The sequence below is a fragment of the Pituophis catenifer genome, unplaced genomic scaffold, assembly GCF_029215685.1.
Source record: "Pituophis catenifer annectens isolate HBS135680 unplaced genomic scaffold, rPitCat1.0.hap2 SCAF_4, whole genome shotgun sequence".
NCBI classification, from domain to species: Eukaryota; Metazoa; Chordata; class Lepidosauria; order Squamata; family Colubridae; genus Pituophis; species Pituophis catenifer.
Genome location: NW_027256884.1, coordinates 76,257,184 through 76,329,272, shown reverse-complemented (window position 1 = coordinate 76,329,272; position 72,089 = coordinate 76,257,184). Strand labels below are relative to the sequence as shown.

The window sequence follows — 72,089 nt, the reverse complement described above, 5'->3', positions numbered from 1 at the left end:
AACATCTCCTGAGTGACTTAATATTAATAAATGTCCATATAAAGACATTTCCTTCATAAAATCAAGTTATAAAACTGAACTCATCCATACCCCAGTGAATAATTTACACTTCAAAATATGATGAAAAGCATATGGTTGGAAGATGAAAGAAAGCCACTACATTTTTATGTATTCTGAGCATATGTTGTAAAATAGCAATTGATATACTATATAGAAAATGGCTTACTCTCCATTGCTATAATACACTTGCATTTCCTCCAGAGGATGAGAAGACATGCTGATGCATTGGTACATTTTTCAAACAAAATAGTTACCTAGTTTCCAAAATACTAATATTCCACATAGGCAAAGCAATGGCTGTCAGGAAGGACTGGCCCTCCAAAGAACCTACAATATTTGCCAAAAGCACACAAATCCACAAGGGAATTCATGTAACAAGTTGGTTATATGTGTGGATTATAGACAGACTTGGGGTTGGAGAGAGAAGTTTGGAGTAACTGCTCAGGGAATCTGAAGAGAGAAGATGCTAGATGGATCAGGGCATTGTCTGACACACTTCCTGCCAGGCTGGTATACCTACCCTTTGGGGAAGGCAGAGTTTCCTTAGCCATCTGGATTTTCTTGCCCCATATCAAAATAGCGTTTTCCTCCTCTGCTGGTGTAAACGTTGTAGAATTGTCCACCTGCTGGCTTCATGCCATTTTATGGAAAGGCCTGTATTCCAGCTGGCTGGTGAATAATTGAGGACATTTTTAATTTGCAATCATTACACTAAGAATCTGAATTATTCAGGGAGCAATCACACCAGTAAAAGCATTTGTCTCTTTTGTAGTAAAATACATGTATCTCCTAGGAGAACTTTATTTTAGAAAGGCTTGTTGAAAAGTGCCTCAACATGATGTAGAATGATGTAATGCAATTATCCATATGGACAAACATATCTCCAAGATTTCCCAATGTAGTTATCACTCACATCTCTGTGCTTTACTGAATGAGGTCAACATTCAGTATATACATGAATGGGGTCAACAGCAAACCCTTAGAAATCAAAATCAGGTCAAATACATCTCATGAGGCCAGGTTACCTGAGCAACCATCTTACCTCCATCATAATGTCATTTCCCACCTGGTCAGGCAGGCAGGGAAAGTTTGTTATGGGTCCATCAGTTAAAAAATTTCAGCAGGCAGGGTCCAAGAAGACAACCTTCTCTGCCGTTGCTCCTGCCCTCTTGAATATCCTCCTCACCCAGAGGTGAGCTGACCCCCCCACATTTCTGGTATTTCAAAAGCATTAGTAGACCTGACTCTGCCAACCTGGGGGTGGTTAGTGCTTTGAAGCCCTCTCTCCACATTTTTATGTTTAACTTACCTTATCCTGGTTTTACTCCTTTTATTGATGTATTACATTTTTATATGTTTTTTTCTGTTTTTAGCTTTATTGTAAACTTAGTCACTCTAAGAGTGAGATGGCCAGTACGAGAGAGAGAAGGAGAGAGGGGGGGGAGAGAAGGAGAGAAGGAGAGAGAGAGATTGATTCCATCCTTATGAAAAAGAGATTTGGCCAGAATAACCCAATGTAAACTGCATTTGTATATTAGAATGTATATCTTTGGGATTATTTCTAATCAGTTAATATGATATAAATTCAGAAACAAACTTTAGCTGAGATTGTGCGAACACGGCTTTTTCAATCAGAAATGAGTAGATTCATATGCTATATGTCTACTTGTTGATTTTATTAGGAACCCAAGATCCATCAGTCAGAGGCAGGTGTAAAACATATACACATCAAATTATATAACAAGAGAATTCCAATCAGTTTTTTTTTTCCTGAGCTGAAGAATTCATTTTAAAGATCCAGAAATCGCAGTCTTTCACTTAAAAGCTTATTCTTGGTTAAAACTTAGATTTTTTAAAAAAATGGTACTGAGTTCACCATCATGCATTGTCTCTTATCCTTCCTATCTCCTATCTTTTAAGAGAACTCCCTGCTAGTCAGCATTCGATCCTAGGTAGAGATGTAGGGTCTCCTTGCTTGGGCAGGGGGTTGGACTAGATGACCTGCAAAGGTCACTTCCAACTCTGTTAATCTGTTAAATATGCATTCTGTATCAGAGTTGCTGTATTAGTGAGATGGGTGGCATAGAAATTTAATAAAGAAATAGCGGTACTCATTCACACTCAATCCCACTTCCAATGGCCACTCACATGCCTCTTTGTAAACTCCCAACATAATCCATGGAGGTAAAAGTAGTCTCTGGCCAACCACAGATTCATGTGGATGAAGCTACATTTTGCTGGAGAGACATATACATTGTGTGGTTATGGATTAATGTTTTTCTTCACAATATGTAACCTTATTTCACTTCAGGAAAAGGCTTAATGAAGAGTAACTGAATAATGCCAAGAATTATTCAGGAATTATTTACTCTGCAACATGATGTACTTTTTCAATTCTCTGTTCTGTAATCACAGATACCAGACTGCTTATTTAAATCTGTGATCTGTTAATGGAGTGTGGAAATTAGGCTTGGAATAGAGTACACTCTTGGGTCTTTATTGAATAACTCACTAGACTTTTATGGCTGGAGAAAATGTTGATCTGTATTTAATAGGCTTGACTGTAATCAGGAGTTCTATGCTTTTATAATAGCAAACCTATTTTGGACAAGTCACTTACTTCTGGGCAAATGGTCTATCATGGAAGTAGTCTGTTTCGTTTATAAACTATACAGGTTATCCTCATTATTCTATTTTTATATGCCAATTTTATGGGAGCTTTTTGCGATTTTTATCAGAAAGAGTCACGACCTCATGAGCCTCTTTTATTCTAGCACAAATTAATTTTGAACAATATCTGCTGTAATTTACAGCACTGTTAAAAATATTTCCTAAATTTTTATCATCCTTTATTATATTCTGTTAATATTTCTCCTCCTCAAAAATACAGCTTCAAATTACATTTTTCATAGAAAATTGCTCTATTTCCTTAGTCTTTTGGGTTGTTGCCATTGCTTTTATGAGTTTCTGTCCATGGGATAGTCATAGTTTGAGTTCATTCAATATGATACACAAATAAACACAACAGGGTTTAATGTTAAAGGAGGAAAGGGGGTGCCTAGCATTGTTTATATAGAGATATGCTCTTTTTCTATTTTCCTCCAGGAGATTAGTAAGAAGTCATAGTGTATCTCAGTAATACACAGAAACAGGGGTGAAATCTAAAAATTTTGGCTACCGGTTCTCTGGGCGTGGCTTAATTAGTGGGTGGGGCTTGGTGGTCAGGTGACTGGGTGGTCGTGGTTTGTTGGTCAGGTGGGCATGGCCAAGTCAATGTCACTTTGTTGCTCTTTTTTAACCTACAAAACACAATACAACACAACTGGCTCACCCACAATGTAAAAGCAGCTGTGCTAGACCCAAAATGGCCCCTGCAACAAGCAGGAATCTCACACAGCCACAAAAAGTCCCAAAAACCAACTTTCACACTTAACACACACAAAATTCCACATACAGCTTTGTGAAATTTTGTCTGTTTGTGTAGTTAGAGTGAAACACTACAGAAACACACAAAATCTCAGAAAGCTGCACAAATATTATTTTATTTTATTTTTATATAAAAGCAGCTAAATTTAAAACTTCCTAAACTTTAAATGGCTAGGTCTAAAAAAAAAACAACTAAAAAAAACCCCAATTAACTATTTTTTTTAAAGCTCCCAGGCAGGCAGGCAGGCAGGCAGGCAGAAAGAGCTGCTCACCGATGAACTGGATTGCAGGCAGGGAGATTCAGTTGCTTGCTGATGCAATGGATTGCAGGGATTACAGCAAGCGAAGCAAGGCAGGCGTGCGAAGGTAAGCAAGCTGGAGGCTGGGAGGAAAAGGATTTTTGCTACTGGTTCTCTGAACTGCCCGCTGCCATCGCTATCTACTCGCCCGAGCCGGTCCAAACTGGGAGCATTTCACCCCTGCACAGAAACCAATTCAAACTTGGGTGACTCTTCAAAAAGGAGACCAACCTGAATGCCAAACCTTTTCTGTCCCAATTCAATGAGTTGCTGCTAGGGGCGGGGGGTTGTATCATGCCCTCTACCCAGGTTTGAGATTCAGCTGGTTTGGGCTGGTTTGGATAACCGGTTGTTAAATTACTGGCTGGCCCCGCCCTGCCCTACTTATTGGCCTTGCACGCTTTGGCTGGTGCGTTAGAGTCACACTGTGGCATAGCTGCAGCTGCTCTTTGGCTTCCTTGCCTTGACCACGTGGCCACGCGGTCCAACCTGCTGGCCTGCCTTTGCCACGGTCTACGATGCAGCGGCCTCCTGCTCATCTTGGCCTGCTCCCGAACGCCTGTCTCGGACTGCTCCTGACTGCTCCAGCAGAAAAACAGGTAAGCACAGCTGGTTGCTCCCTTGGGGAAGCGGGGCTGGGAAGGGTGGTTGACCTGCGCCTGCCCGGCCGCTAGCCATGGCCTACCCCCATCAGATTGCCTCGCCCTGCAGCTGGACATATCCAGGCCCAGCTTCATCCCAAGTGGCGATCCCAGTACCAGTCCGGCAGCCGCCACCACCTCACGAGCCAGCCAGCCTGCCTAGTTCAAGCCTGACAGATTCCTGGCCAGTCTTCCAGGAACCAGACAACTTTCTGCAGCTGCTAGGTTTCACCTGCCAGTGGGTGACCAGGGAGCATGAGGCTACATGGCCCACATCTCTCCTCTGCCAGCCACCCCTCCCTCACCTGCCCACTGGGCCCCCTGGGCCACCTCTTAGGCCCAGCTTCAGCTTCCATGGGGCCTCCGGGTGGGAGACCTGAGAAAAAATGCCTCCCCCGAGTGCTGCCCACTTGCCCAAACCCCCGCCAGGCTGGCCTGGAAGCAGCATGCCTACTTGTCGTGGGCTGGATGTGGGGCTTGAGGCAGAGTGGAGGTTGAGCAGGCAGCAGCCCAGAGCAGGGCCCTCAATATGAGTGACATCAAGTTGACCAGGCCCACCCAGTCACATGACCACCCAGTCACATCACCATCCAGCCACACCCACCCAGTCACATGTCTACCAAGCCATGCCCACCGAATGATACCCACCCAATCATGCCCACCCAGTCACATGACCACCAAGCCATGCCCACAGAACCGGTTGTTAAAAAAATTGAATCCCACCACTGCCTCTACCAGCACCTTCTTCACTGTACAGTATTGTCTTTTTTATTTCACACCAAGGAGCAAGGTTAGTTCTTGGATGGGAGACCATCAGGAAATCCTGGTGCTATAGACGAGAAAATTGAAAATTGAATAAACTTCCTGGAAGAAGGCAGTAGTAACCAGTTCTATGCTGTTATTAAGAAAACAGCAGAGAAGACACAAGCACTCAAACCCAACTCAACAGAGACTTCATTTTTAAATCCAGGGAAGTCTTTATAACACTGGAAAGGTTGTCTAACTCTTTAACTGATCTGTCTAGATCAGTTTTAGCTGAACCCAATGTACATAATTGTTAGGGTACGGTTCATGTTTGGATTATTTTTCTAAAGGAACATAACTGTATTTGAAATTACTCTGGGAGTCTGATGAAGCATTTGGAGAAAAGGGTTTTGCTAAATTAAGACCAGATGATTCTCAGAATTAACCCTAGGTCTCTTCTACTAGAGTTTACCCAAGGTCTCTTCTACTAGCACATTTAGTACTTCAAGTTTATGTTCTCATGTCACAATCAGGCCCTTAAACGGGAAGCTTACCAGTAATAGCCATATTTGTAAGCAATAAAGGGACTTGATGGGAAGGAAGTTAAACAATTTGTTCCTCTAAGATACAAATAGGCAACTTTTTTTTTTTAAAGATGTTTCTTGACATGCAGTAATATTTTTCTTCCCTTTTAAAAACTTTTTAATGGTTAGTCTGGGCTCTGTAAAGTAGTTTTGCTTTATCAGCACAGCAGCCTGCATTGCCATATGAGTGAGTAATGACTTGTACAGTATATATTCAGCACTTTATTAAATGAGGTACTACATAATCAAGAGGGTAACACTGTATTAGAAGAGCAGTTTTCCTACATTAATCAGCAAAATTTAACTATATATATATATATGAAGACTTTCCAGGGAATCTCCACATTTTTTAGACATCATGAGATCAGCTTTCCTGGAGAGCTAAGCCACATATTATAATTTCTGATTCTGTATCAATTTATTTGAAACTGGATCTGAGCTGGGGTTTTTTCTTTTGCAACCTGCAGCCATTTTGTTTTTCAGTGTGGGAATTTGTGTACCTTGTCTCCTAAACTCATAGCAACTATCACACACACACACACACACAGAGAGAGAGAGAGAGAGAGAGAGAGAGAGAGAGAGAGAGAGAGAGAGAGAGAGAGAGAGAGAGAGAGAGAGAATTTCAGTATCCTATTCCTGGTGTCCACTTGTCTTGGTCTACTCCAACCGCTGTGGAAATATGCCACAGTGGTTGTTACTGCAATAGTGAAAAAGTCTAATTGTGTTTATCTTCACAGTTTGTTTTTAAAAGCAGCAGAAGAATTGAAGATAGCAGAAGAAAAAGCCTAAGGCAGGACTACAACTTTGCCTTGCGCCTTAACCACTAGACCAAACTGGCTCTCTTCACATCCCTTCTTTTCACTAGTCCATTAAAATGAGATTTCACTATATTTTATATTTTACTAGAAACACAGAGTGTAGACAGCTGGCTCTCTAAATAAGCCTGTGAATCACCTCATGTTAATCTTTGAATATGGAGAGGAATGTGATGAAATGGTTAAGCAGGATTTCTCAACAATAGCAACTTTAAGATGTGTGGACTTCAGCTCCCAGAATTCCTCAGTCAATATATGGGTTGAAGTCCACATGTCTTAATGTTGCCAAGGTTGAGAAACACTAATAGTTAAGGTATTGGAAAAAGTCTTAAGTAAAGTCCTTGGGGGCTGGGGAGTGGGGAGAGGAGAGTTAAGTTGGTCAGTTTCTACATTGTGCCATTGTGATGTATGACTGCTCATTTGCATGTGCATTGTGAAGTTGCACATATGTCCCAAAGAGACATAACAGTGCATGGCTGCCTCATCATTCTGATGGCAGTATCTGGTGCTGTGATCACCTTAGGTACAAGTCTCCATGCAATGATGGTTCACTGAAGTAATTTAGGTGAATCGTTACCTTTCAAACTGTGAGAATGACCTTGAGCGACAGGAGGCAAAACCACAGACAAGACAACAGCATGTAAAAGATGTCTCAGCCTATACAGAAGGGGAGATGGCAAGGGAAGCGTTTCCAAAGGGGCCCTTTCTAGTTTTCCAGATAGTAAAAGGAGAGGAGGGGAAATACTTTCAGGTTTGCAAGATTTTGTTAATGTATGTTTAAAATAAATGTAGAGCTAGTAATCCTGGTTATGTTGCTTGTCTGGGCTAACTTGCAGGGCTAATACAAATCAACCAACTTCATGACTGTGCTGTGATGGGAATAACACAAAAGGATGTCCTAACATGTACTTTCTTAAATTCTTAGCACAAAGTCAAAATGCAGAGGTAATAATAATGAAACATTGAAACAAGACAATATTTTTGCATATTAATGCAAAGTTGATTCTGAGAACAAATTAAATTAAACTGAATACCATTGAAACTAATGGGATTAAATTACTTTTTCAGTTAGAGCAATAATGTACAAAAAATTACAGATGTAAAACAGATTACTGAATATTGAATATTATTTCAAATGGTTTTGAGCCTCTCTCAAGCTATTAATATCCATGTGTGAAAAACAGAAATGCAGTTTTATATATGCTTGCTCGTTCAAGTTTTTGTTCAATGTCATTTCATCTGCCTGTCTGCCTATCAAGAGCATAATATTTACCTTAGCACTTACTATTTGATGATAACTAACAACATGACACTAGGATGACCACAAACAGGATATAAGAATGATATTTCATTTCTAGGACTTTATAGGTGAATTTAAGAAGAGCTCCGAACCTAAAACATGAATGAACCCCATCTGATGAGCAGATGAATCAGTATGTATTATTCAAGGCAGTGGAACTAATAAATTAAAATACAAAATACAAAATATCAAGAATTATTTCAGATTTACCCACATAATTCCAATTATTAGGCCGCTGGCTTCAACAAATAAAAAGCAATGGATAAAAATAATAAAATTATAGAGGCAGGATGGAGCATAACAGAAGTGGAATGTGTTTAGATTCTGCCTGTTGACCTCCAGGGCCTGTTTTCTATGACTGCTATTCTGAACCATCCTGCTCTGAATTTAGGAGTAGCATATTGACATTACTAGTCACAGAGAGTCCTATGCTTCATGAATCCAAGTTTCATTTTAAGCCACCTAGTCAAAGGCCATCAGTAAAGCATCTTTTTGTAATGAATGAATGTAATGAAATCGATAACTGAATTTCATGTTTTGTGTTTTGAGCCTCCCTTCATTTTTTTCTCTCTTAAATTTTAGTAACCTTGAGCAACCTTGTTCGTTTCTCCATAATTCTATAGTAATCTTCCTTCTTTATCCATACTAAATAGATAAAGCTATTTATACTAAAACTCTACATTGGTGAGTTCTACCAGTCAATTGACTATTTGGGACCCTTTTGTGCAATATCCTTCTTGAGCTGAGACAACCAGAATTGTGACCATATTCTTAGAGATGGATAAAACATAAATCTATAAAAAAACATGTTAATAGAAAGGGCTTAGAATTTATATTTAGCTTGATCTTTTAAGTTATATTAGACATTTTGAATTGCTGTTTGGATTATTTTCAATATAAATTGTAAATTGTCCACAGTGATTCAGAAGTATATATTATTCTCATATTCATTAGGAAATCAATACAGTCTTAGCTGTTTGAATGCTTTATATTTCTGGAATTCACATTTTGCACAGGCTTTGTATAATTTTTTCTTTATATTCTCACTTATGATGCCCCTATCTTCGTTGTTAGCTTCAAATAAATGTAGAACTGGCTGCAGTGCATGCTTAATCTTTCAGCTATCATTTTCCCCATAATCTTCACCATATCTGGAAATGGTTATACTATTTTTCAATAATTTCTGCATTTTCCCATTTACAATGTTTTTTTTAAAAGTTATCCAGCCACTGTTTTGCCAACATAAACAATAATAAGAACATATTTTATTTCATCTTAGCAATGACTAAATGGCGCTATAAGAACTTTTTCTCACTGGGCTGAAATCAGTGGTGGGTTGCCCCCAGTTTGTATCAGTTCTACAGAACCGGTAGTAAAACCGACAGGAGGCTCCACCCACTGACTCTGATGTCATCAAAACGCTCCTACGCATGCGCAGAAGAGCATGTGCATGCTCGCTCGCTTTGTTCATGTGCACATGAGGCCCCATTGCGAACTGGTAGTAAAGGTAAGTAGAACCCACCCCTGGCTGAAATGGTTTACACCAGGGTGAAATCCAGCAGGTTCTGACAGGTTCTGGAGAACCGGTAGCAGAAATGTTGAGTAGTTTGGAGAACTGGTAGCAGAAATTTTGAGTAGTTCGGAGAACCAGTAGCAGAAATTTTGAGTAGTTTGGAGAACTGGCAAATATCACCTCTGGCTGGTCCCAGAGTGGAGTGGGAATGGAGATTTTGCAATATCCTTCCCCCAGGAGTGGGGAGAAAATAGGGATTTTGCAGTATCCTTCCCCTGGGGTGGGGTGGGAATGGAGATTTTGCAGTATCCTTCCCCTGCCATGCCCACCAAACCACGCCTACATAACCGGTAGGAAAAAAAATTGAATTTCATCACTAGTTTACACCCATGTTTAAGTTGGCAGAAAATTATACTGGCATGACATTTGCTGTCACCATTGCCAATCTCTGTCTTGTGTCTATTGTTTCTGAAGTCACTGCAGTCATCTAACTTCCTCTCAATTGATGTCTGAATCTAACAGATTTTATACAAGTATGCCTTTGGACCACTACTTTTAATACCTGGACATCTAAGAACAGTATATACCTGTCTTGTTCATGACTTGAGGATGAACATGGTAACATCTTAGGGACATAATGCAAAATTAATATTGCCATGGGATATTTATGTCATAGGTAGATAGGAGCAAGGGAAGGTTGTAAGTAATTAATGAAAGAAAGAAACAGAAGTCAATCTAGTCATCATAGAACAAGGACACTTTTTTTTTCATTCAATTCCTTTTCTGGGAAGAAAATTGATGCCTGCCACTTGACTATTTCGATCACCATTTTCAGACTCGGAATCTGGTGAAAAAGACAAATCTGTAAAAATCCTTGTCTGTTTCTGTGCTATTGGGTGCTTTCACAGCCTCATATTTATATCTTTGCTTAAAGCAAGAAAATCAGGAACCTTGAATCTTTTCTAAGTATGATATTGTGTTAAAAAAAAAAAGAATGATCAAATTGTCATGATTCTCATTCCTGGTTCTCCAAATAGCCCAACTAGATATTTTTCCCTGTTTGTTTCTGCTCTCATCTTGTTTCCATCTCTTCATTTATACCAAGTAGCTGAACTTCCCTGGCACTGGAAGTTTAGGGAAAGTCCAGAGAAGAGAGTATGCAAAGTAGATGTGGCAAAACAAGAAAAACTAAGGTGATGAATGAATGTGAACTGAATACAAAGTAACAATCACGAGTACAGGAAAAAAAAATAATTGAGGTGATTTGGTCATATCGAGAGAATGGATAAGGATAAAACTACAAAACTAATATTTAAAGGAAGATTAATTGGGATAAGAGAAAGGGGAAGACAAGGAAATCTGTAGTTGGACTGTGTTGATAAGACAGATCCTCAGAAACAGAGAGGCTAAAAAATGGAAGAACAATGAATGAAGTAGTTTATGGACATTAGTGAGCGTGATAATGATTTGCAAGGATAGAGATGGAGATGTGTAATATGCTGTGTTGATATAAACTAGATTTAGCTAGATTCCCCCCCCCTTCCTTTAATTTCTTTTGCTTACTACTTCTTACTCTTTTTATGTAGTAATGTTGCTTACCCTGAAAGGCAATAATGTGATAGGTATGTACAATATATATGCTTTACTTCAGATTACATTCCTTTTTTCTATTACAGCTCTGATAGCTATCAATATGGATGACAAAGAGATTAGTTTCCAGAGAGTGGGTGCTAAATTCCTTCAGCTCTTGATTGCAAATGCACCTGTGATAAATGGAAAATTAATTATGCCTCCAGCAAGGAAAAAAAAAGAACATGAACAAGTTTGCCTGTTGTATCATGTTCACAAACCGAATATCAAAAGCCAAGTGCTAGTTTGACGGCATAATAGCTGAGAATGGAAAACAGTTACATTTTCAAAACAGTAAATATGATTTACTGGAATGTTTAGTAGATTTATGGTTAGAAGTGGTCTAACATCAGGAAAAATGCTAAAATCACTTTTTAAAGAGTTCTATTATTGGTTTGCCATTTTAAAAAAAAATGCTCATGCGCATTCTTGCATTGCCACCTTGTTTATGAACTAGAGGAATAAAATTCCATAAATGTATTAAAGTTTGTATTCTCTGCACTTTAAGCCCTTGGATTAGTTATGGATTTCAGGTATAAACCCAGTGCCCCATGTGATGGTGCCAGTAGGACTGTCAACACCAGAAGCGGTGTTACCTGTCAGACAAGCCACTGAAGAGGCCACTGGATCTGAGGGGTATTTGTGCAAATTCCATTTAATTCTCCACCTAAGTTGCTTAAATACATTTCTTTTATGAATGAGAGATAAATGCTTAATTCTCTTTCACAGAAATGCTGAAAGAACCCAGATTTCATGTTTCCAGACCACCCATCTCCCTCAGGGAAGTGTTCTGGGTGATGATGCTACCCCTTGTATAAATTCCTTTCAAGACCGATCTCATTATTATCATCATCTTCCTCCTCCTCCTCCTCCTCCTTCTCCTCCTCCTCCTCCTCCGCAGCACGCAACAGCAGCAGCATACACTCTGGGATGGATCTTGAGAAATCTGGTCTTTATAATTCTAATATCAGCCTACTTCATCCATACTCTTACTTTATTTGAACTGATTTACTTTAACCTAATCTAATTTAAATCTGGATTTGATAGTTATTTACCATTTTTATATTTTATTGTACTTAGAAACATTAAGACATATATTAATTATCCTTCATATTTTAGTTCTCCACATTTTACAGTATGGCTTGAGGCTCTGCCACCCTGTGAATGAATATTATGGTATGTTTTAAAGTGAAAAAAATAATGTAAATATTTTGTACAGTAGTAAAATACATTGAAAAATAATAAATACATATGAAATGTAATTTTTGAAAACTTAAATCACAAATTAATGCAGAAAAGGAATGGAACAGATGTACAAAATTGAAAGAGACCAAAATTGACTGATTTCTCCTTTCTTAGTCTCAATTTAATTTGTGAATAAAAGGCCATTTTCAATGGCAAGAAAGTTCTTCAAGCTGGATACGCTGGATGTCACTTAAAATAAATCCAGCAGGAATTTCCAAAACCTTTCTTTCAAAACTCCTGCTTTAGCCATCAGCATCTTTGCCAGTGTGTTTTCAAGAAGTTATTGTAACAACAGCGGGTAATTGGTTTAATTGTTTGACTCCTCTTTTAACTGCAAGTTTTCAGCATACTGTAGGTGGCTTTAATGGATATTAATTATGCACACGTCATATTCAAATGTATAATCTATGTGAATGATGGCTAGGTGAGTAAGGAGAGGAGTTGAGATCACTATAGACATATTCAGATTTAAATCTCAATTAAATAAAGCGTGTATCTCAATTTTAAATATGGTGTAGCAATCATTTCTATAAATAATAGCATAGAGAGAAGAGGAGGAGTTGATGACTGGTAGTTAAATCCCAGTAATTAGGGGTGACTCTAACTTTGTTTACTATGCTTTAGACTAGTTTCTGGTACTGACATCTCAGATGACCTATTCATCAAGATGCTTTGGTCTACATTGCTAAACATCTGGGACATAAACAACTGGGAAGTTCTCCAATGCAATCTCTATTGAATTAAGAAAGTGGGAGGAATAAGGGAGAGATGCAAAGGAGATTTTTCTATTTGCGCTCTTGATGTACGTCTGGAGAATTAATGTTCTCATACTATAGTCCTACCTCCAATATTATGACAAAGGTAAATTAGAACAATCCACTCCCCATCTCATTTTATCTGGAAAATTCAGGGACTACACTTCATGAATTGCATCTTTGAAAGTTCTGGTATCATTTGGGAAATATATTATGAGATTAAATTTGTGGATTTAGATGATTTTGGTTTAAGGCGGGTTCTCCAAATATCTGTCAGTGCACTTCAGGCTTCTTCTTCAGTTACAAATGAGTGCTCTGTTGAAAGATCTGAAGGACAAAATTAGGGACAGATCGGCATGGAAAAAATATATCTATGTGGCCGCTAAGAGTCAAAAACAACTTGGTGGCACATAATAAAGCAACCATTATTATTTTTACTAGTATTACTACAACTAATAATAGTAATAATAATTCTTTAGAATTCAGACATAGAGGCACCTGCCACATAATGTCCCAGAATTAACAATTGTCAATAAGAAAGACAAAAAAGTCTGGATGGCATGGTGGTATCTGGTGACAGCAGAATAAAAGAAAAAGAATTGGAGAAAATCACAAAATACAAAGACCTGCAAATAGAAATAGAATGACTGTGGCAAAAGAAAGCAAAGGTAATACCAATAGTCATAGGAGCCTTGGGCACAATCCCAAAACAACTGGAGCATCATTTGAATACCATAGTTATTGACAAAATTATCACCAGTCAATTGCAAAAGGCAGCTTTACTTGGAACAGTGTAAATCCTGCGACAATGCCTTTAACACCATCAAACCAACATCTGCCTATCTCAGGTCCTTGGGAAAGACTCAATAGTTAGATAAAAATGCAAAATCTGGCTCACTGTGCAATGAACCATAATAATAAGGTTCCTAGACTTAGTTATATGTCACTATGTACTAGAAAAAGAGAACCATAATTCTGTTTTATATATGCCTTCATGAGAAGAAATTCTTTATCACCTATAAACTGAAAATATGTTGTGCAGCCTTAATATTTACTTCACTGAAGCAATGTAATATTATGAAATCTTTTGAACATTATTTTGTTGTCTGTGCCTAGATACCCTTTTTAAACTATCAGTGACTCATTCAATAAATTATTTTGTCTCTTCCAAAATCATTAAGACATAATCTTCATAAAGTTTAAATCATGACTAGGAAATACAATTAATCTTCATTTTTTGAAAATTTTAAAATACTGATAGGTTGGTTTTGTAACCTTCTCAAAACAAGTTTTTCATTTTTAAGTGTATCAGAACAGGAGACATTTTTTTAAAATGTGTTTGGAATGTGTGGCTAGTTGCCATTACAGATCAGAGATAAAACTCTGTAAACTAAATATTCAACTGTGCTATTATTTTTTAATAATACAGGGATTTGATAATTCTTGTAGAATTATGTAAATTCTGAAGGCATATAGGAAAATAAGACATTTAGGTATGTCTGAGCCTGGAACATATTACCCCTTCTGTCTCTCATATATGCATGTCCATTCACACACACATACTTCTGTTCACACAAAGACATTGTAATAATATAATTATATAATAGGCATTAATATACCCTGTGTGTGTGTGCACGCGCGAACATGTATGTACTGTATGTATGTATATATGTGTGTGTGCATGTACTAATTTTTACTAAAGAGTAAAAGCAAACAGAAATTAAATTTAGAAAAATAGAGAAAGATAAAATAAAAAGTGCAAAGAAAGAAAAAGTAAGAACATAAAGAAAAATTAAAAGGAATATGTAATATGTAAATATGTATATTTGATGATTCCCCATATAAAATTACAAATGAATCTCTTTTATTCCTATCACTATATCTTCCAACACAAAAACATAAATCATCAACTTTTTAGCCCTGATGTCAGCAAATCTCCATAAATGATTACCAAAGCATTAAAAAACATGCTATGTTTTAATCTTGATCAAACAAATCAGCTTTATGCCTTCCTTTTACTTTTTAATTCAATTAAATAATGTCTTTTTCCTATCACAGAGGCTTCTTCAAGGCTTTAGCAGACATCTTTTGTAAATTTTGTGGAAAGTCATTACCCAGGTCATTGTCCTGGTTTGTCTTTTGTATTTCCACTTCGATTTCCAAAGCTTTAACCAATTTCTTTTGTAAAAGAAAAACTCAGGATTATTCTCTTGGTTCTTCTCTAACTTGTAATCCACATTTTTTTCTGTCATTTGTATTTCTGCATTGATTGCTTGTCTGTTTTATAAGCCACAATTTTATCCAATATTTATCCTCTAGTCAGTATTTTTTATTTTACTATTTCTGCATCAAGCAATTTTTTTCACTTCTCTAATTCCTTCATTAACATCTTTTAGATATAAACTATTCATAGATGCAGACATTGTTACTGGTAATTGATATTGTAGCTATTAATTTCTGGTCCTATTCTTCAAGGATCTCCTTTAATACAGCAATAGCAATAGCACTTGCACTTATATACAGCTCCATACTGCTTTAAAGCACTCCTGTGCGGTTTAAAAATGTCAGTGTATTGCCAACAATTTGGGTTCTCATTTTACTGACCATAGAAGGATGGAAGGCTAAGTCAAACCTTTAGCCAGTCAGGATCGAACTCTGCCTATGGGCAGAGTTAGCCTACAATACTGCATTCTAATCACTGCGCCAGCGTGGCTCCATTCGAATACTTTATGTCATTTTGTAAATCCTAATCCCAAAGGTAAGAGGGGCCATTTTTGACTTGGACTTTAGTCCTCTCTAATGTCCAGTTTACATCATAAGATCTTGTCTCTGTTATGACTGCAGTAGTTGAAATAATTCAGATTCTCATGAAAAACTTTATTTTGTATTGTTAATTCCAAACTCTTAGAATTAAAGTTTCTATATTCCAAATTCATCTGGGTTTGTTTATTGTAACTTTCTTCGTTTAAAATAACCTGATTAGTTTTTTACCATTTATTTCAAATTCAGTTTATAGTTAATTTTTCTTTTGTTGAGGAATGAAGATATACTAACCTGCCGTTAACCTCTAATAGCCTTAAAATATTTAAATAAGCAATTTATTTAATTTCCAAACATGATTAGAAACAGGTTACTGAACTTAATGTCCTTTAAAAGGCACCACCATGGTTGTGTGATTGATGATTAATCCCTTCATCTCCCAGCATTCAGATCCACTGGAAATTATCCTGCAGTCTCCCCTAATGAGGAGCAGCCACCCAGAGCACATGTGGGCAATTTCCCATCTTTTCCTTATCTGGAGAGGTTCCCAAGAAGTGGTCTATTCAATGATTCATCTGTCTTTGCCGCAGTCATTGTCTTTACTGGCCACGGAACCATCTTTAGTTCACCATGCTTCCAGCAGAAGTCACCTACTGTCATATCTCTGTACAAATGCAATATTTTAGGAAACATTTCTACCACTATTTCAGAAAAATAGCCCTCCAGACAGAACATAGGCATGGAAAAGGGTTGAATTAAGCAAGAATATTTTAAGGAGTACTTCCCACCACTTCATTTTGTGCATCCTTTCATGCTTGTCACCTATTAATAGAGCAACTTGATATGTAGTTAAATAATTCTGCATTCATCCTCACTTTACCCAATGTTAAGGAGAGTAGTAGTTGTTTGCTCACAGAAATGAGGAAGGAGAAGTAAAGCCAATCAACCAATCCTTTCCCTTACCCATAACTCTAACCCTTAACTTGGTCTGCAATAGGAACTTAAGGACAGTGAGCTTTGTTAGCCTTGTCACTATCATAGCAGAAGGACTAGCGACTGGGGCAGCACAGTTTGTGCCAAGATATTTTTCTTCTGACTCAAGGACTAATGGGTAGCATTTTAATGCAGCTATGTGGAAGAGCCAGTAGATAATGAAGAAAATCTAGTTGTGAGTCATCATTTTCTGAATGACTATAATAGCATTAACTTCTTATGAAGGAGAATCCCAAATGAGAATTCTGTGCCGATCTGAATACAGCTTTGGACTTCTGAGATTCCACAATCTCAGCTTGATTTGTGAACTGAAACAATTTATTTCTTACTCAGCTACAGTTTTTGTTTTGTTTTTGTAAATGCAACAAGCCTTTTTTTTAAGATTAAACTTTAAAAAAGAACTTTATGGCTATGTGTAACAGGAGAAATTAATTTCGCTCTGTGTGGGAATGGTTTTATCCCACCTCCCAATTTATGAATTTCAATTTTTTCAAGATGAAAGGTAGCCTGATATCTTTTCAGCTTGCCCTCATCATTATTATTGGGATTTTGTGTTTGTGTTCATATGACCAGACAAATGTATACAGCATGCGGTAAGGACACAGACTGGGGGAGTCCTTTATTTCCTTCTTACATGAAGTGAGGATTTGCTGATTTTTATTATTGTAGGATCTGAGAGAACTCTTGATGGGACAGTAATTTTAAGGGATTGGGGCATAGAAACAGTATTTACTTACTTACATATATCCTGCCTGTATTATTTTTATAAATAACTCAAGGCAGCAAAGATACTCCCAATACTCGTTCCTCTTCCCCATCATAACAACCATTTGAGGTGTGCAGGGCTGAGAGAGAGTGACTGGCCCAAAGTCACCCAGCCAGCTTTCATGCCTAAAGCAGGTCTAGAATTCGAAGTCTTTAGTTTCTAGTCTGGTACCTTAACCACTAGACCAAACTGGCTCAGTATCAATATATAAGTGCAACCTAAGTCAAAAAAGTCTCTAGCTAAGTCTCTAGCCATCATCAGTCACCATAAAAACTGGTAAAAGCAACTTATTTTAAAATCTGCACTAAGAAAAATTTTTTTCAAAGGATAACTGCAATGGCAAAGATTGCTAAATCTCTTCTTTAATAAGTTTTGCATATTGTATATCAAACAGTAACCAAGTTCAATTTCCCAATTTTTATTTCAAACATGGGTCAATTGCTAAATATTCAAAATACCACATAATTTAAAAATCAACTTTACTGTTAACTACTTCACTTTTATGCAACATAGTCAAAGTACACAGTGATCTTTGCTTAAACTTCCTTAAATAATTTCAACATGGACTCTAAACCAAGGGTGAATATTACAGGCACCTTTAGATATCTAAAATGCTGATCAGACATATTCATTTCTCTTACACATAGAAACTCAACTGCTATTCTCAACAAAATATTTGTTAGTCTTTCTAAAATAAAACCCCAAATCATTTTGGAGCATGTATAAGTTCACTATTAAATTAGAGCACCTACAGTATATCAGACCAATATGTATATATTACCAAGTATATGATCAATATGACATTTTTAATAGGACATTACACAGTATTATTTTGTATCTGCTTGTCCCTCTTTTATCCTTGGTATTTTATATTGCTTACATAATTATATAAATTAGAGTTTACATAATCATGTTATTAGTGTTGTCTATTTCTTAATAATAAAGATTATCTCTCATTCAGTGCCTAAATGTTATAAGCAAGTTAATATGTTATTATAGCTAGTTGCAAACAATAGTTATAGTTCAACTATTTTCTTTTATTTAAAAAAAAAGCTTTGCTTTTTCAGCAAGGAGGGTAGATTAATCTCCATATACTCAATATGAAAGACTCTGAAGGCATGATCAGATCTTATGCTGAATGTTTTTCTGAGGAGATTCCACTCCCCAAACTTTTCAAAAGCCTTTAATTCAGGCCTGGAAATCATCTTCACTCATCAGCTGGAAAGCTGAGTTCACACTAAGAGCACCATAAGCAATGAAGAATACTCTCTTTTCAGCTGAGCAAAAATCCATTCAGTTAATGCCCTGCCCAGTTTACTACCATTCTTGAGCAATACCATAGAAAGGAAATAAAATTAACTGCTCCCCCTTCACCTGTGTTTTCAGCACAACATAAAACTAGTTTTTTATGACATTGAAATGTGATTATTACAGTACATCATATGTTTGTGACATCACTTGAAGTTGGAGATGCAAATTAAATGTGGGAACACTAACTCATATGGTTTGGTCTGGTCCGAATGTCACATTTTTGGCTAACGTGAGGTTTTTAAAATATAATTCTGAATTAATTGTTCTGTGTAAATAAACTTTTTTCCCTTTTTGGCTATATCCTCAAAATGCAGAATTTTCAAACTGGCAAGAATTATGGATTTGGGGACATGGTGTTAGTTGAAATAATTATTATAGAACATTGGAAGGAAAAAATCTACACCTGAATTGCAGCAAGGAATACTTGGTAAAAAGTGCTGTAGGCATTTGATTATTGTTGGTGGTGGTGGTGGTTGTATAAGGCCAGAAATATTTTGAGCGATAGTGTTTTTGGAGTAACTCTGTTTATAACATAGACACCCTTTTCTCCCATCCACAACTTCTTTTGTTTAACTATACCTAATCACAATTAAGTTACATTATTTTGGGGACTTCCAGAGAAGTAATGGCGAACTGAAGATGGTTTTGCTTTTTGTGAAGTCAATGATTATGGTGGAATGAGGAGCCAGCATATGGATGAACACCTTGAAATTCCTCTCTTGATAAAGGGGAACATTTGGGATCTCCCTAAAAGGAGAATATAAAATACTGATCTCCAGCAGGTTTTAAAAGTCTAGGAGCTAAGAAAGAACTTTGCCCAAGTCTTCAAAAGAACACTGAGCTTGCCCACTTCTTTTCTTAATCACAACTGGAAAATGGTTTGTTAATTGCTTTTTTGATATTAAGAACTTTCAGAACAAGTTTCATCATACTAGGTGATTCTACTTCAATCCTGATGGAAATTTCATGTAAGTTTAAGAACTTAAAAAAATATTCTGAAATAAACAGAAAAAGAGTGCTTAGAACATCGAGTTTGTAAATTTTAAATGGACTAAGGAGCCAGATGGATTGGAAATAAGCACTGAAACTAATTATAAAATCTTTTTGGTGAGTTGTTTAAAATCCTGTTAAGAATAGATGAAGATTTTGAATCTAAATGTAGGAAACCTTCTCATGGGATAGTGTTATGTATTAGAGAAAAACTGATAAGGAGGAGACTTTGAAAGCTGGACAACAGAGGCAACAAGAAAGAGCTAAAGATTATAAGTAAAGGAGAAGAGATCCACTAATGGAGAAAAAGTATTTTAACTTTGGAAGAATTTGGAAAGATATTTATTTTTATTTATTCATTTAATTTTTATCACATCTTTTATTATTTAATAAGTATGTCAAAGCTGTGAACATACATACGACGTCTCCCTACTCCTATTTTGTCTACAATAACAACCCTGTCAGGTGGGTTGGGCTGAGAAAGAGTGATTGGCCCAAAATCACCCAGCCAATTTTCATGTCTAAGGCAGGACTAGAAGTTAGTGTTTCAGGGTTACTAGGCCAGGATCTTAACTGTTGTGTATTAAGAGGGAGCACACTGAGGCAAAACAGAGAACGAACAAAAACCCCTCTGACAGTCGCTTAAATAGCGAGCTGTCAGATAGCGCAACCAATCCGGGGCCCGGCAATTCACGCTACTTCTTATTGCTAGCGGCTGCGCCAATCATCGCCCATCAGCAATATAGTCTAGCCAAGGGAAGTCGCAAGTGTGAGACTCAACATTAACCACTACTCCAAACTGGCTCATTTTGTAATTTGTATTTTGTATTTTGTAATAATGTACTCAGAAATTTCTCTGAGGACTGTCTGCAACCATAAAAAAGTTTATAAGAGAAGACAGAAGAGAATACAACTGAGGACCATGGATTTAAAAAGAATGAGCTATAAGCATGATATGGAAAAAATATGTTACACATGAATTACAAATGAAGCTGACTGGAGTCCTCATAACTAAATGGAACACACAAATAATAAATCAGAGTGACTGGGGGAACTTTCTTATCTTGGACTTATAAAAACAAAATGAAAAGTCACTGCAGAGACTTTTGGGTTCCTATTTAAAGGGACTAAACAGCAAGAGTTTTAATAGGTTTTTCTTGACCATGACTGAATTGACTGTCTTTAAATATTTTTTATAGGTAAGATATAGGAAGATTTTGTTCTTGTATTTTCAGAGAAAGTGATAAACTATAGTTTTGAAAGCAGGGGTGAAATGCTCCCGGTTTGGACCAGATTGCCCGATCCAGTAGCGATGGCGATGGGTGGTTCGGAGAACTGGTAGCAGAAATCCCTGCCTCCCCCCCCCTATGCCCAGCTGAGCCACGTGATCATTAGAGGCTTTTTTTTTTTTTACTTTTAAAAGCATTTTGTCTAGAAATGCTTTTAAAAGTAAAAAAAAAAGCCTCTGATGATCGAGTGGCTCAGCTGGGATCGTCAGAGCCTTTTAAAAGCATTTTTTCTACAACCTCTTCAGCCGAAGAGGTTGTAGAAAAAATGCTTAAAAAAAAAAAGAAGTTGGCCACCCCCATCCAGTCACACTACCCCCCACCAAGCCATGTCCACAGAACAAGTAGTAACAAATTGTACATTTCACCACTGGTTGAAAGTAAAGGATTACAAAGATGGCTTATTTGAACAAGATTAAAACACAGATGTTATTTCTAGTATGAGTTAAAACTTACAAAGGAATTTCAGATAGACAAAGAGAAAATGATAAATTAACTTGTAGACACTATTTGAAGGGTTTAAAGGTCAAGATTTTTAATTTGTTACGGTTTGTGGTAGATCTTAATGGAGTTTTCTTAACTAAGTTCGAATGACAAAGCTTTAAAGATTAAACATAAGGGTTAAGAAATGGAAAGAAAAACGTTTTTGTTGTATTTTCAGAGAAAATGATACATGACTGTGTTCAAAGGAAAGGAGGAAGAAATTGATTTATTTGATTAAGACTAAACACATATATTGTTATTTCTGGTAATTCTTAATAGACTTTTGCTGATTAAGATTGAGTGACAAGGCTTGATAATTTATTTATTATACCTTCTTTATTTTTCTTAATTTCTATTAGTTTTTTTATCTTTGTATCTTTGTAAAACTTCAATAAAAATATTATTAAAATATAAGGTTACATTTTCATTCATATGTTGTGTGTACTTATTGTTTGCTTTTGTACTTTAACACAATAAAATTATTTTTAAATGTTTTCAGTACATGTTGTATACTTTTGTTCATTTCCAAAATCATCTGCGTTACAGTAATTGTAAAAGCAGCCTGGCTAACATGTTTTTTTTTTTTTTTTTACTAAGGGCCAACTAAGAGTTCAGAATATGGATAAATATTGCAGTGGGGCAGTTTTCCCAATGCCTCTTGCCATGTCTCTGGCTTGCAATTCCAAACAAGTTACATATTTTGAAGTCTGCAGGAACTGGAATCCACTACAAGAAAAGGACATTTCCTTACTGCTACTATTTCTAGCCCATTCATATACAGGTAATCCTTGATTTACAACAATTCATTTAGTGACTGTTCAAAGTTACAATGGCACTAAAAAATGTGACTTATGACCGTTTTTTCACAGTTATATTTGCATAATCCCCATACTCATGTGATCAAAATTCATATGCTTGGCATGTTACTGTATCCCAAGGTGATGTGATCATTTTTCAACCTTCTGACAAGCAAAGTCAATGGGGAAGCCAGATTCACTTAACAATCCTGTTACTAATTTATTAACTGCCATGATTCACTTAACAACTGTAGCAAGAAATATTGTAAAATGGGGCAAAACTTACTTAACAAATGTTTCACTGAACAACATAAATTTTGGGCTCAGTTGTGGTTGTAAATTGAGGATTACCTCTATTGTACTCAAAATATCCTCTCTCTCACATACACATACTAAGAATTTTACAGAAGACCTGCTGGTCTTTTGACAAAAAGAAAAGGAAAGTGAGTGAACCAAGAGTTCCTTTCAGTGGGGAAATGAACCAACCACAAGTTCTGCAGAGTTTTATTGGAGCTGCAGAAGACCATGGAGAAAGAGCCAGAAATAAATCTGCTCAAAAATCTGACAGCAAGTTTCTCAAAAAATCCCGAAACTAATCCTGGATAAGTACTGTGATCCTATAACATCTTGCATCTCAGATAAGTTGGTTGTATGTAACTATGTTCTGTGACTGAAAGAACAGGCAATTCCCACTTCATGGCTGTTTATAATAAATTATATTGCAACAACCCTTTTTTAAGTTTCCTTTCTACTGGCTTCCACATGCTTATTCAATATTGTACAAACTAATCTGTAAGAGTGCATTGGAAAATAATATATATATTTTACAACATTATAATTCTAAATGGATTTCCCAACAATATTAATGGTGTCACTATTTAGTGACCCAAGCAGCATTATTCACATGTCAGCCTGTCTTAAAAATACATAGTTGAAGCCATATCTAATCCATGAAATTTAACCACAGCAAGAATAAATGCCATCTGATGCAAACTTCTGCATATTAATGAATAGATTCCTAAGTACTGGGAATTGTGCCTCTCAATACTTTAATTTGGAGAAATGATGTCTAGTTATAAAGTGCGCTGACACCTTAAAAAGGCATATACATTTATCTCTTCGAAGGATCCAGAATTGAATCAAACAGCTAATTATTTCAAGGATGGAGTGGAAGAGAGAGATTTAAACATTTTTTTCCTTACAGCATCACATAAGCAAAAGAAAGAACAAAGAACTCCCATTCTGCCATCTTATCTTTTTTGACAGCTGCTTCCTCAGTATAAATGATGGTATAATTGTTCTCATCAGTCTTATAATTAAAATCACTATCCAGCTGATATACAGTTTGCAAAGGCTTCCCTTATGAGTTTGCCAGATGTTGCCTTATTAGATCAAGACTTTGCTGCTTTAAGAAGTTCTGTCATAATCATCAGTACTTTTGTGTGCCTCAGTTAATGTTTGCTGGCATAATCTTGATTGTAGGCACTTGAGAACAGGAATCAGCTATCAGATCTCAAGGGGCTTATTCCACACTATCTGGTACCTCTACTATTGTATTTAGCCTTCATATTTATTCTCATTAAAAAATTATGTTATACTATTTAGCACACATATACTGTGAATGAAAGAATAACCCTGCTGTGGGAAGGAATATACTTTTCAAGATGTTATTAAGAAATCCTCCTTGATTTCTCTCTCTTTTAGAAGAGACTAGATAATATGCAGGGGACACGGTGGCTCAGTAACTAAGACGCTGAGCTGGTCAATCAGAAAAGTTGGCAGTTCAGCGGTTCGAATCCCTAGCGCTGTGTAACAGAGTGAGCTCCCGTTACTTGCCCCAGCTTCTGCCAACCTAGCAGTTCAAAAGCATATAAAAATGCAAGTAGAAAAATAGGGTGGGAAGGTAACAGCATTCAGTGCACCTTTGGTATTTAGTCATGCCGGCCACATGACCATGAAATTGTCATCAGACAACACTGGCTCTTTCGCTTAGAAATGGAGATGAGCACCACCCCCTAGAGTCGGGAACGATTAGCACGTATGTGTGAGTGGAACCTTTACTTTTACCTAAGATAATAAGCAGAATTAGCAGTAAGTACTTACACGCAGTTTTTGAACCAGTGTAGAATTAACTCTGGTTTAGTTTAATCTCTCCATGTCAATTTATTAATAGATCAGCTACAACACATCTGAAATTGCAGCCAAGATGGTCTTTTTGTCTGAAGGCTTGCAGTTTTGCAGAGCCTGTGGGCAGTTTGTTTTCCCATTGACAGGAACCCTTGACCCACCTCCCAGCTCCATTCTCTTCTAACAGTTATGCCACCATAGCATTTTCTCTTTTCCTGGGCATTTTCATGTCAGCAGAAATAAATAAGACCATGGTTGCTGCAAGAAGCTTTGGAGGGATTGAGGAGTGGCCATAGGAACTATGTGGAAAGACCCACAGCCTATCAATGGATAGGAGTGAAAACTGTCCAAAGAAATTCTGAAGAACTTTTCCTGTTTCACCTAACCAGAGTCTGGTTAAATATTAAAGCAAAACATAGAGCTTAAATTGTCTTCCAGGAATCAGAATGACAAAATAACTTCTAGTTATTTATTTATTTCATATGGTGTAATAGAATACATCATTAACCATTGTTTTAATTTTCGATATTCATGCTGCTTCTACTTGCCAGAAGATCCTTGTGAAGTCCAGCAGCCAAATCTGATGAGCTCCCCTTCTGTCCCCTCATCTAGATCATTTATGAAGATGTTGAAGAGTATTGGGCCCAAGATAGAATCTTTTTTTTTATTGAAAAGTTTTACAAAAAAGAATTTTTTTTCCCAAATATTTCCCCTTCCCCCCCTCCCTTCCTTCCCCCCCACCCCCCCCCCCACCCCCGTCCCAGACTTCCCAGAACAAAGTACAGGGTAAAACAATTAACAATCATATGCTAAGCTAAGCTAGCTAACTACAGATTCCTATCCCCTCCCCTCAACACTTTAACTCGTCTTTTACTTAACTAAATACACATACTCTTAACTTTTCTATTCATTCATAAGCTATTTGATACTTTTTAGTTCGATATTTGTTTTGAATATAATCAATCCATCTTCTCCATTCCGATATATATCTTTCTTGTGAATAATCTTTCAAATATGCTGAAATTTTCGCCATTTCTGCCAAATTTGTCACTTTTAATGTCCATTCTTCAATAGTAGGCAATTCTTCCTTCTTCCAGTATTGCGCCACCAGAAGTCTAGCTGCAGTTATTAAATTTAAAATCAATTTAGTCTCTATAACCGTACAATCTGTGATTATACCCAACAAAAACAATTGTGGAGTAAACTTTATCTTCTTTTTAAGAATATTTTGGATAATCCACCATATTTTAATCCAAAATGCTTTAACTTTTTTACAAGTCCACCATACGTGATAATAAGTAGCATCATCACAATCACATCTCCAACACTTAGATTGCAAATTCGGATACATACAAGCCAACTTTTTAGGATCTAAATGCCATCTGTAAAACATTTTATAAAAATTTTCTCTTAAATTTTGTGCTTGCATAAATTTTACATTTCTAACCCATATTTTTTCCCAAGTTTCCATCATTATTGGTTCCTGAATGTTTTGTGCCCATTTTATCATGCAATCCTTAACTAATTCCGTTTCTGAGTCTATTTCTATCAATATATTATATAATCTTTTTAATAATAATATATAATATATCTTTTATATGCATTTGACCTTGATCTCTAATTTGTTTTACCAAATTGTCCTCCTCCTGCATGATACCAATTTTCTGGTCTTCTTTCCATCTAGCTTGCAACTGTCCATACTGAAACCAAGTTTGAATTATTTTTTCTTCTTTTAATGCCTTTATAGATTTTAACTGCAATATACCCCCTTCCATTTTAAGAAGCTCTTTATAGGTAATCACCTCTTGCTTTTGTTCTACACTTATATTCTCTATCGCATGTCTGAGTATTGCCCATATAGGTATCTTATAATTTAACTTATATTGATACTGCTTCCAAACTCATAACAAGGCATTCCTTAGTATATGGCTTTTAAAGGTCTTATCCACCTTTTTGTCATATAATAAGTAAGCATGCCAGCCATATAACAAATCATATCCTTCAATGTTCAATATTCTTTCTTCTGTTGAATTAATTATTGTTAGGACAGCTGCTTCATAGTATAATCTTAGATTAGGCATTTTAAGACCTCCTCTTTCATGTATATCTTGCATTATTTTTAACTTTATTCTCGGTCTTTTCCCTGCCCAAACAAAATTATTAATACCCTTCTGTCATTCCCTCAAATTATCATCTTTCTTAAGTATTGGTATCATTTGAAAAATAAAAACCTAGGTAAAACATTCATTTTTATTGCTGCTATTCTCCCCAACAGAGATAATTGTAATTTTCCCCAATTCTCCATCTCTTTCTGTATTTTTTGCCATAGCAATTCATAATTATTTTTATATAATTTTACATTTGAGGCTGTAATATATACCCCTAAATATTTAACCTTTTTTACTATTTCAAATCCTGTTAGTCTTTCTAGTTCTTCTTTTTGCTTTACCGTCATATTTTCAGCTATTATCTTTGTTTTTTGTTTATTTATTTTAAATCCAGACATTTGACGTATTGGGTAATTATATCCAGTAAGCCTGTAACTGATTGTACTGGTTGGGTTAAAGTAACAACCAAGTCATCCGCAAATGCTCTTAATCTATAATCATGATGTCTAATTTTAATTCCCTTTATTTTATTTGACCCTCGTATTTTATTCAGTAGTGGTTCCAAAGTTAAAATAAACAATAATGGTGATAAAGGGCATCCCTGTCTTGTTCCTTTTTCAATTTTAAAAGTTTCTGTTAAACCACCATTAATTACTATCTGTGCTGTTTGTCTCTGATATATTGCCCTAATATATTGTGTAAAGTATTCTCCAAACTGCATCTTTTCTATTATTTTCAATAAAAATTGCCAATTCAATCGATCAAATGCCTTCTCCGCATCCAAAAAGATAAGCGCTGCAGGGACTTGGTTGTTCCTTTCCAGATATTCCAATAAGTTTACAATTTATCTTACATTACCTTTCATTTGTCTCCCACTTATAAATCCAGATTGGTCATTATGAATCATTTGTTGCATAATTACCATTAACCTATTTGCTAGATTTTAGCAAAAATCTTATAATCAGTATTTAAAAGCGATATTGGCCTATAATTCTTAGGTTGACTATGATCTTGGTCCTCCTTTGGAATCAATGAAATAAAAGCTGTTCTCCAAGAAGCGGGTACATCTCCTCCGGCTTGGATCTTCTGAAATAGTTCCTTAAGCGGTTCTACCATTACTAACTGCAAATTTTTATAATAAACAGTTGTCAATCCATCTGTGCCTGGAGCTTTAACCCCCTTCAACTGTTTAATTGCTAAAATAATTTCCTCTGAAGTTATTGGTCAGTTCAATCCTTCCCTCTGCTCTGGTGTAATTACAGGAATATTCTCCTCCTGTAAATATCTATGTCTTTACCTTGAATTGTATCACTAGCATATAACTTTGTATAGAATTCTTAAAAAGCTTTTTTAATCATATTTTGTTGATATACCTCTTTACCTTTACCTTGCCCAAGACAGAATCTTGACGAATCCCACTGCATGCTTCCCTAGATATAGATGTCTGTAATTTCATTGAGAATCACATGCTGAGTGTGATTGGTCAGCCAACTGCAAATCCATCTGATGATAGTATTGTTTATCCTACATTCTTCTATCTTACTAAGAAATAGGCTGTGGTCTACTTTGTCAAATGCCTTACTGAAGTCCAAGTATACTATATCCATAGCATTTCCCTGATCCACTAACTTAGTTACTTTATCAAAGAAGTGATCTGTTTTTAACAAACCCTTTCTATGCCTGCTGAAAAATTGCATGAATGTTTTTTCACACATTATAATTTTAGAAAAATAAATAAGGTATTCAGTGATGGAAATAAAGTTCTATTACAAATAGATTGTGATGTGGTCTGGCATAAAATTCCACAAATCAGCAGGTTGACAGTAAAAGTACTTATAAATTGGAAGTTGGGGTGCAATGTAGACCAGCTTACTTGTGGTGCTACCCTGGGCAACATGACTTTATCACCGCTAAATAGTCTACACATTCTAGAAAATGGCAAAGGGTGTGTGCGTAATTGCTAACACTTTGGAAAGTACTCAAGATTCAGAAAGATCTTGACAGACTTAAGCATTGGGCCCTATCAGACAAGATGCAGTTCAAGAGCATGAAAAGTAAGGTCCTACACTTAGACAGGAAAAAACAAATGCACGGGTATATAATAAGAGATACCTGGCTCAACAATAGTAACTGTTGAGGGAACTAGGTGTCCTAGTGGAATACCACTTAAATATGAGTCAGCAGTGGCTGCAGCTACCAAAAAAGCCTAGGCTGCATCAACAAAGAGATAGCATCAAGATCACAAGAAGTTATAGTACCACTTTATACTGCACTGGTAAGACCGCAGTTGGAATACTGCATCCACCATGGTCATCATCATACAAAAAAGATGTTGAGATTCTAGAAAAATGCAGAGAAGAGGAAGAATAAGAGGTCTGGAGGCTAAACCATAGGATAAATGTTTGCATGAACTAGGTATGCCTAGTCTAATGAAGAAAAGGACTAGGAGTAAAATGATAGCAGACTTCAGTCAAGCTGACTTGACAGGCTGTCACAGAGAAGAGGGAACTGACGTATTCTCCAAAGCATCTGAGTGCAGAACAAGAAGCACTGAGCTTCTCAGTGAAGAAAATGAAATTCTAACAGTAACAAAGGAAAATCAGAGCTACTCCATTTCTGGTCTGGTTCAATCTTCTCCAGTAAAAACAAATGTAAATATTGAGATCAGAAGGAAGAGACAGGACTGAAGACTAAAACTGATAATATTTGATCAGGAAATGCTTCTTTACTTTAATTCTCCGGGACCAAAAGAAACTATCTAATGGTCTGGCCAAATCACTGTATATTATTTGAGAACTTCCTGAGTCCTTCGGGAGAAGGGCGGTATAGAAATTCAATAAATAAATAAATAAACTGCTGGAAAACGATCACACATCATATAACCAGAGGATGAGTGAAGCAGGGCAAGGAAATATGATATCGAATATATAGCTTGCTTCAAACTCAAGTATGTGTGCTAGATATTACCGTATCTACCTTGTGGACAAATTATCCACCATTAAATGCAGAAACCAAATGTTGGGTCTTCTTAAAATGTACATGAAAAAATATCCAGAATTTTAGAAGAACTTAAATGTACAATTATATCATATAAAACATCCAAAAAGGATTTAAACTGAATCCAGGTAATTAAAGACTGGATAACCTAATATTTGCTATGGATAAGTGGTTGGAAAATATTGCTCAAAATGAAGTGAAATACATGGAAGAATAATGTTTGTTGAACAAGAATTAACATGGCTTTTGCAAATGTAACTCTTTACAGTTCTTGAAAGTATCATGAAAGTGAATGTTAGGAATTTCAAAGAAAGCCAAAGAAAGTACTTTATAACACAAGTAGTGTTATAATCTACTACAAATAATAGATGGCCGCTTTATGTATTTATTCATTATACTTTTAATTGGTCCAATAATCAAAATTCCCTAGTGAATGACAAATTATCTTCATGATATCAAATAAATCCTGATAGTCACAACAGCTTTTCCCTTCATTATCCACTCTACTCATCTGATGGATGGCCAGACTTTTGGACATTTTGATCTGATCCTGCAAGGCTCACATAAAGTTCATTAGAAACTCTGAAAGTTTGTTTGGATTTGTATAACATGCTAAGTCATTAACCACAATTTACAAATCATAACATTTGGGTTCACACAACACACTAAGCTAAAACCCACGAAAACCATATGATAGCCTAGTTTAGACTACTGGGATAAGCTAGTTCCTGAACCAGTAAATTTATACAGATAGTCCTCGACTTACAACCACAATTGAGCCCAAAATTACTGTTGTTAAGTGAGACATTTGCTAAGTGAGTTTTGGCCCATTTTACAACCTTTCTTGCCACATTTGTTAAGTGATAAGTTAGTAACACTGTTGTTAAGTGAATCTGGCTTCCCCATTGGCTTCACTTGTCAAAACCTTGTGAAAGGTGATCACATGACCTTGGGACACAGCAAAGGTCATAAGTATGAACCAATTACCAAATATATGAATTTTGATCACATGATCATGGGGATACTGCAAACTTTGAAAAACAGTGTGCGGTTGTAACTTTGAAAAGCCACAAAACGAACTGTTGTAAATCGAGGACCACCTTTATTGTACAACCAATTGGACAAAATGATACCACCACCATACGGTATAGAAAAGAGAGCTTAATCCATCCCTCTGTACGAAGGTGGCCAGATTTTTCTAAGGTACCCCTAACCAGGTCCCCTCCAGATGTATTCAACTATCGCTCCCGCCATTCCAGGCGCAAAACTGCCTCGCTGGGCCGGCTGGGGAGATCGGCGTTCCGGTTCTACACATCTGGCGGGCACCCGCTGGGCGACGCCAGCCTCCGAGGCTCCATCAGCCTCCCCGAAGGAAGCGGAATGTGTTCCTGCTCTCGGGTGGGAGGAGGCTGGCTAGGCCTGGCCTAACCGCTCCGCCTCCCTCCCTCGCCCCGTCAAGAGCAGACTAGCCCAACACGGGTCAGGGCGACGCATTCGTTCGCGGGCCGCCAGCCAAGACTGCCGAAGCTGACGCGCGCTCCGTCACCAGCACGTTGCCTTGTGCCCTGGGCAGGAGCCTTTCCTCTTCTTCCGGCGACGCGGTTTGCTACGACGAGGCTTCCTCCGCTCCGTTCAGCCGGTTGAGATAACAGCGCTTCGTGGGGTGTTGTTTTCCGGATGAGTGTTTTCGGCTGACGCGCAGGGATATTTAGGGGTCCCCGAAGGAGGCTGGGACAGCTTTCGCCGGCGCGGTGGTGACGGGACCGCGCGCCTCGTGGGATTTCGGCTCGGCGGCGCCCAGGTGAGAAAGGGAGGAAACGGGCCGCCGTGTCCAAGAGGAGGCGAGGGAGGCAGGAGCATTTGGGACGCCGGGTGGGGAGGAAGGCATGAGGGAACAAGCGGGCTCCTCCTGCCCCTTTTGCCCAGGGCGTGCTCCTGTTCCATCCAGGTTTCTGCTCGGGCTGAATACACTTTTGCCATTCTCTGAAAATGCGTGGGCCAGTGGCTTGTGGTAACATAATCTGGTGTCCGCCATCCGCATTGGATTACAACTCCCATCACCCTGAGCCATCAACTCCAGCCCTGATGGAATTACGTTTCAAACGTATCTGAATTGGGGGGGGGGGTCTGCTCCATTTAGTGTATGTGGCTTCTTCTGGATAATCAATCCCCGGTGAAGATGTAGGGATTTTTGTTTCGGTTTTATGGTTTTCTAGATCCGTACGACATATTTGCCGAGCGATCAAAAAGCTTGTTTGGGGAGAATGTCTTAGATCTCTCGGTTTGTCCGTAACTGAATATGAAATTCTTTAAAAGAGAGTTTATTAGGATAGCGCTTTAAAAAGCTATATGAACAATTCTTATATGAGAACCAAAGATAAAGGAGAAGTGCGCATTGGATTTCTCATGCAATTGTTTTGGCCAAGTTTTTTTCGCCCCTTGCTTAAATAGAGGTTCACTTTCTAAACAATATTTGGATGATTTCTCATTAAATGCCTGAATTATGACCCAGAAAGGCAACTACAATGTGTTGGGTTTTTTTTTTCCTCCAGTGTTCTGTTTAAGAATTTAAAAAGTGAATGTAGATTGGAGGTGAAAAAAATGTTGAAGTAGTTCACAGTTCTAATAAATATTAGATCTAATCTAATAAATATTGTTAAGTTCTAATTAGGGGGCTTTTGAAAAATTTTATATTAGTAGTTTGCTCGCCATATGTTCCCTTTCCCAAAAGTGTCATATGTAGACATGACAGGGCATGAAGTCCATTTTAGAGGTTTGTTTTTGTGTTTGTTTGTGTGTTAAGGAGGCTGAACTGTTGAATTTCTTAAGATACGACTTTAGTGCATATCTCTCAAGCCTATAGTAGATGTGTAGGCGGTTGCAAAGCAATGTTGCATATTCACACATATTGTGTAATTATTGATTAAGCCTTAAAATGTAGCAAGTTGAAGTGTTCTTTGGAAAGTATTAAAGTATTGAATTATCAGTAAAATTACTGAATTTCCAGTATTTAAATTCCTTTTGATCTGTGATATAATCTGATAGGGTTTCTCAAATAAACACAATTTGAGTTTAAATACCTGTTTATGCTAATGAGGAAGTTAACCTGAAATTATAGTACAAGCATTTGTTAATTAATACTTATTCAGGGTGAGATCACTTATGTATAACTGAATTTTATGTTGTTTACTTGCAAGTTTGACTACTTAGTATAAGACAAGCTGCTGTGGGCTGCCAGATCTGGGCTGTGACAAATCTGAGAAACTCTTTACTGCCATCTGGTGGCCATCCAGAGATTTTCAGTCCAGAAATGGCAACCCTAATTTCATGGCAGCTAAAATGGTAAGCACAGGGCTCTTGGGATTCTTTGCAATAAATAATTTCCAACTGATATTTGATTCATTTTCTTTTCCCATGCTTTTTTCTTTTTCTTGGTTTGCTTTTCAGGGTCTGCCCTCTTTTTTAGTCTTAAGGTATCACATAATTCTTTATTGCATCCTTAACGGATTAAAATAGGTCTTCTGGGCATAATGGAGAATGTTTAATAGGAGATGATTCTGTATAATCCTGTTTTTGTGTATGTGTCAAACATGATCCATACTTGGAAATCTTATTTATGCTCTGTAGCTTACTAGTGGGCATTACCAACTACAATAACTGAAAGCTTGTTGTATAGTTAGATGTTCATGCATTTGAAGATGTCCAAGCTATTGTTAGGAAATCTTGTACCATCTTTTTGAGATTCATTAAGCTATTCAGGTAAATACATGTGTGTGTGTCTCTAAAATAATGCTGGGGGTTATTGTGATGGTGACAGGGTCAGATAATTATATAACCAACAGACATTTGTATTCTGTGTTATTGTACAAAAGGTACAGTCAACACTGAATATACCAGTTTTTGAATAGGTTCAGATCATATTGTAGTTATATGACTGCTGAAGTTCAAAATGTTAAATGGTTGAGGCCAAACATTTAAAAGGGGGAGGAGGAGGAACAAGAACAGTATTATAAATATTTATAAATTTATAGAAAAAATATGGCAGTGGTATTTTTACTAGGATGAGATATTCCTACCTGAAAAAGTTGCATTTTAATCCAATATAATGGTTTTTTTTAATATTCCATATAATTAGAGCTTCTTTTAGATTTCAGCAAGGTAATCTTCATGTTAAATATTATTTTGATTGTTTCTAGTTATTTAATATGTATGTATAAACAATAGTAATAACAGCAAACCAGCTTAGCTTTCATTGTCAAAATATTTTGACTAGTCTCATTCTTCTCTCCAGCAACTTTTCCATTCTTTTTATATAATGGGCGTGGTGTTATGAAGAACTACAAATTAAATTAAAATTTATGGGATTCTGATGGGAAGTAATAAAATCAAAGTGATACTGCCCAAATCTGATACCAAAGGGTTAACCTAAAACAGCAAAGCATTGTGATAAAACATGTGTCCATTGTGTCAAACTGAACAACCCCCAACCCCCCAATGATTTATGACCTTTTCATTCAGTATATTCTCATACTGAATATAGGTACTCAGATTTTACCTTAATTCCATCAACTATAGTTTTAAGAGATTTATTTTTTTAAAAATCACATGTTTCATTTGGCAATATTAAATACAGTATATACTATCATTTCCTTTTATTGTACTGGTGGCGGGGTTCTGATTGTGAAGATATTATCCTTTCAAGGATCTATAACAGTACAGGTAGTTCTTGATTTACAACCACAATTGAACCCAACATTTCTGTTGCAAAGTAAGACAGCTGTTAACTGCGTTTTGCTCCATTTTACAACATTTCTTGACCCAGCAGTTAAGTTAGTAACACAGTTGTTAAGTGAATCTGGCTTCTCCATTGACCATTTGTCAAAGGGTCATAAAATGTGATCATAGGACCCTGGGAAACTGCAGCTGTCATAAATACAGGCTAGATGCCAGTTATCCAAATTTTGGTCACATGACCATGGGGATACTGCAACAGTTATAAGTGTGAAAACTGGTTATAAGTCACTTTTTTTAATGCCATTGTAACTTTGAATGGTCACTAGATGAATTGTTGTAAGTCAAGGACTACCTGTATCAAAAAAATTGGATTCACATCTTGGTGCCAGGCATGAGTATCCTAAAGCATGGGTCCCCAACCCTCAGGTGGTGGACCGGTACTGGTCCATGGCTCATTGGGAACTGGGTCATGCAAGTGGTGAATGCACATGTGCACAAAATCATCCCCTCTTTCCCCTCCCCAGCCACCATTGCTGGTCTGTGAAGCCAAAAGGGTTGGCGTCCACTGTCCTATGAAGTTTGTCTAGGGATGGTGAGAAGGAGGGGGGAAAAACCTCAAACCTTTGACCTACATTTGTTTAAGATTTTTCCTACTGTATTAAAATAATTTTCATTGTAAATTAAAACAGCCAAGCCTTATGCATTAGTCTTGAAGAGAATTCTTTTCACTTTCAAAAGTAATTCCACAATGTGCTGTATGAAAATGATTTGTCTTGTTCATCCTTTATTTTAAAGATTGTTTACATTTAATGGTAGTTTGACTACACATGTGTATTGTATATAAGAAAATTGGCTTCCTCACCTCAAAATGAAAGAATTCTCATATCGGTATATCTTTGTGAGCTGCAATAGATGCACTATTTGGATATAACCACAAGTTATTATTTTTATTTAATTTATAAACCAATAGTTTTGTATTTTGTTTCTTCTTTCAGATGAATGAATTTGGAATTAAAAACATGGATCAAGTAGCACCTGTTTGCAATGTATATAGAGAATTGTTCAAGGTAAGCTATGAAGGAAAAACAGATATGCTTTGTAAAACCCAGCTTAAACCTTGGGCAAAGCATATCAATAATATGATTAATTATATTGAAAGCCCTTCTGTCAGTATTGCCTCAAATTCAAAATTCTTCAAAGAATGTTTTACAGAATATGTTCTAGAAAGTAGTTATTCATTTGTTGGCTTAATAGTAAGTGTGGGGCTATTGATTCACTTTTGATTTTTGATAAATTCTTATTAATCTGGGCTATGTCACTTATTGACAGATCTAGTTGTAAAACATCTTGTGGGCCTAATGAGTGACTTCCATTGGCCTTGAGGGGGGCAGGCCCATCACCATGGGGCTTTTCTCAGTACTTTTAAGATGTGGCAATTTACCATTAATCCATAGCAGCTTTGACATAGGACATAATATTTTATTAGAGCTGGTTGGATCTAATCTATAGAAGATTTAAACTGTTTAATTTCATGTTTTAAACATGCAGAATACTTTTGAAGTACAGTATCCCTTTTGATCTTACAGAGTGTTACATTTTTTCCAGTGACTCACTGTAAGGGATCATTTATTTACACAAAACACAGGAGTTTCCAGATTATGTTGAAAGTGTTTGGCCTTTCCTCTAAATATTAGTGATGACTCAGATCTTTTTATCTATTAACACTGAAAGAATTTGTCATTACTATGCCAGCTATCTAGCTTTCTAATCATTTCATTTATACAGCAAATTGCTTAAGTTCTTGATGTTGAACTTTGTAATTGTAAAATCCATAAGAATAGTTTCATTATTCTAGACTGAAACACTTTAACTAAATTTTACATAGTTCCTTGGGTCACTCATTTAAACTGTATACGAATTCTATAATAACTCATTAGAAATTTATGCTGCATTAATATTAAAATGCCTGGCGGTACTGCTGCCCCATTACTTTCATAAGTGATTTATAAAATAATATAGATTAATACAACAACATAATCACAATGAGATAAAATTACATTTTGATATGCAAACTGAGGTGCTTTAGGCATACATTGCTCCAGAGTTTCTTGCATTTATTTATTTGTTTATAAGGATCAGGCTATTTGAATAACCCATTATCCTATAGGACTCTGGCCATACTTTATGGCCCCTAAAAAAAAATAGGCTCATTGCCTTAACTACTGTATATATGATGAGTTATTTGGCATAATCATGAAAAGTTATTATGCAGTTTGAGAAACCTCTCCTGAACACAACTTTTTTAATATTTATAATTGAATCAGACAATTAACATAATACATGGTTCATCTTTCTAAGTATATATGGTACCAGACAGTCATTTAAAGGCATTTAATGCAAGTTTAATGTATTTAATACAAGTACTGATGCATATAAAAATGCAAGTCTTTAAATAGTACCAAAAGGCCTGAATAACTGAGGCCAAAATATATTAAATGTTATCAGAAGAGCTTTTCAAGTTTCCAGGTCTGTATATTTCAGAAAAAAATCTTAAAATCTTTGTATGCTGTTTGTTGATATTATGGAAAGAAAGTTATTTTTTAGAAATGACTCAATAGCATAGAATGCAAGTATACAAATTCTTCCTCAGTGACTTAAGAGTTACACTAACATTTTAGAACATGTATCCAAGAGATTTTCAGTTGTGAGTTGAGATTATAACAGTTTTATTTATTATTTGATTTGAATTGATTTGATTTCTATAGCCATCCATCTCAATATGTAATTCTGAGTAGCATGCATCATAAAACATAATAATTTATAACAATTATAATACTACAAAATAAATATATATGGCATCAAGTAAAACTTGAAATGGGGCTCTTAACACACTCGGGAGCCTAGGCACACAACCAAGTCTAGACAGCCTTGTGAGTGGTCGATAGGGTTGGGGTCATCCTGACCTCTGAAGAGAGACTATTTTAGAGGGTAGGTGCTAAGACAGAGAGGGCATGTCTTGCGGTTCCCACATGCTGACATTCCTTAGCTGATGGGATCTGCAACATTCTTAAACTGCCTGTTCAAACTGGACAGGTAGAAATGACTGGGAGAAGATGTTCCCTAAAATAACCTGGCCTCAAGCCATGAAGGACTTTAAAAGTGATAACCAGCACATTGATTTGCACCAGAAACATACTGGTAACCAGTGCAGTTCAGGAAGATCGATGTTAAATGTGTCAAATATCCAACATGCAGCCTTTACTAACCATGCAGCCACATTCTGTAGACGGTTGAAACTTCCAAATACTCTTCAAAGCAGGGTGGATTTGATTTAAATCGAGTTGATTTAAATCACAATTTAAATCATGATTTAAATCACTAGTAAAAAGGCTTGATTTAAATCAACTCAATTTAAATCATAATTTTTAAAGAGCAACTGTCATTTCTGCTACTCCTTTGACCCACTGTTGACTCACCGATAGTCCCAGTGTTGCAGAATATACAGTCTCATGCTACATAACTAAGCTCCATTTCATGCTGAATAAACTAAATTATTTATGTATCTTAAATAGAAAACTATCTCATGATAGATTTTTACCCCAAAAGTTTTTTATTAAAATAAATTCGATAAAAATGAAAAAAATCCGATTTAAATCAAAAAAATCCGATTTAAATAAAAAAAATCTGATTTTTTGATTTTTTTAAAAAAAATCATTGATTTTTATCCACCCTGCTTCAAAGGCAACCGTATATAGAATTAATTGTAGTAATCCATGAGAGAGATCACAAGGGCATGAGTGACTGTTAACAAAGCCACCTGATCCAGAAAGAGCTACACAGCACCGAAGGCACGTCTGGCCATTGCTGCCACCTGCTTTTCTAGCAGGAGCCATGAGTCCAAGAGGACCCCCGTATTGCATACCAGGTCATCTTATTTATTTATTTATTTATTTATTTATTTATTTATTTATTTATTTATTTTTAATTTGATTTATATGCCGCCCTTCTCCGGAGACTCAGGGCAGTTTACAATGCATTAAGCAATAGCCTTCATACTTTTGTATATTTATACAAAGTCAGTTTATTGCCCCCACAAACTGGGTCCTCAATTTACCTACCTTAGAAAGGATGGAAGGCTGAGTCAACCTTGAGCCTGGGTATTGCCCCAAATTAGAAGGCCATATTTGCTTTGTCGTAATATATTAAATTTGCTGTGGATGTAATAAGATACTCACTTTGATGTTTTCTATGTTTCAGCGCCAACTTGCATTTGATAGCTTTGAAGGTGCTTTGTTCACTGGATTCTATCCACCAGTAAATGAAGATCAGACTCTTCAGGAAGTGCCAACCGGCCTTGATTCTATTTCTTTCGGTAAAGCCTGTTTTTATAAGCAGTTTTGCCATGCTAATTAAAGGAATTCCAAGTCATTTACACAAGAAATTAGGGAGGAATCAATCTCCAGATTATCAAAAATCATTGCAAAAGTTCATATTTTAGAAATGTTTATATAGAAAATAATTTGATTGTGCACAATTTTTTGTAATCATTATGTAGCCTTAGTAGTGGTAAGAAATAAACAAGGAACTATTACTGAATCTAGCTAGGATTTCCAATATTTTTCATTATTGAAATATCCAGTATCCAATATTTTCCAGTTTATTCAAATAAACTGACTGGATTTATTAGATGTTAGACATTCATACAACATTACACAAAACAAAACAAAACACTCCTTTTTCTACAGATTATTTTCTTTTTGTTCTTGTTATGTTCAACATTATAATTCCTTTGCTTTTCAGAATCGAGCTCTTCTGAACTGCCACTCTTAACTCCATGTAGTAAAGCTGTGATGAGTCAGGCCTTAAATGCAACTTTCAGTGGCTTCACAAAAGAACAGCACAGATTAGGCATTCCAAACAGTAAGTGGGCTTTTTTTTTCGTCCTTTCTAATATGGATTAGGCTAAATGATTGTTGTATCATTTTTCTTCTAATATAATAAAATATTTACCATACAATTTTCTTAAACTAAACTATTACTTCCAAATATATTCATCACAATAATGCTAACGTTCATATGAATTTGCTTAAGATTGTATCCTATATATCTACAGTTGTAAACTGAGTTAAATATTAAGAGTTTTAACTCAAAAAATGTGTGGATTCAGGTGGTAGTAAAAGGGATAGTAGCTATTATATTTTAGTGTATGCTACTACAACTTCCCTTGGGGAATTTTTTTTTGATAAAGTAATTCGTTTTCTTCCTTTCTGCAGATCCCTGGCTTTGGACACAACATCATGTATGTCAGTGGCTTCTCTGGGCTGCCAATGAATTTAGTTTAGTGAATGTGAACTTTGAGAAATTTGCTATGAATGGCCAAGATTTATGCAATCTAGGAAAGGAACATTTTTTGGAACTAGCACCTGATTATGTTGGTGACATACTGTGGGAACATTTGGATCAGATGATAAAAGGTGAATGAGCTAAATCAAAGTGATAGCTGAATATGCAGAATACGCAAACCAGTTGTGGCAATATTGAGAAAACACTTGCAAAACTTCAAAGTGAATTCTAATTTGCCATTTATTTATCATCTAAAGGAACTAGAGTGTTTGCTTCCTATACTATTTGAGATTATCTTAATATGGGAGTTCTTGTCTGCTTTGATTAAGCTGAAGACATAGATTAGAACTGGTTTAAGATGGATTCATATACTGTGTTAAGCCAAAACCAAAAATATGTGGTCTTAGCTACAAACATACTTGGAAGCAGATGGAGCCAATCCAATAAAAAACAGCCTTAGCCAGGGAAACACACATTGTGACTTTGGACCAGTCAACATTTCTTAATTAAATATAAAGATTGCCATTGTTGTGACATCTTAAAGGAAAGGAGAGATTGCTTTACGCTATTGAAAGAAAGGATAATCAGAGTAATACTGAAAATGTAAAAAATACATGTGTCTCATTGACTTAACCCTAATTTATATATTTATATGTGACTGTACAGTTTACAATAAAATAGATAAAATACATAATATAAAATTATATGTTTTACTTTTTGAGGTATAAGTTGGATTTAACTGTGATCAGTTAAAGCTTTTTAAGTAATAATTTAATCACATTAAATTATTTTCAAAATGGCAGGTAATTTTGCCATAAAATATAGTTTGGTGAAAATGCTATCACTCATATATGACACATTGTCAAAGCAATTTCTCCTATTTAGGTATATATTTAAACATCTTTTGTTTGTTTTCAGACAATGAAGAGAAGCCACAAGATCAATACATGGAAAATTCTCACCTTACTTCATCTCCACATTGGGTCAACAACAACTCTTTAGGTAAATTTAATTTCAATAATCATAGTATCAAAATTTGAGGGCACAGTTTCCACTTAATGTGAATAAAGCTTCTTGTTCAGTATCTCTACTGAACAGCAGCAACAACAACTGATCTTAGACTAGTGCATTTAAACTACACAAAGTAGTTTCTGGTTTTTTGTTTTGTTTTGTTTTTGCTGGGGGCATGTTAGTGAAAGAAGGAAATGGACATAGAGAAAAACATGGATAAAGTTCAAAATACCAAAATAAGTGCATAGTTTGGTGCTAGAAACTTGCAAAACTGGAACTTTGAAGAAATGGCTTATGTTTCAAACCAGAAGCTGATATTTGAAATGCAAAATATCTTATGTGATGTTAGTGGCCAGATATTGACAAACACTCCATACAGTATAAAATATAGTGTTTGAGTTGGATCAATGATATCGATTGTCTTTAAGAATAAGCTATTACTTCATGTCTTTGTGAATATTAAATAAATACAATATATTAAATAATTATGGTATATTGTGTTTTTTTGCTAAAATTTTAGAATCACTAAAATCACTTAACACTACATTAACTCACTTAAGTTGAAGTACTAGCTGCTATAAATGCTTTAAAGCAGTGGTCCCCAACCTTTTTATCGCCGCGGACCAATCAGCCTTTGATAATTTTACCGTGGCCCGCTGAGCGCGCGCAGGGGTGGGGGCTTTGGGCCACACGTGCGTACCTGCGCGGGGCTCTCTTCCCTGGAGCCTTTGCGCACGGCCCAGGAGCTTTTGCGCACGGCCCAGGAGCTTTTGCGCACGGCCCAGGAGCCTTTGCGCTGCAGCGTTCATGTCCCCCAGCCGCTGCGCGGCCCGGTGCCAGGTACTCCACGGCCCGGCACCGGTCCGCGGACCGGGGGTTGGGGACCACTGCTTTAAAGTATATAAAAGCGATTGTAGACATGGAAGTGCATTACCATAGTTATACTGGCAGGAGACAGATTTATATTATCTTTGTATTTCAACTGTTTCCCTCTTTCAAAAAAATACAAAGATTAAGCTTTGTTTAGTTTAGAATATGGATAATGGTGGCATTTATTCAGAGACTGTCACTATATTTTATTCAGGAAAGTCCTCAAATAAAGTTGTTTAATTGGACGGTAGGTACTATTGTAGAAGTTAAAGGATTTCTAACCACAGTGTTGTGGATTGTGTTTTTTTTAGGCATTAATGTTGAACAAGTGCAGTATTGTACTCAAGTACCCAGCTATCCAAAATCTCTAAGTTTCCAAAAAGCCAGAGTTCTGGGAGATGTATGTCAGACGACAATTGGGCCAAATCTTGTTAATCTAAAACAAGAATTTCAGATGTTTCCGAAAGCACAATTAGAGACTATCAATGTGAACTACTGTTCAATGAATCAGGATTTCACAAGAAATAATCTGAACTTGGTGTTGGATAATACAAGTAAGATGTCTATTTCCCTGTGTTTATGAGCTGTTATATATTCAAATATGAGGTTGCTTATTTTTGTTTTAATAGCCCACTTCTTTGTTTATGACTTTTTTATTTTATTTTATTTTATTTTATTTTGAATTTGTATACCGCCCTCCTCCCGGAGGACTCAGGGCAGTGAACAGCCAAATAAAAACATCAAATACAAATATTAAAATACAGTTAAAAATATATATATAAATTTGGCCCCATTAATTAAAACGATAAACAAAACAATTAAAAACACTTAAAAAGAATTCGGCCAGCCCGGCTTGTTGGAAAAAGAAGGTTTTAAGGGCCCGGCGGAAGGCACTGAGGTCATGGATTCTCCTTGTCTCTGGGGGCAACTGATTCCAGAGGGTAGGTGCCCCCACAGAGAAGGCCCTCCCCCTGGGGTCACCAGCCTGCATTGTTTGGCTGATGGCACCCCGAGGAGGCCCTCTCTGTGGGAGCGCACGGGTCGATGGGAGGTCATTGGTGGCAGCAGGCGGTCTCGAAGATAGCTAGGCCCTATGCCATGGAGTGCTTTAAAGGTGATAACCAACACCTTGAAGCGCACCCGGAAGACCACCGGGAGCCAGTGCAGCTCACGCAGGAGCGGTGTTACATGGGAGCGCCACGCTGCTCCCGTCACTACCCGCGCTCCTGCGTTCTGGACCAGTTGGAGCCTCCGGGAGCTCTTCAAGGGGAGCCCCATGTAGAGAGCGTTGCAGTAATCAAGGCGAGAGGTTACGAGGGCATGAGTGATTGTGCACAGGGAATCCCGATCAAGAAAGGGCCGCAACTGGCGAATCAGGCAAACCTGACAAAAGGTCCCCCTGGTTACAGCTGTCAGATGTTCCTCCACGGACAGCTGCGTATCCAGGAGGACTCCCAGATTGCGAGCCCTCTCTGTGGGGGCCAAAGACTCGCCCCCAATAGTCAGTGATGGAGTCAACTGACTATATCGGGATGCCGGGAGCCACAGCCACTCAGTCTTGGAAGGGTTGAGCTTGAGCCTGTTCCTCCCCATCCAGATCCGTACAGCCTCCAGGCACTGGGACATCACTTCAAGGGCATCGTTGGGGTGGCCTGGGGTGGAGATGTACTTTTTATGACTTAATCATAAAAGTGATTTTATAGAGTTAGTCTTGACTTTAAATTGATAATTTTACTGATTACATTTAGACAAAGCTACAGTAACCTGGATGGGGCTTAAACATCTCTGAAGTATGATACATTTTATCTTACCTATTCAAATTAGCATAATCAAATATATTTGTAAAGTTAAAGTACAATGAAATTTGGGGGTTGTATTCTGTAATTGCATTCATAGTTCAATTATTTATATGTTAAATAAGTACAATATTTTGAAATCCAACTTAAGGTATAATAATCTCTATTCATGAAATTTTCTCCTTTTGTCCAGGTAAACCTAGAGAGCATGATTCAAATGACAGTGGCACAGAAAGTTACGAAGGCTCAGATTCATTGCTACAGTCTTGGAATAGTCAGTCCTCCTTAGTAGATGTTCAACGGGTTCCATCTTATGACAGCTTTGAAGATGATTGCAGCCAGTCCTTGTGTCTGAACAAACCCACAATGTCCTTTAAAGACTATATTCAAGAAAGGAGTGACCCTGTAGAGCAAGGGAAACCAGTTATTCCAGCAGCAATACTAGCAGGATTTACAGGCAAGTAAAATATTTCCCTGTCCCCTTTTTTGTCTTTAGGCCTCCTTGTTTCATTGATGGTAAAGAAATTCAAATGAAAATTGTGTACACAATTTATATCAAAATTGTGATTATTTTGATATAAAGACCATAATTTCATAACATTGCATTGTCCTGTAGTCTTTTCAAATAAATTTGATTCAGTTGAATTTGAATGTGCTGTAAAATCTAACAGCATTTTAAGAGGAAAAAAAAAGACTAATTCAGACAACTCTTCTGGATTTTCACTATCATTTACCATCTTTTTCTAATACAGATTCTGGTGTCTGGTTGATCTTTTAATCAAGAAGATTTTTAAAAGAATGACATAACTAATATTTAAATCTTGAAAACCAACTAACATTCTTATGAATTCTTGTGTCTTTCTCTGTATATACTTTAACAATTCATTTTGATATTCATAGGTAGTGGACCCATACAGCTGTGGCAATTTCTTCTAGAACTTCTGACTGACAAATCTTGTCAGACATTCATTAGCTGGACTGGAGATGGCTGGGAGTTTAAACTTGCAGACCCAGATGAGGTTAGTAATTCAATTCATCCATTATTAAAAAAATAAATGGAAGTTTATAGCAGCTAGCAGGGCATAGCTATATTAGTTATCAAACTAGGATTGGAAAATTGAATTTTCAATCTATTCTTGGCCATGGTAATTCACTGTGGGATTTCAGGGCAGTCTCTATATTTCTAGATAGAGATCTAACTTTCTCAGTCTCAGTCCATCTTACCTTATAGATTTGTTTTTCTGATCAAATGAATGAAGATCTTTAATTAAGCCACTTTGAAGCTCCCGAAGAAAAGGCAGGGTGTAAACTAACAAATTACACAGAGCACCAGGAAGAAAAGGGCCACTTCAAACATCTCATTCAGAAGCGATGATCTGTGATTATAGCTTCAGTTTCATATATTAATATAGAATTATACAGGCAAGCCTCTGATTAATTATGTTGTATACAGAACAGTTTACAAGTGTTCTAAACTATGATCTTTTGTTTAATGGCCATTCAAAGTTAGGAAAGCACTGCAAAAGTTAGTTGCAACCAGTACCCACACTTGCGACCATTGCAATCAAATAAATGAAAATTTGGGGATTTGACAATCGGCATGTATTTATGATGGCTGCAGTGTCCCACAGTCACATGATTGCCATTTGCAACCTTCCCAGGAAGCTTCTGATGAGCAAAGTCAATGGGGGAAGCTGGTTGCATAATCACCATGTGATTCACTTAACTGCAGTTATTCAATTAACAGCAAAAAAAATACTAATCATAAAATCAGGTGTGACTCAGTTAATGACTGCATCTCTTAAATGTTGGAAGTTCTGGTCCAATTGTGGCAGTAAGTCAAAGACTATCTGTATGCCCTTAGCTAATTTAAATGCAAACCTTCAAATTATGGAACTTCATGATCATTTTGAAGATGTACTAAATTAGAAAACAGCATGGAAATTGTGCTCTTTATTGTGCTCTTTAAAGCTCCAGTAACATTAAGTAGTTGCTCAGTAGCTAAATTTTTATTGCTACTGAGTAAAGTAGAGTTTAATACAATTTCACTGGAATCTAAATTAACTGCATTAAATTGTTTTCTTTCTTTTTATCTCAGGTTGCAAGAAGATGGGGCAGAAGAAAAAACAAGCCCAAAATGAACTATGAGAAATTGAGCCGTGGCCTACGTTATTATTATGATAAGAACATTATTCACAAAACTTCAGGCAAACGTTATGTGTACCGTTTTGTATGTGATCTGCAAAATCTGTTGGGATATACAGCAGAAGAACTCCATGCAATGCTAGGAGTGCAGCCAGATACTGAAGACTGAGCACTGCAGTCTTGTGAGCTTTGGATGCAAGAACACATGAATCTATGAATTGGGACCTTCCGCATCAGTCATTGGATTTATCTTCTGTTTGGAGTAGTACACTGTTGAACTCCTAAAAGAAGTGTTTTCATAATTGGGCGAAGAAGTGGATTCAGTTTCAGGCAGAAAAAGAACTTATGTATCCAGCCTTTTCAGCAGTCCTTCCAAAAGTCAACCCAGTTCCTGACTAAACCTGAAGACAGCAAAATGCTCTGGGGCTCAGGGGTTATGTCAACTTCTATATAAGTAAGGGTGACATCCAGACTAAGCCTATTGGAATTTAAAGGATTAAACCCGTTCCCATTTTACTGTTAACAACCCTGCAGACATTACATATCATTTGTTTTATTGAGGAAGAAAAGGCTAGGTATCTTTTATTTAATATATGTGCCATATAAATTTACAAAGGGCATTCTTTTAGAGTTGTGTATGTTTCATCATACACATCTTGGAACTAGAAGGAGCAATGGCAGAGATTCCGTACAAGGACAGAAAAAAATATACCATTTCAAAAAAATCTGTATATTTATGTGTGGTGTGTACGCTTAAGCATGTTCATATGTTTCTCTGGCAGTGAAAAGCTCCTATTTAATAAATATTGTATATTGTAATTTAAAATCATGTAAAACATCTGAAGTGGAAGAATGTGTTTCAATTCAAAAGAGCAGCTTTTACAGCATCTTGGAAGATTTTAATTTTTCAAGGGAATTTATATAAAATAAGCACATGCCAAGTGCCCTGTCACAGAAGACTGTTTAAGGCTGACAAACACCTGAACTTTTATGGCAAGATAATTGTTCAGTCTGGTCATAAAGTGTGATGCTGTAACTGAAAATAGCAATGTCGCTTAAATTATATTTATTAATGGAAAATCACTTCTATGCATGTCCTTTTAAAAACAATTGATATATATATATATATATATTTCTTATTCTTTCAATTGTCCCTTTTCCATCCCTTTCATTCACTTATAATGAATTATCCTGATTAAAATAAGAATTCTATTTTTGAAAAAAAATACCTGATTTCTTTTCTGCAATTAGAAAACAGATATATAGCAGCTATTTTTACTGCAAAAGCAAACAGCTTCACTGGAAAACAATTTGTAAGAAAACATTTTTAATTTGAAAATGCTGTAAACTTACAAAATGAAGTTTAAAAAACATTGACTTTTATTAAAACACCTTGAACAAGGGCCAGTAATTATGTAGTTATTTGTATTTCAAAGTTGTCACTTAACTTCATCTTAAACAATTCATTGATAAATCTCTAAACAAGACAAACTATATTTGCCTGATAATTCCAGTATAAATACAATCCCAGATGTATTTGCCTGTACAATGATTTCTGAGGGCTATAGAAATTCAGCTGCATATGTTCCATCTGGTCAGCATTGTTCTGTCGAAAAGATAGATATATATGTGCATGTACATACTTGGTTAGCTCTTAAATGAATAGATGCAGATTTTAGCAAGGGACATTATAAAAGTGAGTAACTGAAAAAGTTGGTAAATCCATAACTTCATTTTCATTCAATGTACTTTTAAACTGGAGAACTAAATTAGAGGTTAAGTTCTTGTTTCCAGGATAGCTTTGATTTGTTCTTTAAAAGCAATGATTCTAAGCCACATGAACATTTTTCTAGGTTGTATAAACATTGCCCAAGAAAAGAGTACTTGCTGGTAAAATACACTTCAAAATACAACTGAGGAAAATTTGGGAAGTTTTCTATGCATGCTTTCTAATGGCAGATGCATATCTTGTGTTTCATTTTACCAGCCTTCATCTTTTTACGCCTTTAAGACTAGAAATATAATACTGGTTCGCTCGCACAGAGAGGGCCTCCTCAGGGTGCTGTCGGCCAGACAGTGTCGGCTGGCGACCCCCAGGGGGAGAGCCTTCTCTGTGGTAGCACCCGCCCTCTGGAATGACCTACCCCCTGAGATACGCATGATATCAGACCTCCGGACTTTTCGTCGGGCCCTGAAAACACACCTATTCCATCTAGCCAGGCTGGCTTGATCCCATCCTCTCAGTTTTAATTGGGTTGTTTTTAATATGTTTGGCCGAAATTATTTGTTTTTTAAATTGTTTTTAAATTTTATATGCAATGTTTTATCTTGGCTGTACACCGCCCTGAGTCCCGCAGGAGAAGGGCGGTATAGAAATAAAATAAATAAATAAAAATAAAAATAAATAAATTTAATATAATTATATAATAGTATAATATATCATTTTATTAGCAAGACCTTGTTGCCTTTTATATGCCATCCAATTAACATCTAGGCTTTTCTGCATGAGGCTTCATTTTTCCATGAACATATTTTTTAAATAGTGACTATTTTTTTATTCATATGCCAAGGCATGTGATAGGTAAAAAAAACTGGTAGAAACTTGTAAATCAACATTTGGATTTTTCTTATAGTTCATGTCTTGCTAGATACTAAACATGGAAAATGCAATATAACACCTGCAAAAAACAGTTTTTTTTAAAGCTAATCTTAAATACAATTTTCAGTTATTGATAGGAAGGGGGAATTTAATTCAATCATTTTATTTCATAGTTTCTACTTTTGCAAATTTTAGTTTCTGTATAATGCAAAGGACTTGAAATAACATACAGATTACAGTTCACATCATATGGTTACATTAGCAGACAAAAGCATGCTGGCTGATCCTAATGCCAGTTGTTTTATTGTGCAAGATGTTTTTTAAAGGAAGTAACCTTTCCAATGAGCAAAATACGATATATATCAATTCACTACATCCTTTCCCAGTGTCTTTTATATTGGTTATAATACTGTGCTTAGATTGAAGTATATACTTAATATAATTACCTTAAATGCAACCAGCTTAGTTCAGTAATCAATGGAGATAGAAAAATATCCACAATTTTGTCATTCCCTGAGCAAACTGACATTCTAGTAGCTATATAAATGCAGGAGAAGGTAACATCAATGACCTAGATGCTATGATGTACTTCAACTGTTTGCCAGTATCTTTTACCTAATGGCAATATTGGGAAGTGGGCTGCTAGCCACGTGAAGACCAATAAGTTTATCATTCCTGGTAATGAAAATATGAGAAGAAAAAATACTGGAGATGAGAAAGATAATTGTTTCTTTCTGCCATGCTTTGAAGCTTTGAAAAACAAGCTGTTTTGTCCTTTTCTTTTGAGGGCTATACTGTGCTTAGTAAATATGGATCAACTAACTATTAAGAATTGTGCATTTCCAATTATGTCATAGGCAGAGTCCATAGGTTAGGTTCCCATAACAACCAAGCACACATCTATTCTAACAAGAATTGGGGAAGACATTGTTAGCTGACACTGAAAAAACAATTTGTTACTATTGGCGAAACTGGCTAAAAATAAATCTGGGAACTGAAATCTAAAGTAACTGTTAGCTCATCTTACACACTATGGGAACATGCAGCCTTCCAAAATTATGAAATATGTTCTTAATTGAACACACTGAAATGAATGTGGTAATGTTGTGGTAAATTTTGGTGTTTTAACATTGCTGTGTAGCTATTGAATAGTACAGAATGCAAAGTTCGTGACTCATTTACAGTAAAAGCAGAAGAGATGTTACATCATAGCAGTAAAAAAAAAAAAAAGTCCAGGCTACTACAATAGGCTTCCAAAACGTAATCAGCTATTTTGGCTTTTAACTGTCTGCTCAGCACTGCAATGAAACTCTGATAGGGCAGAAGAGATGCATTTTATTTTTCTGCATCAACTATTTATCAACTAATTTATTAGTTAATAATAAATTAATTTAGACTGCTACACTTTGGGGCAACAACATAAAACCAGAGATCTGTTGGTACTCAGAAGTTAACTCCGTGAATGGCTTTTTTAAAATAGCTACACTTGGCACTAGATTATGAGAAAAATATGCTGTGTGAACATGTGAGGAATGTCTTTCGCAAATAGCCACTCATAGGATTTAAAAGTATAGGATTTTTCTTCATTGACAGTGTTCAAAGGAAACTTGCTTGCTTACTCATTTATTTATTAATGTATGCACTTAGGGACCATCGAATTCCATAAGAATCTGGAGTTATAACAGAAAACAATAAATCAGTAAAAACAATCATTCACATTTGATAGCCTCCACTTACTTCTCATTTCTGTGTAGCATTGAATAATATGTGGTAGATTAGAGCTTGATACAATTAGGCAAATAGCCTTTCTCCAACTCTTCCCTAAAGAAAAACAACCAATTTCATCCTCCTTCTATCCTGACCTCGAAGAGCATAAAATATGCTTATGATGGCTTTTGTTACACAGAAAAGCAGAGGGGCTTTTAAAGTTAGTGTTGGAAAACAGGCTTTAAACTTTATATATCTTTAAGTAGGCTCAAGACGAATCTTAATTTTTGGACTATCACCCATACACACATGGACACACATGTTTATTGCTATTATTGTCATTTGTGTGCAGACTCACTCATTTTAATAGTCTTTCTAGCTAACAGCTTACAACCAAATAAATGTGCAGAAACTCATTAATTGCAATTGTTCAAACTTTTATCTCTAGAAATCACACTTTTGCTGAAAAATCACATTTCCCCAGCATTCCTGACCAATTTTACTATGATGGGAAAGTGTAATTTTGTCCAATGTCTCTTGGGGACATTGTGGCAGTGGCACTTCCTGAAATGTGGCTATGGAAGAGACACAAAAAGGGGAAGGAGATGTTGGAAATCCCCACTGTGATTAGCTTTGCACTTTTTCCACTTGGCAACAGTACATTTCTGGATTGATTGATTGATTGATTATTTATTTATTTATTTTTATGCTTGAGATGATACTTGTATTTTCTTGAACGTGAAAAATTAAGACTAAAGGAATTGGCAATGTTGTTTCATTAATCATAAGATATATTAAGAGAATTATCTTAAAGTTTCTGCCTGGAGGTAGGATTCCATTTTGGAAAATGTGTTAAGACCAACCACACTAATTCCAATAAAACCCATAACTGCTGTACATGCTAATAATTTCTAGGCAATGAAGAATGAAGTGGGGGGGGCACAGGGTGTGGTAGACAGATATGAGGGTGGAAGCAGATAAACGATCAATGTTTAAATATTTAGATCAATTTGCAATGCACCTTCACAGCTCAGTTGAGTAAATGATGCACTATAACAAAAGCAACCTTTAGTGTGCCCTGTCACTCCTGGCATGATTTCTGCTGAGGCAAAATTGAAAGGTTGGCTTGTATTTTTTTAGTTCAAACTAGGATAACATCATAACTAGAGTGGGCTGTAGTCCTTTCATAAGACAGTTATTTCAAGCTAAAGTTATAAATGTATGGATTAAATAATAGCTATTGGGAATAGAGCACTTGAAACAAGCAACAAATCAGGCTTTTTCACTGCAAGAGTAATTATGGCAGAATGTGATCAGAAATATTAGACCTACGCACACCATTAAATACAAAATGTGGAGTAGCAAGGACAGTTGAGGTGATAGGCACTAACTTATGTGCAATTTATGCCTTGCTTCTTCTATGTAAGGTTCGGGTGAGGGTAAGGGTTAAGGTGAGCAATAAAATGAGAGTTGTATTTATTCTCTATACTGCACCTCTCTTCAAAACTTTGCTCTTCTGTTAAACACTTTGAGGCCCAAGAGTTTTCCTCTCTTTTATAGAATCAATTTCTCTTCTCCCTGAAAAATGGAGCTGAAGCTGGAGCTCCATCTACTATGGAGATAAGAACTTCACTTGTAACTGTCTCTTTTGATGATTGGAAGAGCGACCAAACAAATCATTTAAATAAGGGTTATCTTAGTAGTCTAAATTTCTTCACACTCTCATTTACTAGACCATTGACTTCAAATAGCCAGAAACCAATGGAGAAGAAAATTACATTAACATAGAATACCATGAGTAATGGATAAAAAAATGCTCCATGCTTCAGATTCTTTAGAAAAAGTTCTGCTCTTGGAATTAAATTAAATAATAATGATATTTATTACTAAGTTACTCAATTGTTCATTATCTTGATGAAGAACATCTATGTTTTCATATTTACATAGTGTATACAATGGGTGGTGCCAAAAATCTTTGTAACCCAAGAGATTCATCAAATAATTGTCAGCAAAGGTTAAATATCCCTATTGGGGGGGGAGGGATAGCTTTTTCATCTTTTGTGGGTATCTTCAAAAGCAATATTTTTGAAGAATCTAATTTTCTTCTGCAGGGGAATAGTTAAGGATGAACTCGGGAATATCTGTTGAGCAAGGTCTAAATTTACTCCTATTGTTAAGGAGCCTATTGTTTGGATTTTTCATTAAACTTTCTTGAATTTATTTTTTACCTCATAAAACCTTGAATTGAGATAAATGTGAACTTAGTAACATACATCCACCCCCAAACCTCTCCAGAACCTGCAGTTAATTTCTTGGTCTTGCTAAAGGATAGGGCTGGCTTTTATAAAAGGCACAAAATGCACACCATACATTTTAGCCTTAAGGCAGTACATGACCTTCTAAATTCACTGTTAAGTAACAAGTCAATTATTTCTGAAGTTCTGTTAGTACAGAGGAAAGGTAAAGATTCAGATCTAGATAGATCTGATACCTCGAGTAATGCTCTCCTTATGGCATGCTTAGATGCAGCAGTAGATTGTTTATAAAGGCATATCATATCATATGTTCAAACAATTTGGTGGAAACTTAACATGCAAGGGGTTGCCAATTATTATTATTTTTTAATGATTCACTGAGTCTTGACTCTCTTCTTATAATGCCACAATTCTTAGCTGAATATATATAATTTTATTTGGAAAGAAATTTCCCCAATTTTAATTTTAAACCATACTATCAACATGGTTTAGAGGAGGGGAGGAAGGGTCTGACTATGCGGGAGTATTGAAGGCTAAGCAGAAGTGCTTCTAATCAGCCTCTCTATCCCTCTTTGTTTGCGAATGAATGATATGGATTCCTTGGGACTGATGGATGAGAGATGGATGAGGGTAGGAGAAGATATGATGGCATTGATATGTATGGGAAAATAGGGGCAGGACATTTTTGGGGAAGGTAGCCTCAGTGCTTAGGACTGATACCACATTCTGGCCCCTTGTGCTCAGCCTCAGGAGCTTTTGGATTTCTGACAGCTCTGGACACCGGTTGCTGCCTCTGAATACCAGGTCAGTATGCAATAAAGTTTCCTTCATTTACAATTTAATTGTGGATGTGAATGCTTCCCTGCCCTGAATCACTGAAATCTAATTGGGCATGGAAGTTGGGTGTGTCCCCTATCTGAAATGTGCCTTCCAGGATTTTGTGACCCCAGGATGGGGAGGAGATGTGACTGTTGTCTTCTGTGAGTCTCTGAGGGTCACAAGGGCACCTGTCCGGGACATCGTCAAGTGTGAGACCATTTTTGTGAGATTGTGCCATAGCGATCATTGGGGATTACTTTTCACTTTCCTCTCTGCAGTGTATCAGCATAGCTGCATTTCTGGACGTTCTTCTTGTAGAAATTAGACTGGCTCCCACTCTGCTTAGCCCTAAAGATCTGGCCCCAAGACTGTGAAGGTACCTGTCTCCTGGCTATGTTGATGATGGTTTGTTTTCTCAGCTGCTGCGTATTTTAATTCTGAATATGCATTTGTTTTATTTTTGCTATTTTGTTTACTGCCCAGAATCATTATCAAGATGGGCAGCTATATAAATTGATAAACAAACAAACAAACAAATAAATAAATAAATAAATTCATATTATACAAAATGTAGCTTGAAAGCTAATGCGACCATTTAAGGCTCATACTGATCATATTCCTGACTTTACAGTATGGTACATAACCACAATGGTGGGATTCAACCAGTTTGCACTACTTCAGCCAGACCAGTTGTTAAATTGCTGGCTGGTCCCGCCCCTTCCCTCCCCACCCCTTTCAGAAGTCCCCATGCACCCCATTTTGGCTCCCAGGTAAGTGCAGGGAGGCCTACTAGGCCCAAAACAGGGCCTGGGAGGGTGTGGCACCCTCCCCCCGTGGCCCATTTTTGCTCCCAGGGGGGTGCCTCCTGCCTGTCACACCCCCTCGCCATGCCCACCATGGCCACGCCCACCCAGCCGGTCATTAGGGCAGAGAACCGGTTGTTAAATTATTTGAATCCCACCACTGCATAACCAAAAGCATTAATAAGAATAAAAGCATTTGTATTTAAAATACATAACATATTTTATAGTATTAATATCTATCTCAGAACAACTTTTTCTTGAAAAAAAATTCTTAAATCATGTCTGCATGTCTCAGAATACCAACGGTCCTGTGGTAAGTTTCCGATTGTCTGCACGGCTCTTTTGCACTGGATTCAGCTATATGGATAAGTATCTTACTGCTGCTAAGGAACAAGTACTCTTATGTAGCATGCGATCTATTCTATGGCATTAGGACTTACTTATCACCCAAATCACCAACCTCTGATGTAAACAAGATACTATCACAGAACCAAACTTACAAATACAGACTTTCCTGACACCTAATAGTGCTGTCCTCTCCTTTCACCCTGTGCCTTTTCAATTTTTGAAGGACAGGAATGGAATGGGACAGTTGTTTGCTCAGTGGTACAGAAGGTAACATGCTCAGTTTTGGAAGTGTGCCATTCTTATGGTGTAGCTGAATGTTCAATCAATCAATCAATCAATCAATCAATATCAGTATATAAATAATCACTGGAGACCACATAACAGAAAAACATAAATCCCCACCCCTCCCCACCCAAATAATGCTAGGAAGCAAAAGCAGTTAGGCCAAATTTAAAACAAAAAAAGCAACAATAACACATGTGCTGATTAATAGGGACATGACTTAAGTTACAAAGTTTAAAGTGAACTGATGTTAACCATCATATGTGGACAGTAAACGCCTAGGACATGATTTGTAATAGCTAAACTATGAATTTCCCTGCACGGGACAGACTGAGTAGCCCAAATGTTCAAAATACCAATCTCAGAGAAGAAGCAAAAGGCCTAGTGGTCTCCAAGTGCAACTAAAGAATTGCTCGTCCAAATTAATCAGGGCTTAGTCAGGAATGATTACACTTCCTTGCTGATCCATGACACTAATGCAAATCACCATGGGGACTCATAAAAGCTTCTGCTGGTGTTATTTCCCAATTAGGTTAAAGGCAAAGGAAATTTAGCTTTAAGTGAAATCTATTCTGGGTCTGCTCTAAACTTTTTAAGAAAATTCCACTTCCATTGATGAACTCATATACATTAGTACATTGAGAGCTAGTCTCATATAGCAATTAAATGTTTCTCACTAAACAATCATGCTGTTTAATGGTTACTGAGGTCTACAAGATGCTTGCTTTTTTTATTTTGGCTACTAGTTACTGAGCAACTGCGTTGAACCAGCTACTCAGAACTGTTTTAATGTTATAGTTTTACAAATAACAGATATAAGGCCAGAGGGATCTATACTGTGCATATTCAAGCTCTCTTTTCTCTCTTCCTTTTACAATTATCTGGATATTAATATATACCCATTTTGCAATGTTCACAGCTTCTGCATCGGGTATTGATTTTCATCCATGCAGACTTTCAGCAGGATTTAGAAATTAGATTTCTTAGGATTCAAAATCACTAAAGGAGTTTTTGCAGCCAAGGAAAAACTCCTAGCTGTATAAATTCACTCTCAGCAAGTAGAGGGTCACAATGGAGAGACAGCAGGCACCTCTTAGTTCTCACTCTCTGTGGTCACATGTTTGTTACCTACCAAAACAAACAGATTGGGTCTATTCTTAAAACCTCATTCAGAGAAGGCTTAGTAGGAAAACTACTAATTTGTCTAAGTCTGCTTAAAGACATTGGAAAACTACTGCGTAGTTGATCTGAGTATGTGTACAGTTATTGCAATATAGCAACAAATATCCCCTAGCATTTGGTGAAGGGTGTGCAAACTTTTATTTTTCTGTCAAAACCTGCATGCCAATGCTGGCAAAGGTGTCCTATATTTCTGTTTTCTGCCTCTAGTTTCTCTGATGAGAATATTATACCATATTAAGACATGGCTTGGTTTTTATTTTTTGCCTTCCAGTCAGTCTTGTCTCCTGGTGGTTGCATGGGCACATGTAGTTTCTGGGCATCATTGGTTTGCCATTGCCTCCTTTCTAAGATTGAGAGAGGGTGACTGGCCCAAAGTCATCCAGCTGGCTTTATTTTAAGGCAGGATCAGAACTCACAGTTTCTGCTTCTAGTCTTGACTAAACTGACTGAACTATAGTCTGAAATAAATAACATTTGGCTTGAGTTCACATGATATACTTAATCATAACCAAGCAAACTGCATCTATACCAGTGGCCTTTTGGGCACCAGGCACCTGTTCTATGGAGAGAGGTTTTTCCATGGACTGCAGGGGGCATGGTTTTGTGTGCTGCCTGCATCCCATGGATTGGGCCTAGCTTGTTTGCATGGCCCGGTTTCTGGCATGCCATGGTTGAGGACCCCTGAAGTGTGAACTATTTTTTTTCTTTTTTAAATTCTGCTCCTTTTATTGATTAATGTCACTCATTAGAGTATAGGATTGGCTTACCAAATTGTGAAAATGAGGTTAATGAGTAAACCCTTATTCCTTCAAACCAAACCCAAACTGATTTAACTTACTGATTGCAGTTGTTACTTGATGTAATATGCAGACTAAAACAAGTTAGCTGGATTCCAACACTATGCTAAGACTCAGTAGTCTATTCAGTTTTGACCAACATGTTGTACAAACCCAGCCAACCCAGAGTATATTTGAAATTCATCTAAGGGTCTCGTGAAATGCAGCTGAGGCACAAGGGTGCTCCCAGAATCCACAACACGTATACAAACCAGATAGAGGTTTGATTGCACTGTTGTAGCTGTCATGCCAATTTTTTTACCAAATACTGTAGATATTTCTGGCTGAGGACAACATATAGGCTTAGAACCCATTGGCTGCCCATTTCTAGTTTAGGGGGAAGACAAGTTTACTTAAGGTTTTGAATCCATACATACCTATCAAGAGAACCATGTCAACAGCTTTATTGATATCTTTGTCTAAATATTGGGAAAATAACTTTTAACTGAATGGCAACCACAAGACAAATCTTTAGAATTGGCTCTGATTCCATTGGCTCATTCATCAGCAGTTATGCCCCTTTCCTCCCTCATCTCCTTGGGCAAACAGAACCTTCCTATTCTTTGCTTCTTTCAAGAGTTAAACTAGCACACAAAAAGTCAGGCTTGTGAAGGTTCAGGAGGATTGCTAATAGTTCATTTTAAGTTTTTTAAAATGCTAAACAAAGTCAAAATTAACCTTCTATATGATTCTACATTCTCTCTACTTCTCTCATCCATTCTTCTCTTTCATGGTCATCCTGTCAAATAATTCCAAGGATTAAGAAAATATATTACTAATTTAACAGTGTATATTTCCCAAGAATCATAATGTGGCTTCTTGGTAACTAGAATGATGGCTGATGTTAACTTGATCCAGTCTAAATTTCACTCATAAAATCATGTGCTCTGATTCAGCATTCTGTTGTGCTTCTCACAGGTCATCAGCCTGCCTCCAGTAGACTAATGACTCAGTTCCTTGGTATTTACTTATTTTAATATCTTGTTCTCTACATTGATCAGGATGAATTCTTGAAAAGTATGTGCTCAAGTGATATATATGAGTTCTTGCATTCAATCATTCAAGCCCTAGTCATCTTACATATAGACTATTGCAATGTGTTCTACATGGGGCTACCCTTGAAGAGCATTCAGAAGCTACAGCTGGTATAGAGTGCTAGCAGTGGAGGCAGTTTTGGGGGGCCCAAGAGTGGTCTGTGTAATACCACTGCTCTATGAGCTGCATTGGCTGCCAGCTTGCTTCTGGGTGCAATTCAAGGTATTGGTAACTTTAAAGGCCTTCATGATATGGGTCCAGGTTACTTGTGGGACCATGTCATCCCACTGGAATTGGCCCACCTCACCATACTGGCAGAGGAGGCATGCTGCAGGGTATTGTGGCTGTCGGAATCCAGGAGAAGAGCCTTCTCTGCCATCATTCCTGCCCCTCCAGAGTAAGGTCAGTTCCAACCCTCTTGACCTTCTACAGAGGGCTTGAGGCTCCAAAGGAGGGGCTTCGTGTTGGGGGTAATTGATAGATTAATAACAGTTCCCACATACTCTCCCACCACCCCGCTCATCCTACTCCCTCCCTCCCCAACTTTTAGTTTTTGTATTTTATATATTTATATTTTTGTAGTATTTTATTTATATAGTTTTATCTGTTTAATATTGTAAGATGGCCAGAGTTATCCTGTGGTAAGATGGGTGACTGATAAATAATGGGTGACAGATGAAATAAATAAATAAATAAATAAATAAATAAATAAATAAATAAATAAATAAATACTGAAGATTAATTAAACAAGCAATTCTCAATGGTGCTTCCCATTTATGAAGAGTCAGGGAGTGTGTGGTGAGAAATACATATTGCAAAACACATATGAGTATGATGGTTACAATAAGACTGATGCAAGACCAGTTACATGAAGGAGTGTCAATGGAATTATGGCACATCCAGATTGATAGTTACTCAGCCAGTAGCAATATCTGAGCAAGTAATGGCACCCAGCATCCTAGCAATGCTTATATTGTGGGTAGGAAAGGGATTGTAGCCCCCCAGTTCTCACCATTCTGTAAAATAGAGTTCCAATATATTTGGAAGCTACTAGATTGGGGAAGGCGGATATAGACTGTTTCAGGTGGAAGGACAGGATCACAGGGGACATAAGGACATGTATCTGAATGGGTGGCTGCAAGGAATGTTTCTTAAGACCTGAAAAAAGATAGGTGATAGTATTGGTGGGATGCAGAAATCTGAGCTAAAATGACTAAAGATATCGTAGACATTAATGATATCGTAGTGAACATTAATAGGTTACTGAAATCTGAGTGTCGTAGGAAATCAGTTTGTGCTGGAGTGGATTTTAAAAGGAAATTACCTTAATTCTCTGGTATAATGATTCCATTATGGCTGATAGGGAACAGAATCTGTTGGCAAGCCAATGTTGTGAGCCTTTTCCCACTGCTCAGCCTGTATAAATGTATCATGAAATATTATAACATAGAAACACAATAGAATTTCTATCATTTCCTTCTAAAGAAATTGTATCCCAAGTACTGTGAAACATGCTTAGAAATAAAGGGTTTTCTGTTTCTGCCTTATAAGAAGAGTTTAGAGAAAACAGTACCCCATCTTCCTCTTCTTCTATTAAAACGCTACATCTACTATTATTTATTTTCTACTGAATTTTATGTAGCAATAGCAATAGCACTTATATACTGCTTTATAGTGCTTTACAGCTCTCTCTAGGCAGTTTACAGAGTCAGGATATTGCCATGAACAATCTGGATCCTAATTTTAGGAATCTCAGAAGGATGGAAGGCTGAGTCAACCTTGAGCCAGTCAGAATCTGAAGGAATCGAGTTCCTGACAGTGAGCAGAGTTAGCCTGCAATACTGCATTCTAACCACTGTACCACCATGGCTCTTAGCTCACGTGGATATGTATGCAGATGGTCCGCCAGGTACCCTGGGCCTAAGCCATGTAGGACTTTATAGGTGATTATCAGCACCAGCACCTATTTTAAATTGGATTTTGAGGAATACAAAATTAAGAAGAAGAAGAAGATGGAAATTGGCAAATATTGGCAACGTGGATTTAATAAATAAAATGGATATTTTCTTAGTTTGTTGATTGGAATTGTGGATTGGAGAGAGACATCTACAGGTGGAAAAAATATTACAACGGTTAACTTTGTATTTTGAAAAAAAAATTCTTAAAGTGGTAAGAGCAGTGGGAACTATTGAGGAGGATTTGTTTTCTTTTAAGTTGTTTGATCTCGACAACAAAAGAAGGTGGATTATAATAAAACTTAAAATTGAAACAACGACAACCCAGAAACAACAAAATGGCGCAAGAACTAATTGAAATGATTAAAATGATGCATATATCATTCAAATTGGAATTAAATGAAATGATTATAATGATGCATGGAAAACCTAACCCTGATGAACTAGAGACTGTGCTAGAACATACCCAAGTGGATAAAGAAACTATGAATGAGAAGCAAGAAATTAATACTGAAGATGAAGACATTGATTATGAAAAATTAAATGACCATGTTGGGAGTAACAATGAAAAAAGAGAGGATATGTATGCACACTTAGACCACCAGGATGGACATGTCCTATGATCAGCTACAATGAATCAGGATGTCTCAGCAGACAATTTGGTGATCAGGTTCACACATGAAACAATCATGATTTAATTCAATTATGGTTTATTAAACTCAGTTGATTGAGCTCCAATAAAATGCTTAAACTAAGTTAACCTCCAATGGCTTGATTCACAACACAACAAGCCATTCACCAATTAAATAACATAGTTTAGCATGATGTAAGATTGCAACCTATGTGGAATTGCAGAAGACAAAGTATTAAAAAGCCTCTGAGGAAAGGATCACAGAAGACCCTTTAGAGCAGGGATGGGGAACTATGGCCCCTTTTTGACCTGTGGATTTCAACTCCCAGAATTCCCGGGCCAGCTATGAATTGGTCATAAAGGGGCCATACTGCTATAGATCATTGTTGCTGAAAAGACCCAACCATTCATATCTAGGAGTTGGGATCACAAATAATGTATCCTACCTTTCTGGCTTTGAAAAAAAATAGATATTAAGAATTTAAGCAACTCTAAACTACTTTTATCTGAATGTAACTGACAAAACCATCAAATGACGTACAGGATGTGGTGGTGAAAGAGGAAACAGTTTACACATTCAAAGTAGAGTACAGTTCTTAGTGCCACTTTCATTTCTAGCACATATTTTAAAATAGTTCAAAATAGTTCTATTTTAATTGGTAAAGGAGGAAGGGGGTGGGTGGGAAATGAGCCATTTATTGTACACTTCAAAATGACTTTTGCTTGTAAAAACTTGTTCCCATTTTGTATGCCCTGACAATTTCCAGCAAGTTAAGAATAGGTCGAATGTTCAAGGATATGTTAATGGTCAGACAAGATAGAGCTTGCTTTTACAATATGGTATGCTTAAATTCAAAAGCAGCTTTTTTATGAAGATAGGTTTGGGACCATCTGTACCATATTTTTCCTCTAAGTATGTCCTTAAACAAATAACTTAGACCTTGGGTGGGGTCTAAAACCAGATTAAATTTAATTTGAAAATAATGCTGAAGTTAAATTGTCACCAGTCACCTTTGCGTGTTAGCATGATAAAGGGGATTATGAGATTGAGTGGGATTGAGCAAAACATGATTTGAAGTTATTTTTTCCTCCCCAAACTGAAAACCACATAAGCAAACCTTACAAAGAGATAATATCTATTATCCCTCTTTCTTAGGATATATCCCATTACGCTGATGTACCAGTGGTGGGTTGCCCCCGGTTCGGACTGGTTTGCAAGAGCTGGTAGTAAAACCAGCAGGAGGCCCCGCCCACCAGTCCAGATGTCATCATCGGCGATCTGCGCATGCGCAGAAGCAAGACGCGCGCACGTGTGAAGCGCACGTGACCCTGTTGCAAACTGGTAGTAAGGGTAAGTAGAAGCCACCCCTGTGATGTACCTTCTACTATTAGAGCCAGTGTGGATGTCAATTGGCTTGGGGTGTGTGTGTGTGTGTTTGTGAATGTATACTTCTCCCAGCTGGCTGTTAATGGAGGCAGGGAGAGGCATGCTAACATAAAGCAAGCAGTTATTACTAGAAATTCAATTACTATAAAAAATAGTATGGTAAGCAAAGTAGGCTGCAAAAATGCCAAGAGGGCAGATCAAGGGACACAACTATGGAAGGCAGGAAGAAGACCAAAAAACAAAACAAAACACCAGGAGTACATTCTTCCCCCAGGTAGCAATTATCATAGAAATGGTGATGAATAGCCATTCAGACAGCCTAGATCAGGGTGTTGCCAGCTTTTTACAACTCAAGCTCCTGTGTATACTTTTACATTTATAAATCTTGACCTTTAAAGAAAAAAATGGCCAAAATCTAGAATTTAGTATCTTGATCAACCAATAGATCTGTTCCTTGAATGAGTTATATTCTTTGCTCTGATGTCTTTTTTCTCGACTTAACATGCTGCTTGTTGAACTGGTAGGACTAACCCATTGTGACCACATACCTTCAGCAAATTGCAGAACAGGATGGAAGAAACATCAACACTGTGCAGTCCTCACTTAGGCAAGGCTAATAGCCTTAATCAGAATATGGGCAATAGGCAATACAAGGCTGTTCAGATGTTGCTGGACTGCAATTTCCAGAATAACTCCTAATGTTACACATGGAATTGGAGATAATATTTGGAGGTTAACAACTTGAGCTCCTAGGACCACATGTGGCTTCCCAGGCCTTGAGTGTGGCTCCAGAGACTCAAATTGATATACATTGAATAAAATAATTAATTACTTTGCAATGTGATAGGAGATCATTCAATAAATGACTGGGGAATAAGCATATCTGCAATATTCAGTTTTAATTACATGTAAATGTAATAAAATGAAATCAAAGGTAGCTTTTATTTTGGACCCTTTTTGGAATACAGCTCTGAGCCTGCAACCGTGGTCCCTGGCGCAGACTGATATAGCCTGAAAGGGGAACCCTGCCTCCTGTCTTGAGTTTCCCAAAGGAGAACTGGGAAACCATGGCTCAGAGTATCTTAAACAATCTAAAATATTTTAAGCAGAAATCACCACATTTAAAAACAGTATGCAAAGTAACTGGACACTGTCATAAATCAGAGATCCATATACCACAATTATTCATGCTAATACTGTTGTTCTGATTGTTTGTTAAAGCTCCAGAAGAGAACCCTATGCTTTGGGAGATAGAATCTCCCTTGGTACTAGAGAAAGATCTGCACAGAGAAAAGTTAGGAAGATATACAGCATATGCATAAAAAGCTAGTTTTGTTTGAAGGATATATGGAGGAGAAAACTTCTACCCATTCTGCTGTTCTTTAGCTGTGTTAGACTACATTTTGTCCTCAACTTACAACCACAAGTGAGCCCAAAATTTCTGTTGCTAAGCGAGTCAGTTGTTAAGTGAGTTTTGCCTTCTTATGACTCTGCCATTTTATGACCTTTCTTGCCACAGTTGTTAAGCAAATCACTGCGGTTGTTAAGTTAGTAACATGGTTGTTAAGTGAATCTCATTTCCTAATTGGCTTTGCTTGTCAGAAGGACTCAAAAAGTGATCACATGACCCCGGGGCACTGCAACCATCATAAATACAAGTCAGTTGCCAGGTGTGAGTATTTTGATCACAAGACATAGGGATGGGGCAATGGTCATAAGTGTGAAAAACGGTCATAAGTCACCTGGTGTAAGTCAAGGACTACCTGTATAGCTGAAATCAATATTGCCAAGAGAAGGCTGATGTACTAGTTTTTGGGAAGAAGATGGGCTGACAGCTTTCACAGCCTACCCTAGTGAGTAATGCTGCTTGATAATTAATTGAGTACATTTTGTCATTTCAGCTCTTCCTAAAGTATCTTTAAAACTTCCTAGAATCAGTAATAATTTTAAAAAAATCAATGCATCCTCAAGATACCAGATAACTATAAAGATTTGTGGGTAATAAAAAGTAAAATTATAGATTTTGAAAGGAAAAGAGAAAATGAGGAAGAGGTGTGGTAAACCAAACTCCTTTCTGATAAAGACAGATTTCTTTCATCTTAGCAGTGCCGAGTTTTATGTGGGTGCAGCTGTCTTGGCAGCTTGCCCAGCAGCGTAGGTGCTGTTCTCAGAACAAAAGTTCAGGGTTGCCAGATGAGCCATATCACCTACATGCAGAACTTTGACCTTTAAGCTTACAAATGATTTGCTTCGGTATAATAAACAAGAAATAGCCAAACAATCATTATGAAATATGTTTGTGTGTATGTCTTTGTGTGCCTTTGAAGATAAAATGGAATTGAAGCGTGTCTCTGTGTATACATACGGCTCTCTTTTCCATTCTATTTTATCTTCAATGGAAGTGTGTCTGTGTATGTGTGTGTACACACTCTCTTGCATTTTATCATCAAAGGCAGTCATGTTTATCACATTCAAGGTTGTTTGCTGCCACATGACACCTTGGAACGTTAAAAAGTGTTTTCTTTTTTATGGCAAGGAAGGAGAGGGAACAAGCTGGAAATTTGCATAGCTGTGATCAAGCCACAGTGTCCATGAATTTGGTGGAAATTAAAATTTCCTAATACAAATAATGCTAGTTAAGTGCCAAATCTGCACTAGATTCTAAACAGGAAGGACACTCTCCTTGTGATAAAGTATCTGGTCTAAAATTTGATATGGGGAGAGCGAGAATTAGACTGATGTTTTCTGAAACATTTCATCTTTCTTTAATATAGTTTTTAGAGGTTAGCAACTAATATGTGACTGGAGTTAAAAATTCCTCAGTAGAGAAGGAATTTGTATATGGTCATAAAGCTGAGCAGATGGAACAAGGCGATGTTCATTGTCTAGTTGGCTAAGGAGAGCAAGCTCTGATATCTCTCAGTTTCCAGTAGAAATTGCAGAGTCATAGGAATGTCCATTCCAGGGATTCGATTGAAGCATCGCGGCGAGACAGTCGAGAATTAGTGGGCTCTGATGAGCTTTGCAAAATTCCAAACTGACAAACTGCTGTTGGGGGGGTCTTCAGACCAGATCTGTCCTGTAGGGACGGAGAAGAAGGAGAGGCACCTCAGAAGACCAAGAGGAACAGGCAAGTTCCTTGGAGGTCGGAGGAAACTCTTCGACCCAGCAGTGGGGGGGGGTGGCCATAGCAGCGGCCATAAAGTTGGGGCAACTGGACTAAGTTTTGAGCAGGAGCAGTGATTTGGACGGAGTACTGGTACCGGGTGATTGCCAGCTCACAGGTAAAAAAGAAATATTTTTAAATTGTTAAAAGGTGCCCCAGCGAAGAAACAGCAGCTAATGGGCTTGGGGGAATGTTAATGGAGAGAGAAAAACAAAGCGGAAGTTTAAAGTGTTAAAGCCTGAAATGGAACTTGATTTTTGGATTAGAATTTGAGTGGAGATAATTAAACTATTAGAAGAAGAAACCTGAAATAGCTGTGAAGAGGACTGGAAATAACTTTAAAAACTTTGACCATTGAGGGAAGAACAAAGAAAAACTTAAAATTAAAGCCCTGTAGCAGAAGTCTTTTAATTGGATTTGGAATTGGATTTTATTTATTTATTTATTTATTTATTTTATTTTATTAAACTTGTATGCCACCCTCTCTCCCAAAGGACTCAGGGCGGCTCACAATGATAAAAAACACACAAAATTCAGTATTCAAATAAAAATATAAAAACCAATAAAATCCCCATTAAAAAACCTCTTCAGTCCAATCCAGCCAGGCCAAATAGCCACATTTTGAGGTCACGGCAAAAGAGCGAAGGTCAGGGGCCATCCGGAGCTCCAGGAGGAGCTGATTCCACAGAGTAGGCACGCCCACAGAGAAGGCCCGCTCCCTGGGAGTCGCCAGCCAACACTGTCTGGCCGACAGGACCCCAAGGATGCCCTCCCTGTGAGAGTGCACTGGGCGATGGGGAGCTGTCACTGGCCGCAGATGGTCCGCCAGGTACCCTGGGTCTAAGCCATGTAGGGCTTTATAGGTGATTATCAGCACCAGCACCTATTTTAAATTGGATTTGAGGAATACAAAATTAAGAAGAAGAAGAAGATGGAAATTGGCAAATATTGGCAACGTGGATTTAATAAATAAAATGGATATTTTCTTAGTTTGTTGATTGGAATTGTGGATTGGAGAGAGACATCTACAGGTGGAAAAAATATTACAACGGTTAACTTTGTATTTTGAAAAAAAAGTTCTTAAAGTGGTAAGAGCAGTGGGAACTATTGAGGAGGATTTGTTTTCTTTTAAGTTGTTTGATCTCGACAACAAAAGAAGGTGGATTATAATAAAACTTAAAATTGAAACAACGACAACCCAGAAACAACAAAATGGCGCAAGAACTAATTGAAATGATTAAAATGATGCATATATCATTCAAATTGGAATTAAATGAAATGATTATAATGATGCATGGAAAACCTAACCCTGATGAACTAGAGACTGTGCTAGAACATACCCAAGTGGATAAAGAAACTATGAATGAGAAGCAAGAAATTAATACTGAAGATGAAGACATTGATTATGAAAAATTAAATGACCATGTTGGGAGTAACAATGAAAAAAGAGAGGAGTAAGGAGAAAATTAACTGGAAAAAGGAAACAAATAAAGGGAAGAAAAGGAAAGGGAAAAAGATTAGGACCAAATGTGAACTTTAAAGATTGCATTGGGATTAATAATGACAAAAATAGAGAGGGTGGAAAGAGACAAGGAGAGAAAGAAGTGGGGAAGAGACAAAGCACAAAAAAATTAAATGATTACACTGGGATCAACAGTGGGAAAATAAGAAAGGAGAAAAGGGGGAAAAGGAGTAGAGCAGATGGAAATACAGGGCACAATAGGAGAGTAAGGGAATCTAAAACTAGGGGGGAAGGGAAAAGAAGAAAATAAGAGAATGGGATAAAGGGAGAAAGGAGTAGTTAATGGAAAGGAAAAAGGAAAATATGTTTTATATTTAGAACTATAAATGAATTGAAGTAAGATCTATAATTATAAATAAATTGTAGTAAGTTTAATATATGTGATTGTAATACTTAGAAGGTCTTTAATTGTAATAATGGAAATCAGCTAAAGCATTTGAAATTATATTGTATTGTAAAAAGGTATTAATGGATTATTAAATAAGAGGTGAAGGGAAAGGGAAAAGATGAAAATTGACTTTGTTTACTGTTTAACATGAAGAGATTAAGACACTGAGCAATAATTGAAATTAACTGCTAAGAGGGGGAAATATTACTGATTATGATTATGGTTTATTATGAAGAGGTGTAGATAGTATATATATTTGAAAAAGCAATGGAAAATTGGGTTTATTTTAAAAAACAATTGGAATTGAGAAATAGAAATGAATGATTTTAGTGTTATATACTGTAGTATTTGGATAAACTGATAAAGGAAAGAAATGGAAAAGAGGGAAGGAAATGGGTTATATATGTAAAATTGTATGAATACTAATATCAAGGGTGAAATGCTCCCGGATTGGACCGGATCACCCAATCCGGTAGCGATTTTTCCCTGTGGTTCGGCGATCCAGTAGCAATCACCGCCCGGGTGTCATTACTTCCTGGTTTTAACGAGGAAGTAATTTTTTTTTACCTTCTGCGCATGCGCAGAAGTTGTGCTTCTGAATCAGTAAGGAAGGTAAGTAGATTTCACCCCTGACTAATATCTATAATTAGAATAATGGAATCTAGGGAAAATATTTGAAACTATATTATGTTGTGAAAAGGGAGCAATGGGAAAATATTTGAATAAGATGATTTAGAGTTAGGGTTAGGTTTTAGAAAAATAATTGACTTTAAATAAAAGGGTTGTAATTTGGAAAAAAGTAATGTGGGGGGAAAGAGATTAGGGGATTAGAGATTAGGGCGAATGGTAATATTGGTTATATATCAGAAGAAATAGAAGGAAAATAAAATAAAAAAATAGAGAGAAAGAATATTATGGCAAAAAGTGAAATATATAAATTGTGTTGGAGAAAACTAAAAGCTGTACAAATTTTGACTCGGCCAATACTCTGTTCAGAAAAAATGCATTGTTTATTTGTTTGTGTGTGTTTTGAAAAAAATAAAATAAAAATCTTTTCTGAAAAAAAAAAAGGAATGTCCATTCCAATAATCAAAACAATTGAACAAGCCCAAAATTATATTGTGAAATCACATAATTAGTGAAAGAGTAAAGATATATATCTGGAAGTGCCCTTGGAAGAGGGAGTGCATATACATACTCCTATGGATAATGTCTAGGATACAACATGGTTTTATGTCTCCGCCAAATTGGAAGAATTTTTTCCATAGGAAGAAACTTTTATGCTAACAACTACGGCTTTATTATTTGCTGTCAGACACTCAGAGTCTCTGTAGCCAGACAGAATTGAAATATATGCAAAAATATTTTGTTATGTTTTCAGCAGGAGTTTCAAACCTGCCTAAGTTTCTTTTTTTTTTTTTATTGAAAAAGTTTTAAAAACAAACATATTTTCCCCACAACCCCCCCAACCCCCCTCCCCCTCCCCGACTTTCCAGAGCAGAACACAAGGTATTTCTATTGATCTTTAACAATAATCTAAATTGCATAACCAATCATTAAACTAACATCCCTATAAAAAAAAATTCTTAACCCCCCATATATAAAATCCTATTTCTTAAACATAATACTTCTAATGTCACTTATATAACGCTTATACAAATAAAAGAAATCATTCATAAGCTATTTGATATTTTTTGGTCTGATACTTATTTTGTATATAATCAATCCATCTTCTCCAGTCCTGTATGTACCTTTCTTGTGTGTGATCCTTCAGATATGCTGAAATTTTAGCCATTTCAGCTAAATTAGTTACTTTCAATATCCAGTCATCAATAGTAGGCAAAAAGTCCTTCTTCCAGTATTGTGCTACCAACAATCTTGCTGCTGTTATCAAGTTCAAAATCAATTTAGTCTCTGCAACTGTACAGTCCTTAGTTATACCCAGTAAAAACAACTGTGGAGTAAATTTCAGTCTCTTTTTGAGAATATTCTGCATCACCCACCAAATCTTTATCCAAAATGCTTTGATTTTTCTACAAGTCCACCATATATGATAATAAGTTGCATCATCACAGTCACATCTCCAACATTTAGCTTGCACATTAGAATACATATATGATATTTTTTTAGGATCTAAATGCCATCTATAAAACATTTTATAAAAATTTTCTCTTAAATTTTGTGCTTGTGTAAATTTCACATTTCTAATCCAAATCTTTTCCCAAGTTTCCATCATTACTGGCTCTTGAAAATTTTGTGCCCATTTAATCATACAGTCTTTAACCAATTCCGTCTCAGAATCTATTTCCAATAAAGCATTATACAACCTTTTAATATGCATTTGTTTTTGATCTCTAATTTGTTTTACCAGATTCTCCTCATTTTGCACAAAGCCAATTTTTTGATCTTCCTTCCATCTAGCTTGAAGTTGACCATACTGAAACCATGTATAAGTTATACCTTCTTCTCTCAGTATATCTAAAGATTTCAAATACATTACCCCCCTTTCCATAATAAGAAGCTCTTTATAGGTAATCACCTCCTGTTTTTGTTCTATACTTATATTTTCTATTGCATGTCTAGGATTTGCCCATAAAGGTATCTTATAATTTAACTTATATTGATATTTTTTCCAAACCCTTAACAAAGCATTTCTTAATATATGAACCTTAAATACTTTATCCACTTTTTTGTCGTATAACAAATAGGCATGCCATCCATATAACAAATCATAACCTTCTAAATTCAAAATTCTCCCCTCAGTTAAATTAAACCAATCACTGATTTGTGATAAAACCGCTGCTTCATAATATAATCTTAAATTAGGCATTTTAAGACCCCCTCTTTCACGTGTATCTTGTATAATTTTCATTTTTATTCTGGGTTTTTTCCCAGCCCAGATAAAAGTATTAACACCTTTCTGCCATTCTCTCAGATTTTCATCTTTCTTAAGCACAGGTATCATTTGGAACAGAAATAAAAATCTAGGTAAAACATTCATTTTAATTGCTGCAATTCTTCCCAATAAAGACAACTGTAATTTTTTCCAATTTACCATATCCTTCTGTACCTTCTGCCAAAGTACCTCATAATTGTTTTTGTATAATTTTGTATTTGAAGCTGCTATGTATACCCCTAGATATTTAACTTTTTTAACTATTTCAAAATCTGTTAATCTTGCTAATTTGTCTCTTTCAAATGTAGTCATATTTTTAACTATCATCTTTGTCTTATGTGAATTAACTTTAAATCCTGATACTTTCCCATATTGATTAATTATATCCAATATATATGGAGCCGACTCTATAGGTTGAGATAAGGTAATAACCAAATCATCTGCAAAGGCTCTTAATCTGTAATCTTGTTGTCTAATTACAATACCCTTCAATTTTTGTGAATCACGTATCTTATTCAGTAATACCTCCAAAGTCAAAATAAATAATAGTGGGGACAGAGGACACCCCTGTCTTGTTCCTTTCTCAATTTTAAAAGCCTCTGTTAAACCTCCATTAACTATGATTTGTGCTGATTGCTGCTGGTATATCGCTCTAATTGATTGTGTAAAATATTCCCCAAAGTGCATTTTCTCTATTATTTTAAACAAAAATTGCCAGTTCAAACGATCAAATGCCTTCTCTGCATCCAAAAATATAAACGCTGCAGGGACTTGATTATGTTTTTCCAAATATTCCAATAAGTTTACAATTTGTCTAACATTATATCTCATTTGTCTACCTTTTATAAACCCAGATTGATCATTGTGAATTATTTGTTGCATAACTGGCATTAGTCTATTAGCTAATATTTTAGCAAAAATCTTATAGTCAGTATTCAGAAGTGAAATTGGCCTATAATTCTCCGGCTTAATGGAATTTCGGTCCTCCTTTGGAATTAGTGAAACAAAGGCTGTTTTCCAAGAAGGTGGTACTCCTCCTCCTAATTGTATTTTATTAAATAAAATTTTTAATGGTTCTAACATTTCGGATTGTAAATGTTTATAATAAACAGCTGTTAGTCCATCTGTTCCCGGAGCCTTACCTATTTTTAATTGTTTAATTGCTCCAACAATTTCCTCAGAAGTTATAGGTTGATTCAATCTATCTCTCTGTTCCAACGTTAATTCAGGAACCTCCATCTTTAGATATCTATCAATATCAACATCTTGAATTGCATCTTTAGCATATAATTTTGTATAAAACTCCAAAAAAGCCTTTTTTATTAAATTCTGTTGATAAATCTCTTTACCTCTAAATTCTATTTTGTCTATAATACGTGATTTCTGTTTTTTCCTCATCGTGTAAGCCAACCATCTCCCAGGTTTATTAGCATTAAAAAATGTATTATGTCTGGCATATTGTATGCTAGTTGCGACTTGCCCCGCCATTAACATATTAAATTGCTCTCTTAAAATATTAATCATATCTTTTGGCTTTTTATCTCCCGGATTAATTATAAGCAATTGTTCCTTCTTTTTAATTTCCTCCTCTATCTCTTTCCGTCTATTTTGTTGTTTTAATCTATGTTTATTATTCAAAAAAATTAATGTTCCTCTCATATAAGCCTTACACGCATCCCATACCATCTCCATCGAAGTTCCTTTGTTCATATTATTAATAAAAAATTCTTTCATTTGTTTTTTAAGCTCACACAAATTGTCTTCATATCTGAATAAATTCTCATTTAGCCTCCAAGACCTCCTTTCCCCTCTCTCCTGCTCTAGTTCCACCCAAACCGGGCTATGATCAGTTAAAGTTCTTGGACATATCTTCGTACTCTTCACCCTAGAAAAAAGATCGTTTGTAATTAATATAAAATCAATCCTTGAAAAAGATTGGTGCCTATCTGAGAAAAAAGTAAAATCGCTCTCCAATACGTTCCTTTCTCTCCAAATGTCTCTAAGCTCCATATCCTCCAAAATATCAAAAAAAGATTTAGGCAACTTAGCACGCATTGAGATCTTGGAAAGACTTTTCTTATCTTTCTGGGTATCTAATACCCCATTCCAATCACCCATTAAAAATAAGGATCTATAATCCCATTGTAGTATTTTAGTATGTAAAAGTTTGTAAAATTTATCTTGTTGTTGATTAGGTGCATATACCCCAATTACAAGCAGCTTCCCACTCTGTGTTGTTAATTCAACTGCAATATATCTACCTTGAGTATCAGCCTCAATTAAATTGGCCACTAAGCCTCTTTTAACATATATTACTAGGCCGTTTTTCTTTTCTGGTGCTGATGCCACAAAGTGTGTACCTAATTTCGAATTTATCAAGTACTTTTGATCTGAAGATTTAATATGCGTTTCTTGCAAACAAATAACATCGTTCTGAAATTGCTTCAAATAATGAAATATTTTCTTTCTTTTTTGTGGAGAATTTAAACCGTTAACATTCCAAGATAGAAATTTATTTGCCATCTCTGGGCGTTCCAAGCTTCGAGAGCATCAGCTGAACCTCCTCCGCCATTTTAGACTTCGGCCTAGCTCCTCCCACTGCTTTGGTTTTTTGGGCTTGTTGAGTTGAATCTTGAGGCTGTTGTGCCATATGTTGTTTATAGGTAGCCCTTGTCAGTCGTTGATCTTTTGGCAGCTGAATCATCGTTAATGACTCCAAGGTTGGTGGTGGACCCCCAGTCAGTAATGGA

The 72,089-nt window shown here is 36.5% G+C and overlaps 1 protein-coding gene across 2 annotated transcripts; it reads left to right on the top strand.

The window, feature by feature from the left end:
* Positions 1-31,233: 31,233 nt before the first annotated feature.
* Positions 31,234-46,824, top strand: ETS2 (ETS proto-oncogene 2, transcription factor). Of its 2 annotated transcripts, XM_070943505.1 has the most exons (10): positions 31,234-31,430; positions 35,359-35,430; positions 38,621-38,735; positions 39,164-39,283; positions 39,637-39,837; positions 40,625-40,708; positions 41,899-42,141; positions 43,577-43,840; positions 44,284-44,402; positions 45,482-46,824. In XM_070943505.1, exons 2-10 carry the CDS (start codon positions 35,359-35,361, stop codon positions 45,695-45,697), a joined length of 1,434 nt encoding a protein of 477 aa, XP_070799606.1. In that variant the 5' UTR covers positions 31,234-31,430; the 3' UTR covers positions 45,698-46,824. The 2 variants fall into 2 exon arrangements, with proteins under 2 accessions (XP_070799606.1, XP_070799607.1); XM_070943506.1 differs by lacking the exon at positions 39,637-39,837.
* The last annotated feature ends 25,265 nt before the right edge of the window (positions 46,825-72,089 follow it).

What these genes read in the sequence shown, in the direction of transcription:
- ETS2 (XM_070943505.1), top strand. Translation starts at nt 35,359, where the DNA reads ATGAATGAATTTGGAATTAAAAACATGGATCAAGTAGCACCTGTTTGC. An exon ending in TTTGGATCAGATGATAAAAG is followed by an intron (nt 39,838 to 40,624) that starts GTGAATGAGCTA and finishes GTTTGTTTTCAG; the next exon opens with ACAATGAAGAGAAGCCACAA. An exon ending in AATACTAGCAGGATTTACAG is followed by an intron (nt 43,841 to 44,283) that starts GCAAGTAAAATA and finishes TGATATTCATAG; the next exon opens with GTAGTGGACCCATACAGCTG.